At 45.3% G+C, this 71,793-nt stretch overlaps 1 protein-coding gene across 7 annotated transcripts; it reads right to left on the bottom strand.

Annotated features, from left to right (window-relative positions):
- Positions 1 to 30,458: 30,458 nt before the first annotated feature.
- On the bottom strand, positions 30,459 to 65,363 carry WT1 (WT1 transcription factor). 7 transcript variants are annotated; one of them, XM_071455282.1, is made up of 9 exons: positions 64,973 to 65,363; positions 60,950 to 61,072; positions 60,743 to 60,845; positions 54,563 to 54,640; positions 45,734 to 45,836; positions 44,160 to 44,310; positions 37,298 to 37,387; positions 36,430 to 36,522; positions 30,459 to 32,448 (listed from the first exon to the last, which is right to left on the bottom strand). In XM_071455282.1, the coding sequence occupies exons 1-9, from the start codon at positions 65,361 to 65,363 to the stop codon at positions 32,327 to 32,329; spliced, it is 1,254 nt and encodes a 417-aa protein (XP_071311383.1). In that variant the 3' UTR covers positions 30,459 to 32,326. The 7 variants fall into 7 exon arrangements, with proteins under 7 accessions (XP_071311383.1, XP_071311385.1, XP_071311382.1 ...); XM_071455284.1 differs by having other exon boundaries at positions 30,459 to 31,007; XM_071455281.1 differs by having other exon boundaries at positions 36,439 to 36,522.
- Between the last annotated feature and the right edge of the window lie 6,430 nt (positions 65,364 to 71,793).

Raw genomic sequence — 71,793 nt, 5'->3', positions numbered from 1 at the left:
GGAAATTGCAATTTCTTTTCTAAAATGCCCCAGAGTGATACCATGTGGCACCACTCTCCCATCCTGCCCTGGATTCCTGTTGACAGCAATTCACTGCCTTTACTTACAGAAACTTTAACAATCTCAGACAGAAACATCTTGGCAGTAACCAAAAAAAATAAAAAAACCACACCAATTATTCTGGCAGGTACCACAGACATCTGCTCTTCAGGTGCAGGAATTGAACAGCTCAAACAAAAGAATCAAATCAGCAGCCAAGGTGAGGAATGTGAGAGTGGGACAGGCAGGTATTGCTATCCTGGGATGTGCCCACACGGGATCCAAGAAGTTGGATCCAAACCAACCTGCCCAAAGGAAAAAATCCTGTTAGCAGCAATCCTATGCCTCCCCAAAAAATAGTGAGCTTCAGAAAGAGTGGAAGTAAACATTTTTGGGAACCACTCCTCCTCTGCTGGAAAACTTGTCTCTGAAAATTGCAGAAGGTGGGTGCTGTCCCACACTGGGAGCTCTCAGGTGAGACACAGGTCATGGACAGGTCACACAAAAATAATTCAATTCTATCCTGAGGCCTGGCATCACCCCAGTTTCCAATGCAATGTGCCACAAACTAATAATAGGAATTGGTGCTATAAACAGCCTGGTCCTTGGCACATTGCTCAATCTCACTGCATGGCTTTTGCACAGAACTCATGTTTCCACAACATTCATTTTTCCAGGCTTTGGGAGGAAACAAATACCTTCAACTACCTTTTTCTTCCAGTTATAAAAGCAAAGATCACAAATTATTCATCCTCAGCATGTCCTTACCATTAAATCACAGTGAATGTTTTCACCAATAACCTCAAGTTTGTTAGGGTTTTTTTGGTCATTATTTTTACAGCATGTGTGATCTACAGGTATCATCTCTAAGGATTTGAGCTGCATAGAATTCTACTAAACACAGTGAATTTCTCAGAGATGGACTCTCACTTTAATAAGGCACAGCAAAACCGTCCCACAATTGAAGTAAATAAATGTGAAGCAAACTGATTACATAAATTACACCAAGATAAAGGAAAAAGGATAACCCCATTAAAAACTCTTCTTGTTGCAGCTGTTTATCTTGTGTTGGGTATAATTAGTAAAAGTGAATTATCAGTTTGATGCCTTCTGGGTTCCTTTCTTGCAAAAGGTTTTTTACACATTGATACATCAGTTGTTCTCCAAATGGGAAAGTGCTTTTATAAACACTGCTCAAATATACACAATCTCAATCTAAATATTGAACCTTAAGTATTTATAAATAATTTAATTTTTATAAAAGCATCCAAAATTTCTAGTTGGTTACTTCAAAAGTCTCACTCTTAAACTAAAATCTTATTGTCCATAGTATTTGACAATTCACTCAGACTTCAAAATTTATACAAGCTATATCTCAGTTTTTACCAGAGTATCAACACAAGCTATGAAACAACATTCATTCCAAGCCAAGGAATGATCTCATTTCATACACACATTCCCTATCTGAGTCCAAGTCCCTACAAGGCAAGCACACAATGCAATTTCCTGCAAAAGAAAACCACTGAAATTAGTCAGGGTGACAAGAAACTCAGATTAGACTTGGCAAAAGGTTCACAAAGACTCAGCCAAATCGGCCATTTCTGACTTTTAAGGACACCTCAAATCCTGTTTGAGCCACTCCAGTGGAAGCAAACCCCTGTTCCTGCTCCAGACTGATTCCCTGCCACAGTGCCATGAGCCAGGAGGGAATAACTGACCTGTACTATCAAATCCTTACTGAGATGCTACACATCAAGGCATTTATAGCAATAATTAGCAATGGCCACAAAAAAGTCTGTTGTAGTCATAGTTCTCCCCCAAAAAAAATCACAAGTCAAAAAACTTGGTGTTCACTAAGCATAACAATGCTGCTTCCAAAATGATGGTACCAATGATTCATCAAGGGATGAAACAAAAATGGCAAAATGATCCCTGCAAACCAAAATATGTTCTCCACATGAAAGAAGAGGTCAAGCTAAGACATAGCTTACATATATCATAGATCTCTACAGGAAGTAAACCTAAAAAACATGAAAGAAGGGGCACAGCAGACATCTCAATATAACATTAGTAGTTAAATGTGCATTGGAAAATTGCCACTAGGTGTTCCAGTGTATTTCACTGTGAATTAACTAAACCAGAAATGTGAGAAACATTAAAACAAGCTATTTACAGCTATTATTTTGTAGATTTTAACCTAATGGAGACAAGATAGAAACACCTACAGCCCCACTGAAAGCAAGCTAAATTCGCTGAGTAATTAATTTAATTAACAGAATGTTTGCACATGATCAAATGGTTTCATTAGGCAAGCACAGAGCATATCAAATCACCTTCTAGGAGACTGATGGAATACAATTAGGAAGGTTTCGTTTGCAAAAGTTCTGTTAATGCATATTACTTTCCTGGGGCAGGAAAATGACCCAACCATGAATTTTTATTTATAATTCTTTTCATTTATAATTATTTTTATTTATAATTTATAATATTATAATATTTTTATTTATAATTACACTCTAGTCTTTTCTGGTCTTTCACTTCTCTTTCTGTTAAAAATGAAATGAAAGGGATCTAACTTGTGCTGCCCAGCACTGGGAAGAGGAGAAATCATCAAATTCTGGAGTCCTTGAATGCAGTGTCTGCAGAGTTTGAGATTTTTGCTGGGATATGAGATGAATCCACTCCAACCAACTCAATTTCAGGAGGCTTGTTTTATTTCCTTACTTTTCCAAGTGAACACAAGAGGGCACAGCTCATGTGCAATCTCAAGCTGTATATTCATATCCAGTACATACCAAATTAAAATCAATTCTTCCTACGTGCAAAGCCCATATGCAAAAATAAGGCAGAGACAGGAAATCTTAAATACCAATAATTTCAGGTAATATATGAGAACTGAAATGCTGTAAGTGAAATAACAGAAGACTTCCATAAGATAAAAGTAAATCAGGACCTCTAGAATAATGTGCAGCATCTACAAGTTGAAGTATCTATTTCAGGAAATCTGACACTGATTCAACTAACATCTGAAGGTTCTGAATATAAAGCATCCTGGAAAAGGAAATACAGAATGACTCAGGAAAAGGATCAGTCTGATAAGGGCAAGGAAACAAAATGAGAATATAGGATTCTTCTCTGCTCTAACCCCTTGAGACTAAGCTTATCAGTCTATTTTTGACACAATGATTATGAAAAAAAGTCAGAGGTTGGAAGGCTCAGTAGTTTCTGAACTCTACAATAGCTAATCAGGTGTTCCACTTACATAGAATGTTTGTGCTCTAAGATAATCCAAAGCAATTTTAAAATTTTGTTATAAAACCTGTCTGATAGTCAATAATACAACAAGCCTTTGCTGAGTTAGAAAGAGCAAAATTAACTCTGTAGGGCTGGTAAGCAATACCAATTCAATGTTTGAATACATGTATTCAAAAACCCTGTGCAAGCCCCAGGAAACTGGACACAGTCAGGGCTGATAAGAAACACTGCTCAGAGCTGACTGAATTATTCTACTACAGTTTTTCCACTCCCTTCAACATCTGACTGAATTATTCTACTTCAGCTTCCACTCCCAGCTCAAATACCTTCCACAAACCTTGTTTGTTTCCACAAACAGTGTTTGGAGAACCAGAACAGGTAAAACCCAAGCTCTAGGCCAAATCCTCACCACTCTGTGAAGAGCCTGGACTCAAAAAAAAGTACCACATACACATAAAGCACAGAATTTCCACTAATCCACAGATAAACCCCACAGTGGTGTGGGGGCAGCCCTTTGTGCATCCCCCTGTCCCTAAAAGCAGGGCAGTGGTGCTGCCAGCAGGAAGGCTGATCCCTTTTCCTGAGCAGATGTTGGAGCTGAGCCACCAAACACAGAGCATCACCACGCAGTTTCAGAAGGTTTTTAGCATTCCCCAACCAGAATAACACCTTACCTCATCAGAAGGCTTCAGGCACCTGCCCATGCAGAGCAGCACCATGGCACTGCAGAATACTGGGAGCATCTGCTCCTCTTGTCCCTCAGCCCAGCCTTTTATGCCCTCCTGTTGATGCCCTGCCCCTGTGTGCCCTCTGTGTGATTGCTCAGCACCCCTGGGCACTCCATGGCTGTTACTTTTAATATTATTCACCTGCTTTTCACAGCTGCAGCCAATTTGGGATCAGCCACAGCCCCACTCCAGTCACCACAAACTCTGTGCCCACACTTTGTCAGTGCCCCTTTTGCTGTACCAGTTGCATTATTTACAGCCATCCCTCCTGCCTTCAGAGGAGCCAAACCCATCCATTCACCTGCCCAAAGAAGAATGGTGCTCTTAGAGCACATGATCATGTTAATAATAAATCACAGGATAATTCAGGCTGAAAAAGACCTTGGAGAACATCAAGTCTAACAGCAACCCAGCACTGCCAAATCCACCACTAAACCATGTCCCCAGGTGCCACATTTAAATCTCCAAGCAGCTTTTTGTACTGATTGACAATTCATATAAGCAGTGAACTGCTTTGTCTTGTTGGTTTAAAAGAACCTGTCTTCGTGGGGAAGGTAAAGCCTAAGGAAATTCACTGTGAGGCCTGGATGAGGAAGATGCAGTCTGAAAAGCAGCTCACAAGAATCATGCAAATGAAAATAGGGGCTGACAGCAACTGTGCAGAGGAAATCTACTCTAAAAATGACTGTAAAATACAGGCATGATTGGGACATAGGCCAGTACACATGCTGCAGGTTCTAGGATACATCACCCAACTCAAAACAGCTTTGCCCATAGCATTTAAACCTTTTTTACACTGCTGACCTTAGCATACTGTTTTTCTCTGAATAAATAGTTTGCTATTAAAATTTTTAAAAGCAGGAAATGGACTGGAAAGACATTCCTGTCAATGAGACATCAGGGAGTGTGGTCCAATTTACAGCAGGACCTAAACAGAGCAGTCATCAGGATCAAAATGCTTTGTTGCAGGTCTGAAACTTCACCTTCTTCCTAGATTGGACTCTTCCTCACATCTCTAAACCCTATCCCAGGCTTCAGATGCCTGGGTTATCTTGTTGGGTAGAGATGAGTGGCTCACTTTTCCTGAAAGTAAGCCCAGTGAAAACAACACAGTTCGTCCAACAGTAACCAGGTTGTCCAAAACACAAGAAACTCAATAATAAAAACTCCTCAGTGAGAAAGAATTCAAAAGATCTTCCATAAAAACACCCTACCCTAACCACTGGGCTGCAGACAGCAGGACAATGGAGGAATCTGCCACCTCTCCTAAGAGAGCACATGCTCAAGTTCTGATCACCTGAAACAAAAACTAGCATTTTCTCCTCCTTATTTTTTACATTGGCAAGTTCATTATGTCTGTTTGTCCTCAGTATAAAAACATAACTGGAAAATGAAATGGTTCTCCAGCTCAGGTAAAAATAATGAGCAGCAGCTCTATGACATGCAGAGTTGAGGGCAAAAAGTGAGCAAGTTCAGGGAAAGAGGACAGGAAATAGAGGAAGGAATAAACACATGAAAGAACAGACTGCTTCTTCCTATTATCACTCATGGTGTATAATTTCAAGCACAATGAAACAAATCTCAAAAATTGAAGCCCAAGACAATATGAGGCACATCTATTTGCTTTTGTTTATTTCAACAGCTTGATAAAAATTTGTCACAGAATCAGAACTTAATTTTAACTCTTTTCAGAAAGAACAGTTTCAAAAGCAGTAACAGGCTTCAAAAGAAAGCAAAGATCACTTCAGTCTGCATTAGTTTCTGGCTCCATTCTCTGAAATGCTATATGTTATCGTGCACATGTTTGTTTTTATCTGTCACTGTGGTTTATTGTTCAGGAAGTGTAGTATCAGCTGTCTCTTCCCTGCCATCAAAGCTACTTCGTTAAAGTTAATAGTGTTTGACTTCCAGAGGATCTTTTACCAAGGTAACACAAAAAAACTTCTGCTCATCATTATTTTTACAGCAGTAAAGACACCAAATGGATGCAGTATCCCTTTTACCTCTTAAGAAAGAAATCCACTGCACGAATTTGTTGAAAGCATTAAAAAAATGCTATTTGCCACTTGCCAAACTTCTTGAGCTGTGAGGAATCCAAATGTTAACCACACACCATCAGATTTCAGAGCACGCTGTATTAATGAGTGTCTGCTTTAGCTGGTGAAAAAGTGCTGTGCAAAGGATCCCTGCACCTGTGTGCACTGCCTCCTGTCCTGCAGGACTCCTTAATGCCTTTACCTGCTGCTGGTACTGTCATGGAATATCCAGCAGTGCCCTGCCTCCAGCCCACAGCAACACAATATGAGTCTTAAAATTTAGTTCTAAAACTCAATTTTATGAGTCTTAACTAAAGAACATTGAGAGATTATCAATTAAGTCAATTATTTTTGTCTTGATTTTAATGATTGAGAATTGTGTGATGTGCTGTATAACTTTCAAAACATCTCCTCCACTTCCAAAAACATGTTTCTTTTTATGACACAGCCACTGCTTTTTAGTCTCTTTGCATCTGTATCTCCCCTCATCTCTATTTTCTGGAAGGCACTGTAACCACACCTGGTTTCAAGAATAAGGGTCACTCTAAAAAACTGACATTGTCTGGACAGGAAGGGCAATACATTTTATGGCTTTTAATCAGAAATCACTGCTGAAAACCATTGATATTTAAAAGCTGTTTACATAAATTAAAGTGCTGCTGCTTTAAATAAATGAATAGAATAAATAAAAACAGGTTTTAAATAAAAACCTATTAATTTTTATTGAAGTACTTAGGACTAAGTGTATGGATCTTGGCATAATACACATGTCCTATCAGCAGTAAAATGCAAAGGCATGACACAATAACCAGGAAATTGTTCCTCTATAAAAATAAAAAAACCCCAGTAATGTCTAAAAAGACAACATAGATATGGTCTCTCATATTCACAAAAATTTCTTAAGTCTAGCAAATGTTTTTCAGCTCAAATATGAGGGCCCAAGCTCAAATCAACTTTACACCAAGTATGTAAAGTTCCAAAAATCTTGTGTCCCTCAATAACCTGTTGTAAAATAAAAATTAAAAATAATATTTGATGCAGTATGAAGGTATTTCTTATCTCCTAAAAGATATTACAATAAAGTATCATAAAAAGAGAGTCATCTAATGCATACAATAGTAGAATAAATGTACTACAAGCATTAGTTATCCCATGCACACAGCCCTTAAACATGAGGAAGAATTTCTTGTTAGCCACTTCTACCTGAATAATCTCACTATCCTCTTTTCAAGCTGCATCCAGACTATTCCTGGCATCTGGGAATGCATGAGGTCCTTTAACTGAGGAACAAGACACAGAGGCAGGGATGCACACCTTACCCTGCTTTTAGAAATATGGGGTTTTGTCAATATGCTGTTCTTTTTAATAATTCTATTCATATTTATGTGTATATCAAACTGTCTCATGTCTCAGAAAATCCTGGCAGCTGAAGTGTACAGAACAAAGTGCAGCAAGCAACGTTTTGTTCCAGAGAACCTGAGATGCATTGACTCCATGTAAGATTATTAATGGCAGCCAGGCTGGGAATAAACTCAGCCTGGTTGCCATTATAATTAATGACTATAATGGCATTAACATATAATTAATAATTATATAATTAATAATTAATTAATAATCATTAATGTGACTAATAATAGTAGATATAATGATTATTTATTAATAACTCTATTGATAAATTGTTCGTAATTATTAATATATAATTATTATTTTTATTATTAATTCTATCGAATTATAATTATATAATATGTAAATTATAATTATATAATATATAATTATAATTATATTAAACTATTAATACAGTAATGTTAATATAATAATTATACGATAATGTATAATGTATAATTTTTTTCAAAAGATAGTTAATAATAACTAATATTATTATTAGTTATTATGTATTATAACTAATAATAATATAACTAAAGCGTATTTGTTAATATTAATAATATATTAATAACGGGTATATATTAGTTAATATAATTAAGATAACTAATGTATGTTTAATAATTAATTAATGATTAATAGAACTAATTAATTAATGAGTAATAGAACTAATTCATTAATGATTAATAATTAATAGAGCTGATGTATCCTGTGTGAATTAGCTGTTCAGACACCCCGAAGCAGGCGCAGAGCAGCAGCCCCGGGCAGGGCGGTGGGACAGAGCCTCTGGCAGCCAGCACAAGAGGGAGCAGTCGGGCAGCGTGTGACCCTCCTTGCCCGGGCTCCCAGTGAGACATACAGTTAGAAACTCCGTAGAAATAAATAAATAAAATAAAACCTCAATATGAATAAATAAAAACTCAACGATCACAGAGAGGGTCAGAGAAGCTCAGCCTGCTGCGGGACAGCTGCTGCTCAGAGCCTCCCGAGCATCCCCCAAAAATGAGAGCCCCCTTCAGCCAAGGCACTGTGACCCTGCCCAGCCCAGCCCTGTCCCCCATGCAGCTCCCTGTAAAAGCAAAATGAGCAGTGACAGCTGCAGGCTGATTGCTGTTTTCCCCCTCATTGCAATATGCAAATGTTCGTGGGGATCAGAGGACTTGGGGAGAGTTATTTCATTTTTGGGAATGCAGCTGCCCTGCAAATCAAGTGAATTCCATCAGAGGGTATCACAGCAGCCTCTGGCTGCTCCTGCATTCTGATTCCTTTCAAATGCTCCAAGGAAATACTGAAGGTCAGCTGGCTTTTACAGGTTTTCTTCCATTCTGAGGAAACCAGTAGGCTGCAGTGCACACTGAAATGCACCCAGAGGAATCTGTAAGTCTGGTGGACCCAGTTGTTCTACTGACAAGTGATCCTTCCTTCTGCAGGAATCTGGAAGATCCTCAAGCCCAGCTCGTTGCCACAGATTGCTGTGATGTTCTTCCAGATTAGCACATCTGGAGCACTTCCTGTGTCTGCTGCCTGGAAACCACCTTCTCCAATACCCAGGGCTATTCCCTCTTTAAGCCCTTAAAGAAAACTTTTAGTTTCACGTTTGCACAACACCAAGTTGAATACAACCACCTCCTGTCTGTGATTAGCAATCTTTGCCACTGCAGCTAAACAGTGTTTCAAAAAAAGAGCTTGAAATGCAATTGTCACTGTAAAAGAAGTACTCTTTTACACCAAAGTGCCTAAAGATTAAAAAACCCCAGAAATCAAATACCAGGCAAGCAAATAGATAAGAAAAAAGATAAGAGGCAGAGAAACAGGAAGAGTTCACTTCTAATCCAGAGCTTCAATCAATAACTATTTTTATATAACACATATATTTCATAAATTACTTATCCTATTACAATATTTAAGTCTCCATAACAACTCTGAGAAAGAAAACTGGAAATTACCAGAGAGAAAAATCCTCCACCCAGCGAATATTCGTACAAGTACTTATTGCACTTCTCAGATAACTTTATAAAATAAATGCACAAGCACAAAACCCCACCCAAATTCCACAGAAGCCAGTGTGACTCCCTCCACAGAAGCAGTGAGAGCTGCACTGACTTCACATTGCTCACAGCACCACAGACCACATTCTGTCCATTAGCATTTTGAAAGCCATTAAAATACTCAAGGTAGGATACACTAAATACTTTTTTTTTAAAAGAGGCCACACCTTTTCAATCAGTTTTCCATAAGCTTTTTCATAAATTGAAAGGATTATCACCGCAGCTAAACCTTGAAACTACTACTCTGCAACACCTGCAAGCAATTTTTATCTCCAAAGATTTGCTGAAGTTAAATTTTGCCAGCTGAAAAGACCACGATCATTATTAAAAGAAATGCAACAAAATCCCCTAAGTGCAGCAGTATCTGAACTGCAGGTCTATAAATCAGCCAGTTAGTTTAATTATAAAGAGTCTATTTATAGTGGAATCACTCCAAAAACATTACAGATAGGCCAATTAGTTACAGGCTTCCCTCAGAATAAAGTGAACATAAGCTGTATTCTTACTTCTGTAGGTTACATGAAGATTTTCATCTGGAAGAAGAAGTTTAATTATTTAAATTCGAATTCTCCTCTTTGTTTTTTACTTACTGCATGCTGTTGTTAAGCAAAGGAAAGATTTAAGGGTTTTAAACCAAAATATCTGTTGGAAGTTCCAAGTAAAGCCTTGACAGGGTCCAGCTTGCCAAGAACTGTGCTTTTACCAGTAAGCAAGGAAATCCATCCAGCTTTTTTTTTTTTTTTTTTTTTTAGGAAAAAAGACATTTCCCTTGGAATTCATTTTCTCTCCTGAGGATTCTGTGTATACACTGCCCAAGGCAAACAAACACACACCTCTCCCCAAGGACAGGGAGATCCCTGAGCACCCGGGGGCTCCCGTGGCAGCAATGCCTCAGCCAGGGCAGGGGCTGGCACCCGTGTCCCCACTCTGACACAGCCCAGGCCAGCCACTGTCACCCACTGCTGGAGCCCTGGGTGCTGAGAATTTCAAATTTTCTGCACTGGCAGGCACTGGTCCCCAAGGGAACACTGCGTTTCACCTGGAGAAAGCTTCCAAAATGGAATGACAGAACTGGGATTGTGGATGTGGAGTTTGAATAGAAGTGTGTAATATCACAGGGGGGGAAACCTAGAGTTTAAGGGTTCAGAATATAGTAATAGATATAAAGCAAGATGGAGGTTTTAGGGTGGAGGCTGGTCCTTCTTCTTCACCTTCTTCTCCATGGGTTTGGGTGGGTTTGTGTAATTGGATAAAAAGTCCACATTGCAGGCATGGGTGGTTGGTTATTGGGTTAAAAGTGAAAATAATTTAGGTGTCATGTCTTAATTGGACAGTTTATCCTTAAAAGGCCTTGTAGAGAGAGAGAGATGGGGCTCCATTTTTAGTTTGTTAGAGTGAAGTGCTGTAGAACTCAGGGTTTGTGAGACTGTAACATAGAAAAGAACTAATGAACATCTGAGTCCCAACAAGAAATGCCATCTCACTCATTTAATCCCGACCCTAACAAAAAGAAGTTAAGACTCCACAACCCACTGCTTGCTCCATGGCATTTTTTGTGAGGGAGACCCCAGGTTTAGCTCAGAAATACCATGGCCTCCCATGGGTACGGCCCCGGTGCTGGGGCGGGAGGGGAGCGCAGACCCCACTGCCAGAGAGGGCTGAGAAATGTCTGGGGGTAGGGAAAAGGTCCTGACCTGTGTGTGTGTGTGTGTTTTGAGGAAAGGGGCAGTCTCCTCAGGCCTTGCATTTGACCTCCTTACCTCGGCAAAAGGCTGCAATCTGAAGGACTGCCCCAGTATTTTCAAGGATAATTTGTTCTCAAGATGAGTATCATTAATACGATGGAGAAATAAAATGAGCGTGTTCCAAACCATCCATGATACAACACTGACCACTCAATGAATCCAAATCTGGCATCCCTAACGTGCCCATGAAGGAAAAAGACACTTTTTTTATCCACATTAGATGGCATGAAGGTGAACACCATGCTGTCACCTCATCCAGGACTTTAGCACAAAGCTGATCTGTGGTACATGGTTACCTGGGGTTTTCCTCTCCATGGACACTATTGTATCACACTGAAGGGTTTGTACCATCTAATGAGAGAGGGGTGGGTGTATCAGAGCAAGACTGGAAGCGTTATTAGCCCTGGGCAGGTTATTAAAAGGCCCTTTGGATTGTAGTCATAAAAAGAGGGCTGAATTTCAAAGGTAACTCAGCACAACAGAGCTGAGCAGGAACAACTTTGCATAACTGCCAAGCAGAATATGGCTGACACTCAACAATTCAAAAAAAAAAAAGCAGAAACATGATAAGAATAGAAAGGATGTTCATTTTCAAGCAGAAGATAAGATATGGAATAAAGTTCATTCTCAGAATAGTGCAGAGAAAGATTTTATGGCTGCATTATCCTCAAGCCAGAAGATTCCTCACCGAGTTATTCAAGTAATAGGGTAAACTGAGCCCCAGTGCTTGCTGTACACAAGGTGTGCTGCTGTGGGGTGCCAATTCTGGCACATCTATACCTCTGGCAGCCTTTATTCTGGAGCTCTGGTAGAATTTTTTGTATTCATTTTTTATATTATTTACATGTATATTTTATATGCATGGGCATCACACTTACTCATTCCGTTATGTTCTTTACCTCAGACATTCTGGCCTTAGCTCTTCCTCAAGAAGAGGCAATAACCACAGAGAGGATGGCCACTCTATAACCTCTCACATGCCAGTGATGTTAACTTTTCTTCCTTTTTTTCATTACCCATCTATATCTTGGCCTGGTTAATACCTCAGTGAATACATGGGAGAAGGAGAGCTTGGGAAGGGAGAGGTGCTGGGCAGCAGGGCTCAGCTCAGAGAAAGGATTCCTCACCGCCTGTTAAGCATGACACACCCTGCAAAATTCAAATTTACTGGAGAAGCAGAAAACAAATGGATTGCCAAGGCTTGTGACACCTGCAAGACAAGGCAGGGAAATGTTACTTAGGAAGGTAAAGGCAAAACTGCACATGGCTTTTAAGCCAAGGAAAAGAAAGTTAAAATAGAATAAAAGTCTACTAAGAAATCAGTAAAATTACATAAGTTTCCTGTAGACCTATCTGCAAGTGTACATTTAAACTTCCAGAGTGATGCAGGACACAGCTAATGTGTGGAGTGTGAGTATATGGAGGCTGTTATCAAACCAGGAGTGGCTGGGAAGGATTTTTAGCTGTTAGGAAGCTGGAGCTGCAGTTGTAACCTGATGGAAGCATTGCAGGTTTGCATGCTGAGTCTCAGTTTCATCATCATTTCAGATTCTTTCACATCCTTGGGCAAATCACCTGATTTTGGCAGGTCCCTTTCTTCTTTTGTAATAGAAATCTGTTGGTAATATTTCCCTTTGTCCAAGCAGACAATAAACTCTTCCAAACAAGAACAGGCTTTTGCATAAAAGTGCTACAGTAGTAAAAATACTGATTCCTGAGATTTTTTTTTAAATTCAGATTTCAGTAAAGTTATGGTTAATTAAGGAGGTATATCCAGGTTTGAAAGATTTGATGATATTTGAAAATGTTACTAATTGTAACATTTGATTGTATTGTATTACTAATTGTAACAGAAGTTCATTAGTCACCTTTCCAGGCCATGAAGATGTATTTTGGTCAGTTATATGGGGAAAGGAACTGCAGTCTTTTCCAGTGCCCTTCTGTCCTACTGTTCCTTTCATATTTTTCTCCCACTCCCAGCTTCACTTCTTTTTCCATGCTGCCTCTTATAGTTTGAATAACTTCCCATCTGCCACATGCCAAATCTCCTTTAGATCCTTCCTTAAAACCACTTCCTTCTCACAGCCTACTTAGGCTGATATTTTCACCAAGACATCTCCATTCATTCCCCATCTGAACTATTGTGCCATAAATCATATTTGTCTTGCTCAGTTTGTCAGCACTAAACATAAAACATGTCCTGGACGTTCTAGCAGTCATTCCCAGTCTGCTGCCACATGAATGATAGCGGGGTCTTCTATCAATTTCTGTACATTTCCCAGCAGGACAGAGGAGAAAAAATAATTCAAAGAACTTCCCCACAGCCCTCAAGGCTTGTCTGTAGTGCACAGCTGGGAACAAACATTTTTTTGCTCCTGTGAACTACAACTCACAGCATTATTAGTTAACCAAAGGTTAAATGGAAGTAACAAATGTTTGTTTCTATTGAACTGACAGTTCCTTACACATACACAAACATCTCAGCAGATATTTCAACATTTCTTCCTTCTTGGTTCTGGTAGCCAATTTCAAATGACATGGCAACTGGAACTGAACAGAAAAAAATAGTAATAGAATAATAGAGTAAAATAATAGAAGTAATAATAGAAAAAAATAATTACTAGTCCTATTATTACTACTAATAATAAAAAAAGAAATTACTAAAAATAGGACTAATGATAATAGAAAAAAAAGTATTAGTCCTTAAAAGTCAATAGCAAATAAGAACCATTTAAAATTTGATGAGAAAGATCTGTTAATGGTTTTCAAAATTTATTTTGTCAGATCATATTTAGTCAACCAGCTCTCTATTTCAATGGTGAAGATTAATGCTTTTTCCATGAATATAATGCCAAAACTTTGACTCACTGGAAATAAAACATTAGTTTAAAGAGCTACTCGTTATCATTTGTTTTACAGTAAAAAACTAAATTTCTTGCATTGAGATATAAACCATTTTGTCACATAAGAGTTTGCTGGAGAAGACCTGGAAGGTGACCTGTGCACAAATAGCTCAACCACTGGTGCCAAATTCCCAACTACTGCAACACTTGCACAGTTAAATGGAAAGTGAAGTTTCCTTTGCTCAAACTATTGAATTAGATTAACTTCCCTGTGTAAAACAGAAATTACAATGCATAGCTGACAGGAGCCTGGGGATTAATGTCATTTTCCTAATCCACAGGACAGGGGATGCTCCCTTAATATCAGCAAATAAAATCCTGGCATAGGGCAAAGCGTTTGAACAGATTGTAACTACAAAAGTAGTGACTGGAAAATACCTTTACACCTTCAGTCTGTATTGCTGCTCTGTGAAAGAAACCAGCAATAGATCCTGAGATCACCTTCAGGCCTGCCAAGGCTTCACTCCCACAAGAAAGCAGCAAAACTTGGGAAAGGGTGAATGGAAATGGATGGTGTCCAGCACCTTGTGGGAGAAATCCATGTTTGTTTGAAATCAAAAGAAAAATCTTACCTGAGCACTGAAAATCTACGGCTAATATCTAAATGAGAGAAGAAAAGGGAAATATAGCAATGATTATTTGTTTAATATATAATTGTATTAACTTGCAGAGTTGGAGTATGGTAAAATCATACCAGGAATTCCTGCAAATTGTGCAAAAATCCTTCAAATTCTCCCAAATTTCCCAGAAAGTACAGTGGGCAGCAGTACTGACATAAGTTTAGGTGAGTGTATTTCATTTTATACTGTCTTCAAAGTTTTATCCTTTTGCTGTTGCTTAGTTGGGGTTTTTTTCTTCGGGGCACATATTTTTGTCAATTTTGTTCTCAAACCAAATTATGTTCTCAGACATTTATCCTCTACAAAATATTTAGACTCATTCTTAACCTACCAAGATCTGAAACTAGTATTTTTGGTTTTAGGAATGCTCTAAAATGACAAAGTTGAGAAAGCACTGGCAGAAAATGCCTCTGCAAGGGGGTACAGATGTATTGCAAAGGCAGAGAAGCTGAGGAATCTGCAGAATTCCTTCATCCAAATGGGTTCAACACTCCTTCCTTTCCCTAAAATGTCAATGATTTGATGTGTGTCACATTTCTTGGAATCACCATCATTGTGAATTTGGGGATTTTGCTGGCTCTTTAAGCTTTTGCTTCTGAATATGGGTACTAAATATTTGGAAACACTGAATTATCTGAAGAAAGTGCTGGTAAAAGCATTGTTAAAGGCAATTCAGAGCACATACAAACAGCATGAACTGTCCTGATGTTGATGCTGCCAAAGTTCCTGATGCTGGTCATGGCTTTGGTTCCACAACATGAAATGAAGGTTGGGATTTTTCAGAGGACAGATGAGTCGTTGCTTTTATGAAAAGATAACTTTCTTTTAGAGAACAATATATCTTTGGTGTGTCTCCACTTGGCTGCTTAAAAATGGGAGCATTCAAGGCTTCTAGCTACCACTAATAGGTTGTGCATGTCCAAAACCACTGTGGATTCTTATGCTAACAGCTTCTTGTTCCACATCCAGAAGGGCTCAGTTTGGAAAGGAGAGCCTGATCTTTCTCTACACACAGCTTTCCAAGTTCATGTTTGAAGAGGAGACTTTTCCCCCTTTTCACATTATTGCAGACAGGAATTGTTCAGGTACATTTGTGAGAGCTCACCACCTTCATTCCAACCTCTCTGCTTCTAATTCAGGAATGCACTTCAGCCAATCCATCACTCTGAACTGTGGGTGGACTGCAGACTTATTCAGCAATTTTGTGAATGGGAATGTTTTCTTACAAACCATACAGTTGGAACCTTACTAAATACTCACTGCCACACAGCACAAGAAAGAATTACATCCTAGAATTAAAAGGGTTAGCTGTTCTAGGAAGAGCACACACAGACAGAGCAAAAAAACCAAAACCCTGGAGGAAAGATTGTTTAGAAATAAAGTTGCAAGATACAACTGAAGGAATTGGCTCCTTGAAGGAGAATTTTACATTGCCATTTTAAATTTTACATTGCCATTTTAAATTTTATATTGCCATTTGAAAGTCAGACGGAACTTGAGCAGTTGAGTGAAAAAAAATAGTTGTCACTCATTCAGTTGCCAGAAAGCAGACTTTACAAAACTGGGAGCTAAGAAGGATGCTTAGAGAGGCTGCTTCAGGAGACAGTAGGGTTCTGCTAAATTACATTTGATGTTCTGTAGCCTGAGTAGCAGCAGGGATGGCCCTGTTGTTAGGATGCCAACCCAGCTGGGCACAGGGCAGGGTTAAATCCATCTCTGCTGGGTGTGGGGGAGAGATTCAGTGCCTGGCTGAGAGAGAGGGTGGTTACAATTGAGGACAATACTCTTTACATTTCAGAAGCCTGTATATTTTTACAAAAATAACTATCATCACCACCATCTGATGTAGTACATGCAGTGATTCACCTCCTGACTGCAGCAAAGTTTTTGAGGATCCATGCTGCCATCCCTTCAAAGAGCACCAACACTCAGAGCTCAGGAAAGCCCAAGGATTTTGTGTCCACAGGATGCTGCACTGACCACATTGTTCATTTCTTGATCCAGCCAAACCTCTGTGTTGCAGTCACTCAGCATTGCCACAGGATTTCCAGTCTGCTGGTGAAGTTCAGAGCTGTTACCCCAGCAGCCTGCCCTGGCTTGCTGCATGACACAGAAAATATTTCTGGTAACTGATTAGCAATAGATTGTTTTTATAATGGTGTGTCTCTGTACACGTGCCCTCCTCCAATATCCCTTCCCTATTCCCAGGACAGAGATACCAACTCAGTAGTCACAGCCTTGCTACATTACATCAGAGAGCCTCATTAAATCACTGCAGACACAATTATCTTTTGTATCCATCAAAGCATGAAAGGTTACCTGAGTTACTAAAAAATTCCAGGCGTGTCTTCCTAATAAACAACAGCAAAGTGATTAATTGCTGAAAGAATCTGGTGCTTTAAGAGTAGCTTTTATTTGGAAAGTTGAACACACTCATTCACCAGACAACTGAACTCTCCACTTCTCACTTTCTCAGGTCACCTGAAAGCACTAGAGATTTATGTGAGCAAGAAATATTGTTACTTTTTAACATGGCCATGTTTTTTTAAGCAACATATTTCAGATAGAGATTTAGCCCCATGATGCGTACAAAGAAAGAGACTTTGCCTTGAGAGGATTTGGTATGAACTGGGTCACAAAGGCAATTAAAAGTCATAAAGCAGATGTATTATGTCTGTTCTATCCTTTCCCTTTGTGTCAACGGGTGAAATCGTAGCATGGTACGCCCTGGTTCATTTTGTCATTCTAAAGCTAGAAATGATGTAAATTAAAAAGCAGTTCTTTCTCTTTTTTTTCTTTAGTATTGTGAAAGACAGTAATTTTATTCCACTTAAACTCAAAGCTGAAAATGCATGTGTGTTTTTAAAGAGTCTGATTTTATGAAGAACATTCCACAGTCTGTGTTCACTTTGTGATTAATTTGTTTTCTTCTATATCCCCTATACTGGGGGATATAGAAGAAAACAAATTAATCTCCATAAAAATCCCCAGCATAGGATGAAACATATGTAAATAAACCACACCATTACAACTGTGTTTTCATTCACCTGTGGAGTCCTTCAAAGGAATTACTGGCTCATTTAAAGGACACACTTTAAATTTCAAGAGACTGAGCTGCACTTCCAGTGTGCTTTCTGCTTCCATGGAGGGTCAGCTAAACTCAGGGAAATAAGTAAATGATGTATGTTGCTGCTCAGCCCGGAGTTATTCAAGTTAATTACACTTCTGTTGGTTTTGGCTAAAATCTAATGCTCCAATGTTTACTTTAATAATTGGAAGTAAGCGCTGAGCCTCTTTAAAATCACACTCTGTGGAGTGCAAAAACTGTAAACACTGCAGAACCTGGATTCCACTTGGAAACAGATTCATTACTGGTTTGCCCAACCTCCTGCAGCTGGGGCAGGACTGCTGCTCTCAGTCAGGTACCTTCATACCTCACTGCTGGGAACACTGCTTCAAACCCCGCCTCTGGCACCACTCCTAAAGAAATGCTATCATTTGCCACCTGACAGGGTAGAGATCAGTACCTGGGACGTTCATAAATCTTCTGTGTCCCCTTCTCTGCCCTAGTCCCCAAGAGCCACCGTGCCTGGCTGCCCAGGAGACCTCCAGGAGCTCAGGATGCTGTGGCATGGAGGTGTTGCCTTCATTCCTTCAGCTTTCCCATATTTTCTGTCACCCTGAGGCAGGGATAATCCAAACAGGTGGAGATTTCCGTGGCTGCACCTCCAAAAGTTCACCTTCACCAGCCATCTGGTTCTCCCTTCAGCTTGCCCAGCTTGGGTCCCAGCTGTGCCCTGATCTTCACCTGAGGCACTCTCAGCCTCAGCTGGGCACTGTTATCTGCATTTGGTGGTGGATGGAGGAGGAAATGCCATATGTTGTCCCCAAATAGCTGACTTTCCACAGCCAGACAGAAATGTGCCTGCAATTTGCTTTGTACTGCCAATACTTTTTGTAAGAGGAAATTGTTGGGGCACTGGAAGTTATTTATTTTCCACTATATTTTATTAGGTTATTTCCTGTTTTTCTTCCTGTTCCTTTGCTCTGTCTAATTTGGCAGATTGATTTTCTTCTTGCACTTTCCTTCCTTTTAGCTTTCTCTGAGTCCTATTGAGTCCATCCAAATTTTCTGGTCAGCAGTTGAATCTTAGAAAGCAGAGCTGGCCAAGGATTTCAACATTCAAAATGTGGATAAAGATTTTCAGCTAGTTTAAACCTCCAGGCTTGCCATTAAACTGATGTGCAAATCTACAAAACAGTAACTTCCTTTGTTAATTTTTTGGGTTTTTTGCAGATTAATTTTTCCTTTTAATTTATTTCCCCCAAAGTTATGTTAGCCCCTGTTTTATCTTGTTCCTGTTTCCACTAAAGTCAATTGGACTGAATTCTCCTGATTTCTATTTAAGGTACTAGCATGTTCCCAAAGACTCAGGCACCTCAGTAGTTTTTGACATTTAAACTGGGTCTGATAGAGGGCAAAAGAACTGGAAAATAAAAAAAAACATTGCCCACCTGATGGACATTGGGTCAAAAAGAACATTTTTGGGCTCAGGTAAGCAAGTTTACCTGGCCTAAGACTTTTATTGCTGAACACATTCACCTTCCTTCTCTGTTAATAATCAAGTTTGGCCTCCAGCTCCATCTCTGTTCCATGCTGCCTATTTTATTGCCATGTTAAGAAGTGAAAATTGCTCATTGCATGATGAAAATTAAGCATATTTCTGTGAAGGTGATTTTTCCAAACTACCAGCTCACAAATTGCTGGTGAAATGCTCCAGGAAACGAGCCCCTCTAAACTTATGTGTCCCTCTAGACTGAGATAAGTTGAGCAATATTAGATGCATCTATACCCTGGGAATAGAGATCACTAAGTTCAACTCACAGAGAAATAGCCCCAGGGGACCCTGGGCTTATTCAGGCTAGCCAAAGGCCACAGCCAGCACTGCAAAAATTCCAAAATTTGACATATTTAAGCTATTCATTTGAATTGCCAAATAATCTTTAGGCATATTGTTACAGAGCCCTGAAGTGGAATGTTCATTGGTTAATTTTACTCATCAGCTGCATCAACACATGGTCAAGGAAGGCAGGAATGTTGTGCTATTCCTGCAGATAATTTTATTATTTCTTCCCTCAGAAAAAAACACAACTGGATTTGTGTTTATTTTTAACAAGAGCGCTACTTTTGTCATAAACTTTTGAAAATAAACAGAGTTATTACAGCACTATTGATTCACATGTCAATGGCACACAAAACAATTGAGGGGCTTACCAAAACGTTATCATTACAAAACCCAAATGAGGGAAACTCATTTATTTTAATTACATTTTTGGTAGGAACAGTGCACAAGCCATCGAAAGCAGAGAGGGAACCTCCTAACTTTGCTTTCCTAATCCGTTTCTGAAATGTTATCTGAGTCTCAGCATTTGTTAACTAAGCACAAATTTGATAGTGAGGGTAAGCAATACACTCAAAAGAGATTACAGAGACAAGAAAATGCTGATACTAAAGGCAGTGAAAAAATACTTTTTATGCCAAGAAAGGAAAAAACTTGGGGTATGACCTGGAAATGTGAACGCTTGAAGAACAAGGGTTCAGCGGTTTTCCTTTCTCGTTTTTGGCACAATCCATTCACTCCAATTTACTGCTGGTGTGTTTGAACACAGCTCCAAGTGTCTCCTGCATCCAAGGATAATGACCTGGGACTGCAGTGATTTAGCAAACCCCAACTCTGTGCAGCCACTCAGTCAGTGATGGGCTAATCCCTTAATGGCCATTTGTGTCTTTGCAGTGCATCCTCAGGAGTTGTGCAACACCCTGATTGTGCTGCACAGAATTATGTGCCCTTCTTCCACCCTCCTTATCTTATCAAGGGGCTAATTCCCACAAATGATCATGCAGCTTCAAGTTGAAGATGAAATTGCAATTGAATCATAAATTTGTCACTCTCCTGACAGCTGCTAAGTCAGTAAAATCTTGATCAAGAGGGGATTAGTCACTGGATTGAACAATTAAGACCTGTGAGTGCATCTGGCCCTCTGTCAGAGACATGTTTATTGATAAAAAAAAATAGTTTATGTAGAGGTTTAAAATGTTATTAATTCTTAAGTGGAGTATAATCCTTTATCTAGTATATTATGACACATAGCTAACTATCCCACCAGCATCTTGTTCTGCTCAATTGATTATTTAAACAGAATTAATCTTTTGAAATAATAATGACTGTGAGCCTTAAATTAACAAACAGAGCAGAGTGCAATGAGAGATGCCATTTACAAAAACTGCTTGCTTCCATGACTTTTTTTTTAATTGTAAAGGGAAAGAGCCTTTCAGGTCATTCCCTGAATGCTGAGATACACTGAGATATTTCCAAAAGAAGAAAATGCTTTTTGCTGCAGAGAACTGTCATAGAGCCTTATTTTGGGAAATAATTGAAGCACAATGGATATTGTCAAAATATTGGAATATTGGTCAAAATAGCTGGAATGCTATTTTGACTGCTCATTACATAATGGAAACAAATAAAGGAGATAAGCACTTCCCTCAAGTTGGTGACCCCTGGCTAAAGTTTTCTGTAGCAGACACTTCTCCCACTGTATCACACATCCCTGTTTTACCAGGACCCACTTTTGTTAGTTTATGGTAGGAAACAGTAGGTCTCTGAAACATGGAATGTGACTGTTCCATGGCTGCAAATTCTGCATCTCTGATATTTTTAATTCAAGGCCGTTCCTTAACTGCAGGTACCTGTGGGCTGAGGTTCTGGTGGCTTCTGCAGCTCAGTTATGGAGTTTTCATTGTGCTGCCAACCAGAACTCGACTTGCAGAACAGAGCACAGACTAAAAGCCTCATTTCAGGCATCCTGCAGAGAGCAGCAGTTTTTGTTCATCTCTGTGCTGACTGAGAGCTCAACTAGTAAATCAAAAGTGAAGTGATTTAAGGTATGATTCACTAATGATGCCCTGAGTGTCTGCAGCCTTGTTACCTGACAGATTCAGTGCCTGCTAGGTCTGGAGTAGGTGGCCACTGACCAAGCTCTCCCAGCATCAGTAGGATCAGTTTTTCTGATTTATCTGGTGTAATGAAAAAAAAAAAACCAACAAAAAAACCCAGCATTCCTGTATCTGTAGATAAAAATGTGATTTGCTTGCCTGGTGGAAATCTCCATGCTGTACTTGTTTGTTAGGAAAATGATTCACTGAAATTGCACCAGAGAAAAGGAGAAAATTGAACTTGCACTTTCTGCAGCCCAAATGCTCTCATTCCATATTTCTGAATACAAGGCTTCTTTGTTAAGCAGATCTGTACCCTTCAATCCCTTTGCTTTTTTTCTCAAGATACTGAAACAAAACATTTAGTTTGGGGTTTGAGAGAAACACATTGTTCAACTCGACATAACTGTTTCCAGTATTTTACTTCTAAAAAATAGAAAAGCCCCCAAAAGATTAAATGTAAATTTGGCCCAATTAATTTGAAACTTGGGATAGATATCAAGAATTGGATGCCCATCTAAAAAATTAATTCATAACCCTAATTAACTTAGAAATGTGCAATGTTTCAAAGTTCATAGCCATATCAATACTACAACAATGCATTTGTTCCACACCAGAAGCCAAGAGGAATTAATGTTATGGAGGAAATTAGTCCCTCCTTATGGAAATAGAGTGGTGATGTTTTTCCCTTGCATGTCTACATTGAGCAGCACCAAATGCAGGATAACATGCAAAAAATAATCATCATAACTTTGAGCTACATGAAGCATTCACAGAGCTGGAAATAAAGGTTAAATGGAAAAAAAGGTTAAATAAAATACATGGTTTTGTCAGTTCACAGTTACATTCTGTGGCTTTAAAACACCCTTCATCCTCCACTTGTCACTTCTTGGCTGGTGCAGACCCTAAGCAAGGTATAGAAATTGAATTAGGTGTGGTTGGAAAGGTTCTCAAGGAGCAGCTCAGCCAGGCAGGTACTCACACCTGCAGGGTAAATATGGGCTGGATTTATTACTTGGTGGGAAACTTCATGTCCAGATCAACTCAAGGCTCCCAGCCATCTCACAGACAGCATTTCTGCAGCCCATCTCACTCTAAAATCCCACCCTTATGGGTCACAGTCTGCTCAAGAGATCTGTGCAGTAGGCAGAAGAGTATCCAATAGAAGGCAAAATTGTTTTCACCAGTTATTAACATTTCTGAGGGAAGGTCAGAATTCCAAATGCACTGATATAAAGCAGATTTTAAAATTCAATCACAGATTTTTAAATTTAAATGTATAATTGAAAAATACTGTTGGGTTACTTAAGTTTCTGAGGGATTTTTTTTAGTTTTGTATATGTCTTAATAAAACTTTTTAAAATCTAAACCAACAACCCTGCATCTAAAGATGATGCCAAAAAGAGCCAGGAATGCACTAAGTTATTTCCAGCAAATGGCCAAGTTAAACAATACAAATCAACAAAATATCCTCTGAACTAAGAACAATGTTATATTTTTCATGATTATTCACTACATTTCTTCTAAAGTGACTTCATGGTTTGGGACAGTATGGGTCTGAAGATTAGCTCACCCCTACCTTCTAAATTTAATAGTCCTTCCAGGCAGAGAGGGGAGGTTAAAAAAAAAAAAACACTAAATCAAGAAAAGCAACAAAAAAAACTGCCCTAGGTTTCTCTTGTCACCTGCAATTTTATTCGACTTATATATAATTTACAAATGCTACCATATTAAAGGCAGAAACACATACCAGAGGTACTGGAATGCAGCTGAACTATGAAATACTCAGAATATAATCCCAGCACACAGACCCTCCTATGGTCTTGCTTTCCATGGGACAGCACAGCCACCAACTGTCTGCTCATGTGCAACAGCTGGGACACTAAATCTGGAATAACCACTGAGTTTTGAATCCAACCCAGGTAAACCACCCAGTTTTGAATCCAACTTTTTCCTCAGGTAAAAGTCTTACGTGTATTAATTAATGAACATGGGGTATTTCTAAGTAGGAGTCTAAGGCTGCAATTCCAGCAGAGGCTCATACTGCTACAAGTGCATTACTTCATATTACATTTATTAACAAAGTAGATTCATGTTTTAACTAGCTATCTCAAAATTAACGGTTAAATCAGGGTCTTTAGCATTTTTTGTTCCCTATAGGACCCAATTTCAATAAATACTCCACTGCCATTAGTAATTACATTGCACAAGAGTCTAGTAAGTAAAATGTTTCAAGATGTAAACCCTTAAAAAGAGCAGTATATGCTTTGCTGAGCCTATCCCTCAAAAATTGATTTCAGTTACACAGTTTTTAATATTATTTTGGATATCTGGTCCGCACAAAACGTTCCATAATCTAATTAGATAGAACAAAATAGCACACCAGTGGAAGGAAGGTGAAGTCTAGAGACTCCTCCCTATGAAAAATTCACTTTCTTTATTTCTTTGGGATTATTTCATGCAGTGTTTTCGTTCTGTCTCAAATGTACAAGAGAATATTTGTTCCCTAGGCAAAATTCACCTGTGTATGAGGTTTGAAACGTTATGGCTCTACAGCAATCATCACTGAACAGCTGGATAACATTGCCAAGGTATCAGCTGCTTCATGTTTGTCACTGTGCATCTGGAATCTTCTCCTTTCAGCTGACTGCCTTTAATTTAGACCCAGCTCCTGATAAAATATTTGGCTGGAGGGCCAGTGGTTGATGTGAAGGGAGCCTGGGACTGTGCTCCAGCTTCTGGTGGCTGTGCTCCCCACATGTGCAGCCATGGAGCACAAAAGCCAAAGGAAAAACCCCACAGCTGGGAGGGCAGGGAGAGAAATCTGTTACCTCCCCAAAGGGAGTCTAGGACCCTCCAAGGTGGGTCTGAAGTCCAGTGAAATTCAGTAAATGCCTGAAGTGAAAAATACCTGGCTGTTGCCTGTTCTCTGTGTTGTGGAGCTAAAAGAAGGCTCTGTCCCTTGGGGCAGGAATATCTCCCCATCTGTGCACACTCATTCATTTTTTGCCTTTATTTCCCCATCTGTGCATACTCATTCATTTTTTGCCTTTAATTGTTAATGATTTGTTGAGGAGACAGTGGGAATTTCTTCAGTGCTTGATTCAGCTCTAGGAGAAACAGGGGAGTTCTGAAAGGCTTGAGTATTGTACCTGTGTGTGGTAGATGGGACCCAAAGGGTTAAAAAGCAGCCATTAAGCAGCAGAGAGTGGCAAACACTGGACACAAACAGGTGATAAAAGGGTGATAAGAGAGATGAAAAAATTAAGAAAATAAATAACACTGCTATAAAGATTTATAGATCAGCTAAAGCAGAGCAAAATAAACAATAACAAACACAGATAAAAAAATAAATGGGGCATCAGCCACATAAACACATAGGGAACTTCAATGCTTCTGTATAGTACTATGACACTGCTTTGTTTACAGCAGCATTGACCTTTTGCTCCCAAAGAAGTTTATTAACCATCTTGCTCTTTCTTTGTGTTGCTTTACTCATCAAGAGAAAGTTGTGCTGGGTTGATTCTGATGAATGACTTTTTCAGAAAGTCAAGTTATCCTTGACTAGATGCAGATGGCCTAGTAAAAAATGAATGCTGCCAGCAGACATTGTCTTTATCAGTAGTAAAAGTTCAGCAGGGACTAGACTTCCTCATCTCTGGCCAGAGAAACCCAGCCTTCTGTTTCAGCACCATATCACATATTGTCCTAATGAATTCTTGTAACACACTGCAGCCCAGATAAATATGCTTATATTAATGTTTTTTGGCAGTCTGGGGCATGGTACAGAATTGACACAAGTGTTTGGATTCTGCCTGCAGCAGACACCAGGAATTTATGCAGCTCAGAAACATTGGACTGTTGTTAGGCTGCTTGTGCCATGACCTTCAGTGTTGCAAACTGCAGCTCGCCCTTCCCAGACTGGCTGCACATGAGGGGAGCCTGGAGCAGGGCCAGGGAGCAGCTCACTGAGGGCTTCATCCACCCCACAGCCCCACCAGTGCCCTGGGACCTTTCCTTTCCTCCATCCTCAGTCATTTTTCCTCCCAAGAGCAGAAGCAGCCATCCCCACAGCTCTGAGGTACGAGCAGTGAGTGCTTTGGAGCACTTCAGAGCTTGAAGCACCACCCCAGGGAGCCTCAAGGACAGCAGAGCATTTGGCCTTTGAAGAACACCCCAGGCAAACGGATTTGAGCTTTTTTAATTGTCAATCTGTGGCTGGAACAGCAGCACAGCAGCACCCTGGAGTCCCATCACATGAGAGCCTCCAGCTCTGCCTGCTGCTTTGTCAGGGCCGGAACTTTCTGATGCAAGTTAGGAAACTCCTCCAGCTGCAGCAGGGGCTTGGTGGCCCCACATTCCCAGGAAGGCAGCTGTCCCAGGGGCCAACAATCCCACTGGGCCAGGCCATCTTGTGGCTGGGAGCACAAGTCACCATCCCTGGATGTGCTGCCACCATCCCTGGATGTGCTGCCACCATCCCTGGGTGTGTTTAACGAAGCCTGGATGTGGCACTGGATGCCAGGGTTGAGTTGAGGTGTTAGGGCTGGGTTTCTGTGATTCTGTGAATTCTGTGAAAAGCTCTGAGCAGGGCTCTGCTGGGCTGTGCTCTGGTGGCCACAGAGCTGATAAAATCCCTTTATTTGCCTTTACAGTGCACCTTTGCTGTGCAGCCATGCCATAACTCAACCTCAAGGCTTCAGTGATAGAGTCAAAAATGTCAGAGCCCTTCCTGGGAGGAGACATTAGGCAGATGTGATTCTTGAAGCAAGAGAGCACGTGAAGGAGGACACGCCATTTCCCAAGAAATTCTGGGGCAGGATTTTTCCAGGTAGTGAGGTTACTTTTTTTTTATTTTTTTATTTATTTTGTGGTTATGTTTTTCAACATTTCATTTAAATGAATGGGAGTTCTGGGGCATGACTCAGATGAGAATGAGCCATAAAAAGAAACAGCCTGAGAACAAATACAGTTGTATTTCTCTCCTGCACCTCCATACTAAGGTGCCTCAGTGCCGTGTTTTCTTACAATTCCTTTGCATTAAAGGGGCTTTTTTTTGATGCTGGGGAAGAACAGTTAGTTCTATTTATCTAGCCATTCAAGTCCGGATGGTCAGCCAGGTCTTTCTGTTACTGCTCAGCCTATTTTTGCAGATTAGGATCTCAGTTCTGCCAGAGTTCATCAGAACATAACAAGTCTATTCATCATTGAAAGAAACAGTGATGCAATTAAATTATATTTATACCTATGGGATAGTTATTTAGCTATCAGGAACAGGAAAGTCCTGCCTGCAACAAGACTTTCTCATTCAAGATTTTCCATGCCTTTAAACATTTGTCTTTTAAAGCCTTATCCGTGGCCTCTTTGGGGCAGAGTCTTCCTGCTGCTCCTTTCCTACAGCACCCAGCAGAGCTCTGTCCATGTTTCATCTGTGTTCTAGGAGAACACCATCCTTCAGACCATCCTCACTACTCAAAGCCCTTTGGGCTACCAGAGCCAACTTCTTCTAGCCCCAGAAGCTGCCATTTGTCTTTGGACTGCAGTCTGTGTAGAAAACTGCACTTTGTTCATTTGATTCTCTGCCTCACCTCCCCTGGCTGTGCTGCTCTTGGCTCTCCCCCATGCTCATTTTACCACCTTGCTGTGTGGTGGAACCAGCACCTGCTGGTCAGTGCAGGGGTGGCCAAGCCAAGCACTTCAAACCAGGTTTCACCATGCTGCTGTGTGAAGCCAGGGAAGTTCTGCCAGTTTTTTTTTGTGGGATCCACCCAAGCTGTGCTGACAACGTGAAATTATGCAAAGCTCTGTACAAGCAGAGAACATAACCTCTGTATATTTTGGTTTTGCCTCTTTTGAATCATATTCTAGTCAACCCCTTTCTTTCCTATGTTAGAAGTAGACTTTCATGGAAAACAAAAAGAAAAAAAAAGGGGAGTTTTCTTCCTGGCATTTTTTTTTTTTTTTTTAATTTTTTTTCACCCCTCACAGGACACTGCCAAAGCCCTGCTAAGTCTCCCTTGAACACCAAGAGCTGCTCCACATCTCTGCTGAGCAGCTGGGGCTCCGAGCACTCTCTGAGGCTGTTGGCCCACCACTGTCCTCTGGGTTTATCTCAACCCTACCCCCAGTTTTGTCACTGTATCCTTCAATCCCCTCTCTCCCCATAAAAGTGTCTAGCTGTCTCTTAAACTCACTTTACCATTTGCTTCTTTGACCTTGCTTGGCAACTTATCCTTGTGTTTATTATTTGAGGTGGAATAGTTCTGGCTACATTCCTGGTTTTACTCTTAATTGTCTAATTTTTAGAAGGGTGTCAGTGGGGTTGGGGTTTGGATTTGGGCTTTTTTTAACTCACCACTCTTGTGACCAGATCTTCTGTTTCATTAGGCTCCCTTGTGTCATCGGGACTTCCAATAACTCAAAGAATCCTAATGAATCCTTTATTGGATCTTCCCAAATATTGCAGCTGGACTTTCCTGTCCATTAGTGCCATTCTGAACTGCATGCACTGCCTTTAATTACTTTTTTGATAATTGGAGGGAAAGGAGAGGAATGAGGGTCTTTCCCAAGCAAGGAAAATCTCAGTGATTTTTCCTGCCTGTCCCAGGAGGAGTTACAAGCAGGGCTCAAGCAGGGCTGAGCAGCAGAACCTTCCCAGGTCCTCTGGCAGCTGGTGCCACCTGTGCCAGCTGGTGGCCTTTGGGGGGCACCTCATGGGGACTTGAGGACCTGCTCCAGAGTTTTTTCCTTGGGCTTTTAGACAAAGTGCAGGGAGCAGCTTGCTTACCATGCTGGATTTGCTGTGGGGTCCTATGGATGACAAAAACACAGCAGGCTTCTCTCAGGAAACTCCATTTTCTGGGGAGCAGAGAGGAGGAAAAAAACACTGGTTTGAAGGCACCTACCTGCAGCTCCAGGAACTGTCCCCAGCTGCTGTGAGGTGGGTTGTTGGAGCAGTGAAATGAATCCTACTGACATCCTGAAACAGATAGGCCTGGTTGGAGTGGCTTTCTGAAATGGGCAACTTGCTTAACCCACCAAAGAGAAGGAAAGAGAAGGAAAGAAAAGGAAAGAGAAGAGAAGGAAAGAGAAGGAAAGAGCTACTTCTTCACATGCCCCCCTTCCCTTACAGGAACCATCACCTGTCTGAAGGATGGGTTAGCCCCAGATGGGTTCCCTAGCTGAAGCAGCCTCCTGCTTGGCCAGCACAGTCCATAGCCATGGACTATGGACCATGTGGACCAGGAGCAGATCCTGTGGCTACAGCCCAAACAGGTTCACTGTGGTGCTTTCCTAAAGCAGACAGACACTTTGCTGGATTCACCTACTTCAAAAATATTCACCCAAGTCAGCTCTGATGGTTGACAGCATCAGAGAGGGAGGAGATCACATTCCCTTTCCTACTCAACATATTGTGTCTCATGAAATGGCAACAAAAAGGAGAAAGGTTTTCTATATAATGAACATTCTCCATTTGGGGGGGCTACAGAAGCCATGGGACAGGAAGAGGGTGCCAATCCCACTGAGACATTAAACATCAGCCAAAACAATATCAGTCACCATGTTCAGTTTAAGAACACAGGGCAGAGGCACAAAAGATTTGCTCAATTAATTGTGGGATTGAAAATTTTCCAGAGAGCTGAGGATACTTGTAAGATATAATAGAGTGCAGCCCCCTCATCTCTCATGGGGAGGTCAAGCTCACAGCAACTCGGCCTGCTGATCAATCTCTGCATGTCCCAAAAAGAGGAACTGCATTCTGCAAGAGCCAGAATCTGGGGGCTGCCTCTGAGAAATTCATGCACTAAAGCACTTCCATAAAGGTGGCTTACCTTGCTGATAGAATCCCAAAACCGGGAAAATGAAAGGCAGAGATGTGGAACACCTCTCTTAACAAACACCGTAAAATAGCCAGGAGTAAAAATGTTAAAAATCTTGTAAACATTTACCATCATCCTCTCTGTGCTTGACAGGTTGGGGGGGCATAGTGACCATCAAACAGCAGAGTAGCAATAAGTCTTTGACTGAGAAAGTGGTGACAGCACAAGCAAAAGGACATGCTCTGTCACTCATCAACCCACGCTCCATTTTTTGTAGCCATCTACTATTATTATTTGGCACGTGATTCCCCAGGCAGCAAACCATGGCTGTAGCTATTTACAGGTCACTGGAAGTCTGGCCTGTGCTGCAGTGGAGTTCTGGTTGTATTTCACAGAAGATAGTTTTATTTATGTTTGACCGATGCAGGCAAAACCGGAGGCTGATTTTTCTTTTTTTGGCTTTTAGTATAAACACTCATGGCAGCCCTCTATTTTGGGTGCAGACTGAAAAACAGATTGTTTTGTAGTTGCCGAGAACTGCTGGGTAAATCAGAGGACATTGTTATTGCAGCTGAGCTTTTCTTTCAAGAGAGCAGGAGGAGTTGCTTTATTTTTTCATTCTGTGCAGTTTTACGTACACCGTTCGCTCCAAATATTTGATGTTTGCCACACTTGTTATGAGTTTCTCCAGAGAGATGCTGTCTTTTGGCAGCAAAAGATAAAGTTGACTGATACAAATGAGTCACAGTACCCCAACAGTAATTAACAGTGATGCAATACCCAGGCGAAAAAGAGGACTTGAAGAATTAACTGTTGAGTTTTCTTGACGATGCAGCTGCACTTTAAGAGAGAAAGCTCAACCCATCATAGAACTCCATTGTGTACATTAGAGAAAAAAAGCTTGGCAAGATACATTAAAGATTTTTGCTAAAGAGATACAAATATTTTGCAAGGGCAAAGGGCGCTGAGGCAGGCTGTACTTACTTCCAGAGAAAAGTAGGCAGGATGACAAAGAAACAGTAATATTTCTTTATCTTCGTTTTCACACTTCATCATCTATGAAAGACTGTCTTTTCCAACCTGCTGAACTGATTTAAGCCACCCCAACTCTAAATTAACTTTTACTTAAAAGTCACTCTATGACATCCTAATCTAAGAAGTTATCTGTGCTTATGGTTTCAGCCCAGTTCTACAGAAGGCCAGTTCTGCTATTTATAAATGGGATTTTGCTTGTTCTCTAAAGTTCTTACACAAATCTCACGGCTCAAAAGAGAAGGAATTGTTGGGTAAGAAGACGAAGGATTGAAGCAACTGCTTTATAGCACAATATGAAACTTGACACTGTTTTCTGCTGCCAGTATGATTCCCAAGTGAGATGGATAAATTGTGGTCAAGACCTGGACAGGTTAACTAGTGGTCATCAGTGCTGGTGGTACCTTATATATAAAAAAAAAAGAAAAAAAAAAAGGATACTATTGGACAGGGCATTTGAAATTTAATACCAGACATGAAACAAGACATCTGTTGGACTCTCATTTGTTTCTCTTTGAATGGGCTTTAATTGAAAGCTCAGTGAAAAATGCAGGTTACATTCTTAGTGTTATCAATAGTTTGTAACAGCAACAACATCAGAACAGTGATGCTTCTAATATTTATACATTTTCTAGTTGGAGATGTCTAAGAGCAATACATTATCAGATATATATATATACACACAATTTCAAGCAATTAAAAGTAAATAATAAACCCCTCCTCCCAAAACCCTGAAATAATATATTTCCTTACACTAATAATGTCTTTTTCACATATACTTGACAAAGAGTCTTTTTTAAGTTACTTATCTTAAGAGAAATCTGTTAATGGAGATCCTGGACCAGCCCCATTAGAAGTTCAGTTTTAAGTTTATACAGCTTGCTAGCCACATAACCAGTGTGGCTTTACATTGTAAACAAATCCCAAATGTCTACAATGATTGAAATTAGTTTTGTGTAAAGGAGATCTATGCATCTCATGATAGAATAAATTTAAACCAATACATTAAAAAGAGAGAGAGAGAGATAAGGAGAGAGCTAATTGACAAACAAAACAGTTTTAAGGGTTCAGTTATGCAATTCTTTAAAAACCAAGTTAAGTTAATGGTGAGATTCTTATTTTTTGTATAGAGAGGCTCTGGTTATCTGGCTTTAGCTGCTCTAGAAAGACAACCTTTAAAAAAAAGGTTTGACTAGTGAAATTTCAAAAGGAGAGCTTCCAACTCTAGAAGGATTACCAGAAGTGTCTCAGGTGACTGTTCCTTCATCTTGTGAGGAAAGCTGTACTAGCATTCAGGAGCCTCAGCATATGCAGGGGTGATGTAAGTGTAGAGCTGACCTTCAACAGGGAGGAATCATCCTACCCACTGCAGGAATTAAAAAGGTACAGCAATTTGTACCTGGAAAAGTTCAAGTGAAAAGAACACAAAAGAGCTGGAGGCGGACATGAAAGCTGAGCATAGTTTATAGTAATCTTGAAACTGTGGAGGTCTTGCCTACTTCTGTACAAAACCACAAGTAAAAATCTCTTGAACTTATTGACTAGGAACATGTGCAGCTCCAAATGGAAGGGCAGGCTGAGCAGAATCCTACGTTTTAGTTATCTTGGGTCAGATAGGATGAGAAGGCAGCTGCAGCTCTCTGACAGAGGTGATCGAGGATGGCTGAGAAAGTTTGCAGTAGCTTATAATGTCCCATCTGGTTTTTTCACTTGTTTGAACTGTCTAAAGGGCCAACTGCAGTTTAGTCATGTTCCTCTGGTGCATGTTGTGATGACGAACTAATTCATCAGACCTGGCAAATTTTTTTTGACAGCTGGGCCACCGGCAACTGAAAGGCTTTTCACCTGTTAACAAAACACCCTGTTATTAGCTGAGCACAGAGCTCATCTGAGACACTGCTAGTTGTTTTCTTCCTGTGGGGCTGTGAGGAGCTGGCAGAGCCCTTGTCAGGAGGAAAGGCACCCTGGGCTGTCCTGAGAGGGCATGGGACTGCCCCCAGCTCCTGCTCACATCAGCGCTGGTGCCTTCCTACCTCTGCCTCAGCTGATGTTTACCAGCAGCCTTTCCAGGTGATGTAGAACACTCTGCAGTGGTTCATTCCTGAGGACAGGCCCTTGCTGAGCACCCTGCTGCCATGATTATGCTGCTCTTAGCTCTCAAATGACCAAGGTTCAAAGTCAGCCTGGCATCCACACAGGCTTCAGTCACGCCTCCGTGGTGGTGCAGGCGCACTGTTAGTCACCGTGGAAACTGTCAGGGACTTTCTAGAGCTTGACCTCCAGTCAAGGGGAGTTTTTCCCAGCTAATTCAACGAGTTTTGGCTGAAGTTCTTTGAAACTGGTGAGTGTAAGTGAATATGGTAGAAGCAACGGGGTTCAGTGTGGAGTCTGCTGAGCCAGACTCAAAGTTTTCCAGCCCTATCAAAATAAAGTGGATTCACATCTATGGGAGATGTCAAATGCTCAAAATAGCATTTTTCTAACATTTTCATGAGCATAATATTCACTACAAATAACTCCAAGCAAAGCACATTCAAATTTAACAAGAAATGCCACCACTTTTTAACTGTTAACCTGGTCTCCTGATTTCCTGCAGTGTGTAAGTGGAATTTCAGGCTGTGTTTGTGATGCTGCAGGAATGCTGATGGAATGCTTCTTTCATTAGCTCAGAGCAGTACCCAGTGACTCATGCTTCTTCTTCTTTTTTTTTTTTATCTTTCAAAATAAATGCAATATTTTAAAATATGTTCAGCTCTGGGACTGGGCTCTTTAGTGCTGTCTACACACCTCATGCTCTCTAACACACTCCAGACACACTGGGGTGGTGGTACAACCTCACCCAGGCATCTTCTCTTCTTATTTACCTCACACTCTGGGCATTTCACAAACCTGATCCAAATTCAGACAAAAGGAGATTTGCATAAATGTGTACTTCTGTTTGCAAACTCCCACGTGAGGTATTTACGTTGAAAGGGAATTCCTAAAATCTACTTTATCTACTTAGCATAAGTGCTGGCAAAAGCAACAACTATCTCCCACAAGTGCATAAAACAGTGGTGGGAAATGGTGCAGATATCAGGGATCACATTTCCATTGCTGAACGTGTCTGTGGGTGGATAAAACTTCCTTTGATTTTTTTTTTTTTTTTTTTTTTTTGCTGTCAACAGCAAAGATTGCTGTCAACAGCAAAGATTGCTGTCACAGTGAAATTGCTTGTGAAGAAAAAATCCCTGAATCCTAACAAATAGTTTGGTAGCTGAGTAAAATTAGGATAGAATTGCATGGAAACCACCTTTGCTTTGCTTCCTCACTGTGGAGCAAGTTAACTTGGGCTGGGTGCTTTGTCACATCATTCAGGGGCTATGAGGAAAGAAGAAAGAAAGAAAGAGAGAGAGAGAGAGAGAAAGAGAAAGAGAGAAAGAAAGAGAGAAAGAGAGAGAAAGAGAGAGAAAGAGAAGAGAGAGGGAAGAGAGAGGGAGGGAGAGGAAGGGAGGGAGGGAGGGAGGAAGGGAGGAAGAGGCGGAAAGAAGGAAGGAAGTGGTGGAAGGAAGTGGCGGAAGGAAGGAAGGAAGGAAGGAAGTGGCAGAAGGAAGGAAGGAAGTGGCGGAAGGAAGTGGCGGAAGGAAGGAAGTGGCGGAAGGAAGGAAGTGGCGGAAGGAAGGAAGTGGCGGAAGTGGCGGAAGTGGCGGAAGTGGCGGAAGTGGCGGAAGGAAGGAAGGAAGGAAGGAAGGAAGGAAGGAAGGAAGGAAGTGGCGGAAGGAAGTGGCGGAAGGAAGTGGCGGAAGGAAGGAAGGAAGTGGCGGAAGGAAGTGGCGGAAGGAAGGAAGGAAGTGGCGGAAGGAAGGAAGGAAGGAAGGAAGTGGCGGAAGGAAGGAAGGAAGTGGCGGAAGGAAGGAAGGAAGTGGCGGAAGGAAGGAAGGAAGGAAGGAAGGAAGGAAGGAAGGAAGTGGCGGAAGGAAGGAAGGAAGTGGCGGAAGGAAGTGGCGGAAGGAAGTGGCGGAAGGAAGTGGCGGAAGGAAGGAAGGAAGGAAGGAAGGAAGGAAGGAAGGAAGGAAGGAAGGAAGGAAGGAAGGAAGGAAGGAAGGAAGGAAGGAAGGAAGGAAGGAAGGAAGTGGCGGAAGGAAGGAAGGAAGGAAGGAAGTGGCGGAAGGAAGGAAGTGGCGGAAGGAAGGAAGGAAGGAAGTGGCGGAAGGAAGTGGCGGAAGGAAGTGGCGGAAGGAAGGAAGGAAGTGGCGGAAGGAAGGAAGTGGCGGAAGGAAGGAAGTGGCGGAAGGAAGGAAGGAAGGAAGGAAGGAAGGAAGGAAGGAAGGAAGGAAGGAAGGAAGGAAGGAAGGAAGGAGTGGCTCCATAACACCAGCCCAGATGCTGTGCCAGTGGCAGGCAGCAAACAAACCCACAGCAAGGATGGTGGGGCTCAGATCCCAGGGGCAGCTGGGACAGGGAGAGGAGCTTCACTGGCACAAAATGGAGCAAGTTCTTCACTGTAGCTAATCTGGGCTATAAAAAATGGCTGGAGTCATGCAAGTCCTGACTTAGCAGATCAGTTAGCAGTGAAATGTGATGGGGAATGCAGCTGATCCCAGCTTGCCAGCGTGTTACCACCATTTTGTCTCTCCCAGAACATTACCTCTTGCTGGTAAAGAAAACATCTTTCTTCATGGAAATGCACAGAGACCCAGGCCCTGCAGCTCAACAGGACCATGGGGACAGCCCAGGAGCACAGCCTTTGCCATTTGCAGATTGCAAGTGTAGACATGGCCATTGGGTGAAGCATTTATTTGGCCAGAGCCACAGAAAATGCCACTGTTCTCAGGTGAATCATTTCCTTTATTAAAATTTCTCTTTTATTTTTTGGAAGTCTGAAATGTGTGGTTTTTTATGGTCCAGAAGAGAAAAAAGAATTCTTAGCAGGGAGAAAAAGATTTTGAGGCTCCTTGTCCATCTGTACAGAGACTGAATTTAAAAGGTTAACACCAGTATGGAAAACACCGTGACATCCAACAACATGCCAAAGTGCTTGGCAAACAATTATTTGGTAAAAACACTGCATACATAGCAGAAGGAACAGCAGATGTCAGTACACAGGACTAATTCTAAAACTTAAAACTAAAATACAGAGCTTGCTGCAGTTGCTCCTTAATGGTGTTTACATTTATGTGAGGGCAGAGTAGACTAAAATGGCCTCCCTTTTTTTCCCCCCTGTATTTAGATGAAATACTACGGTTTCTACCAAAAAAAAAAAAAAAAATTAAAAGGTCCTTGAATACTTGAGTAAGCTTTTACTTTAGTGTCTGTCAGTGTGAGTTTGCAAAAGGCACTGCTTTTATCTGCTGGAGAGATTAGAGCACAAGCAGCAACAGCAGGAGCTTTGCTGTGCTATCCTGCATTAGGCTCAACTGACACTTGGGAGAAGCATGAGTAGGCACGAATACTTTAGATTCCAGACCTTTGGCTAAAGCTAGAATTAAAATTTCTATCTTGTAGGGCTCTTTCAGTAAAGGCAGTAGATCAACTTGACATTTGTGGGCTGAGACCGTGATGCTCATTTCATAATAGCTGACAAAATTTATTTTGCCAAGCTGAAATTTCTTTAAACATGAAGGAAGAAAGCATAGTTTCTAAAATCACCTAAATCCCTTTGTGAAAAGTGACTATCACACTTGGGGAAAGCAGCAACACTGAAAAATCAGCACACTGAAATTCTTTCTGCTGTTTTGAATATTTAAATCGTGGTTAAGACACTTTCTAACCATGTAATTCACAAAAACATTGATTTAAAATTAAAAAAAAAAAAAGAAATATAAATGTGAAGAAAAGTTTACGCACTTGTTTTACCTGTATGAGTCCTGGTATGAGTCTTCAGATGATCAGATCTGGAGAACTTTCTCTGACAGGTTTTACACTGAAAGGGCTTCACACCTAAGAGACAAAAAAAAAAATTCTATTCTTCTTATGTCCCAACCTTTTTGAAAGGGTGCATGAAATCAGATATTTCTGAAGTTTCAAAAGCCTGGATTTTTTTTATTATTTTTTGGGGTTTTTTTCTTCTAGTTACTGTAACTGCTCCTCCCATCCCTGTGCCTACACATTACAGAAAGTTAGTCATTAATGAGGCCCCCACCCTTTGTAACCTCCTCTGCCAGTGCCTGGGTCTGAAGCCTCTGAGCAGCTCCACCATAAACAAACCCCCACTTAAATCATCTGCAAACATTGTTAATCCTGACCCTGAGGTTTGGCACCCAGGGTATCCTGCAGGAGCAAATAGGACAGAAGAAAATCAACATGCAGAAATTTATTTTCATGTGCTCCCAATAGGTTTAACTTACTTCATACTACTAATTTACGCATGACACATAGGTCTGGGGCAAATTTTACACATTGGCAATTTTTTCTTGCAGAACTGTTTAGTTTTAAGCACAATCTATTCTTAATTAATGGTCATAGAATATAGAGCAAACAGTTTCCTTATGAAAGTTGTTTCAAAAGATGGTGTCAGGATGTAAAATTCACCTAAACAACCACAGTAGTGCTAAAAGGCCAGTTAAAAACCTAGCCATGGCCTTCTCCTAAAATTAACTTCAAGAATTTGGTGTTGTGAGCAGACAACATTAGAAAGCTAGAAATTTGAGGAGTGTAATTTCAGGATCACAATTCCTGTATCAATTCTAATTACAGGCAGGTCTTGTCCACAAACCTGTGTGTCGTCTTTGGTGCCTTTTGAGTTGGTCTGAACGAGAAAATCTTCGTTCACAGTCTTTAAAATCACACTGGTAAGGTTTCTCACCTGGAGAGGAGAAACAGTTTGTTAGAAAATGTGGCAACATGAGGGAGCACCTCAAGCTGAACCAGAAGCTGAAATGTGCTGCTCTGAAAGATTTCTCTGCAGTCTGAAGCAGTCTAGTGGCACACCAGGACTGAATTGTCATAAAGCCATACAGCTCTGTTGGAAAGGCTGGCAAAATTCTACTGCATTGACACTGATACTGAATCTGCTCACTCTAAGAAAATTAGAGGTTAAAGCTGCAAAAAAAAATTCCAGTTGAGTGAATTTTTAATTTTTTTTCTGCTGGTAAAGAACAGGAATGTCTTGGTTTATATTTCCCTAAAAACCCCATTAAACCCTTTCAGTAGCACCTGTCTCAGCAGCACATAATTCATACAGAGGAGCAAATCACAGTTTGAACTAAATTGGGTTTAAAGCAAAAACTAAATAAGTTCCATCCACACAGGTGACAGTTTTAACCACTTTAATTAGAACAAAACTAATGAGCAAAAAATTCAACCTCAGGAAAAGACAAATTTTTCCTCAAAACACCAATTAGGTTTCTTCCACAAAGTGCCATTAAATAGAATTTCTCACATAACTGCACAGCTCCCACAGGCAAAGCCATGAATTACTGCAAAACCTCATGTAAATATAAACTCTTCCCCTCCTCCCAGGCAGTTCAGCAGAGATCCTCAGAGTGGGATTTCTCTGGGATGAGTTTTTTAGGAAAAGAAATCCCCACAAGCCAGTGTTTCAAAAGGACGTGGATTTCAATGCAAAGGAATGCACATAAACATGCAAAAAGAAATGCAGCAGCTGAGGAGTCTGAGGAAAGAGGGAAATATTGCCAGCAGAGCACAGGGGTGGTGAAATTTGGGCAAGTTCAGCCAAAACAATCCTCATGCTGTTACAGGAGCAGCTCCATGATCTTCCAGGTCTGACTTACTCCTAACCTGAGATCCCTTTGCACAACCCTGGAATCCTGCTGAAGCCTCAGCCACTTATTACATTTAATAAATGTCTAAATAAACCTAAATTCCATTAAATGGCATTTCTGCCCACAGAAAGTCAGGTTCAGAGGCACAGCACAGAGGAGCAGGAGTGGAGCTGCAGAGCTGGGAGGATGCTGGGCTCTGCTTGGGAGTTCTTCAAGAGTAAAAGAGTAAGAAAGAGTAAAAGCCTGTTGCTAACAAGAACAGATGAGAAAAAGAGGCTGATTCTGAAACCAGAGCTTGCAAGTGGGAATGAGAACCCAAAGGCTGGTCCATATTTGAACCCCTTTTCTTAAATAAGAGGCAGCAGCTCTGCCTGCTGTGGGAAGCTGAGATGTAAACCAAAGGTCCTGTGGGACCTTTTCCTACAGGAAAACATCAGCTGGAGTGGGCAGAGGGGTTGGTTTCTCCCTGTTTCATTTTAACCTCCACTGAAGGGGTCTGCATGTCTGATTCAATGGTGAGGACATTTATTCTGCTTGCACTGGTATTCTGAGACACCAGAGCAAACCAGTTTCGTTTAAAGCAGATGCCTTTGGACCCAGGTGACAGAGAACAAGCAGCATATTAAGGAGAGCCTTCCAAATTCATCCTGGTGCAGCTAAAATAAGAATTTTACAAAAGCAACAAAATCTGCAAGAACAAGCTGACTTCCTGTGGCAGTCACCCCCAAGGAGTTTACTGACTCTCAAACCTAGGTGTGGACAATTTCTATGTCTGCTGGGCTTAATTTATTAGCATAGGAGATTAAAGTTGCCACAGGTGTTTGAAATAGTTCCATACACTTTGACCACAAGGACTCCCTGGGGGGTGCCTGCTTTCCAGAAACCACTTACTTCCAAGGAATTCAGCCCTTTGGCAGATTTAAGAGGGGGAATGTCAGCAGAGCAGAATGCAGTGACAGGATGATTGTCTGCTAATTGCAATATAAACTTAGAAGATGGCTAAGGAGGCATAGGAATAAAACAGCATAGAGGCTCTGATGGCATGCACATGAAAGTATTTCTTTAAATACTTTGGAAAATAATCTTGGTTCAATTAAAGTCAGATTTAACCCATGAAGATATTAAAGGAAGCAATCTAAAATGTTTACATAGGGATATGATGACACTGGGAAGAAAACAAAAAGCAAATAAGCAAAAAGAGGCACAACATTAGACAGAAATCCTAATTCCCCTTTCCTTCTTCATCTTCTGTGTCAGCTGCCAAAGCTGACTGCCACATAAATTTCCTCAGAACAGGACAACAGAAACATCCCAGATGAGAAGAAGTCTGTTAGTCCCCCTTGAAATTCCCACAGTGAGAGTGTCTCATTTCCCCAGCCCTGCCAAGGCCTCTCCAGTAAAAGGCTAAAGTCTCTTTGTGTATGAAAATATCCAGTGATGCTGTCACCTCCTTATGTGAGCACACACAGCCCCAAAACAAACCAGGAGATGCAGATGGAGCTTCACCAGCCCTTCTGCCTGAGACATCATTACTTACAATACTGAAAGTAGTGCAAAAAGAGGCCATAATGAAATAATAAAGATGTGAGAGGATAGAGGAAACGGCATGTCTTGAATATGGCATGCCTTGAATATTTAGGAAAACAATTTTTAAAAGAAAAGGTCAAGAATTGTAAAACAAGCGTGAATCTGCCTTTGCACATGTTGCAAGAAATGGTTCTAATAAAACAAATTTTTGTCAAAAGCAGTTAATTTAAACTGAGGGAAGTGTGCATGTTTTCTCTGGAGCAAATTCATTTGCTCAGGTGCATGGGAAAACAGAAAATTCTACCACTGTAGCAGTTACACAAAATATTCACAGTCACTGCTTTAATTAAGGACTTCTGCAAGAGTAAAAGCCTGTTGCTAACAAGAACAGATGAGAAAAAGAGGCTGATTCTGAAACCAGAGCCTGCAAGTGGGAATGAGAATCCAAAGGCTGGTCTATACATCCTTCACCAATTTAAATCCCTTTTCATATATAAGTGTACCCACTTAATCAAACAAGTCCCATGATCACAACTTTGCCTTGATAATACTACATTTTTATTTAATATCATTTGCTTTAGCAAACTCACACAAAATACATGTTGATTTTGTAATACATGTGGATTACTTTACAGTTAACATTTTCTGTCACCTCCACACCATAGCTCAGCTGTGGCATGTCATTACTGTTCTGAAATTAATCTTGTATTTTAGATCCCTAAGCATTTTTTCTTTTATGCTGTAGAAATATCAGCCTGAAAGGACACAGCTTGACACCTACCATAAAGGACAACCTTCCTGATGTACAGATTCTCACTCTCCATTGCAGCCCATACCTGCAGCTGACAGCATGAACCCATTTAGGCTAAAGAACATCCCTGGAAAACAGGCAGAGGATTTTCTCTCTGCAAACCTGCTCAGCTTTGTGTTGGGATAAATCCAGTTTTCCCAATGAGTGGCACTGAACCTAAAGGGTCTCTGGCAAGAATGCTGATGCTTCCACCAGAAGTGAAATTTATGGAGGTCTAGACATCAATTTGTTTCTGCAGGGAAGTGCCTGAAGCCTGCCACGGGATGACAACTCACATTATTTGCTGCAAAGTTGAAAAGTTAGATGTATTTCTGCATTTCCTTTCAGAGGCCTATCTGCTGCAGCAAAATACACCAAGATAAGAAAAAAGCTTTTTTGGCTGTGAATGTTTCAATGAAGGCATTGTTAAGAACAGATAAGCAGCCTCAGAGGGTACAAAGTGTTAACATATTTTCAACTGAGGTTATTTGAAACATTGGTAAAAACTGATTACAGAATCCAACTTTGTGTTTCAGGGCCTTGCTTGGTTTTGCAATACAGCAACTGGGAAAGAAGGATGGAAGATCTGATGAGCCAGTCCTTTGTATGTATCTATTACAGAAATAAAAAATATAATCTAGAGCCAACAGTATCCTGCAAAGATACAATCTGTTGGTTTCATATCATATATATGTAACAGCTTGTTTTCAAATCATGTGTTCATCATTTAAAAAATGACCAAAATCTTTGACCTAGCACTACACTAAGATAGCATAAGGTGGAAGAGCTCCAAACCCATAAGTGAGTCCAGAACCCCCCTGCAGGAAGATTAATATTTTTTTGTTTGTTTGATTAGGAGAGGTGTGACAAACACAACCACATTATTTTTGGAGAAAACTGGTTCCAAATTTTGCTTTTGACATGCAAGAGAAAGAAGTCAGGGTTAGACAAACCCATGAAGTTGCAAAGGAAATGGATGTGCATCACAACAGTGGGTTTGGCTGCCCAGGACTCCTGAAGAGCATGGCAAGGAGGAAAACCTTCATGGCCACCAAGTCCAGACCATCCACACATCCAGCAGCCAGGAAAATATGGTAACTGGGAAGTTATCCCCTCCAGATGCTCCCACACTTCCCAAAACCCTCCCAAAATCAGGACTGGCAGACCACAGGAGGAGACAGGAAATGAAGAGCATCATTTTCTAAGCCTCTACAGCAGCTGGGAGTTTGGTAAGTAGAATTTCCAGACCATAATAATACATATGTACTCTATATATACTATATATACTCTACTATATATAAGTAGAATTCCCAGACCTATAATAATAGGAAATGTCCAGTACCCATTCAACAGGCTGAGGACAAAACCCTGCCAGATGATGAAGGGAAAATCTCCTTTCTGATCCTAAATCTGAACTCCTCAGCCAGGCAAGCTGCACCAGCAATTTTCATCCCCTGCTTCCTCTCTCCAGCTGCAACCAGCCTGGAAACATTACACAGCAATGCTGACAGCAGCAAACACAAGCTCTGGGAAACAAGCTGGCCTCTCATGGAAAGAAACTTCCAAAGGTTTGAAAAATAAATAATTTTTGCTGTCAGCATATCAAAATGTGTATGCAGAAGGATCTGTGCCCACCTGTACAGAAAAGGTGTTGGAAGGGAAAAAAGTGGTTTTCCTCTACCCAGTTGCACTGCAGCATGAACCAGAGGAGAGGCCCCAAAGACAATGGGACCCCTCCAACCCTTCTCTGGGGTGTCAAGACAGACACAGGCCTATCCCCCATGTCTTTTGGGGGTTTTCTGACTTTACAAGCCTAAATTATATATGATATAATATTAAAAATCTTCTCCAGCTAATGAAAAAACATATGTAAGCTGAAGTCCTTGTGATTGATCCAGAAATAACACTGGGAAAGCCAAGCAACTAAATGGAATAAAATACAGGACCAGAGCAAACAAATAATGACTGCTAAAGCACAGAGTAAATCAATTTAGGAATGAAGGAAACAGTGATTATGTGAAAAAATTCAGAACTGTTTAGGCAATACTGAATTTAATGGCCTTCAAAAGATTTCCAAATGTTCTTGGTTCCAATTTATTTATAGAAAATAGAATAGCATTTCCGTAGACCTTCCCTTCTAAAGATGAGCTTGCACTTACAGTCTGAAGTATCTTAAATTTTTAATTTCAGCAGCTCTGAAGACAGCTGTCTCAATATTTTCTGACCTGCCCATTCATTAATTAAAAGTGCTTTGTGTGCATTTCTCACAGTTGACACAATTAACTGACAAAAAGGTCTCCAAAAGGAGAAGATTGCAACTATCTTTATGAGATGTTAGACAGTCTGCCAGGTCACCCAGCATGGGCTGCCCTCCTGCTCTCTTCCATGCCTTTGGTCTTCCATCACATCAATGGTTAACTCAACATCCATATTTACAGATTACATCCACAGATTTCTAGGTAAGCACAGAAAGAACTTTCTAAATAAAAATATGACAGGCAATCAAAAAAAAATGAAAACCCATAAGGAACATATCTAAAATATATATCATCATTTTACACATCCAACACCATCAATCTCCCAACAGGGGAAATAACTCTGTCTGCTCTTTAGCAAGGTGCAGCAGAGTATTTGATTTCTACATTTTGAGGTCTTATTTCCTGGACTCAGAGAGAATCCAGACATTATCCTACAAATGACTGGCTTCAGGTTCAATCCTTCATGGAAAGATCCCATTGCATTGCCAATCCCTGCCTACCAGAAAAGGTTTTCACAGGAGAGCCAGAGGATGCTGAATGTCTAGGTTCCTCTTGCAGAGGAAAATTCTTCATAATTAACATTAGATGAGATCTGGAGTGAGATTCAATGGTCCCAAATGAGGAGGGAAAGAAGGGAAAAAAAGAATTAAAAGAGAAAACAACTCACAGCCCTGTGATAGTAAGAGATGGAGGGAGGTGATCTGATTGCTGTGTGTTTTCCTTAGCTAGATCCAGAGAGCTTCAGCTCCAAGAGAGGAATTGCAGGTGACAAAGAGGGATTGCCAGGTGACAAAAAGAGGGATTGCCCAGATGACAAGAGGGGTTGCCCAGGTAACAAAGAGGGATTGCCCAGATGACAAGAAGAGTTTCCCAGCTGACAGAGCACATGCTCACTCATCACAGTCTCAAGGACACAGTCTCAGGCTATGTCAGGGAAGGTATAGGTTGGATTTTTCACCGGAAGAATAATAAAGTATAAAGTACTGGAATGCTAATAAAGAATAAAGTACTGGAATGCTCTTCTTCCCAGGGAGATGGTAGAATCACCATCTCTGGATGTGTTTAAATAAAGACTGGACATGGCACTTGGTGCTATAGTCTAGCTGAGGTGTTGGACTCTATGATCTTAGAGGTCTCTTCCAACCTCATCATTCTGTGATTCTGTGATTCCTTGATCTGACGGATTCTCGTGCTCCCTGACCTGGCAGCTCATTCCTTGCCCCTTGTGCCATCTCCAACCCCCCGTGCCCACTCTGCTGTGCTGTGATTTCTACCCACCAGTGTGCTTTCTGCTGTGCATCTGCAAGTGGGACAGCTTGAAGTATCTCTTGTTGCAGCCAGGGTAGGCACACATGAAGGGACGCTTCTCGTTGGTCTCGCTGGCCGAGCGCACGATGGTGGGAGCCACGCCAGGCACACGCCGAACATCCTGCAGGGACAGAGACCTGCTGAGGCCACCTGGGTGTCCTCAGCTCTGACTTCACACACTCAGGTCACACCCCAGCACCTCCCCAGGACAAAGAGATGCTCGGATGGATCGTGCTGGAAATCGGAAATTTTGCTTCATTCTACGTCAGCGACTTTAGCGGGCCTTAATTGGCTCTTTGCAGAGAGATAAAATTATCTGAAGGTGAAGCACAGTGAATTCTCAGTGAATTCTCTCACCAGCTCAGTGAATTCTCTCACCAGCGTTTGTATGAGAGATTGAATGGCCCACACTGACCTCATGTATAACCACACAATCCTGGCAGAACTCCCATTGCCACAGAAAATACTTTTAAGTTTATACCAGGGTGAGAGGGAAAGAGCATGAGCCAGACAAGTGTTGTCCTTTTTATTTTAAATACTCATATAAAGCTAAAGGACAAGGAAATTGATGTCTTGGATTAAGACAAACTGATTAACAACAAAACAAAAACAACTGCCTAGGTGGAGCTGGTGAATAGTTCAGCCTTAATGCATTTTGGCCACTGTCACAATGTTCCATCAAAGATGATCTCCTCCTTCTGGGATAATTAACTTCCTTAAACAATGTCGACCATTTACTTTTATTCATCCAACAAAAGCCGGCTCAGGAGCCTGTTTCTGAGAGCTTGCCACTGAATAATGACTGGCTAAACTACACAGAAAAGGAAAAGGAGAAAAGATGCTATCTGAAAACACAGATGTACATTTACAACACAGCAACACAGAAGAGACACATACTCTGTAATGACTTTGCCATCAGTTTTAACAAGGTATGTCTTTTACAGGAGTATTTAATAATGATATGACTGTCTCAGAAAGGGAGGAAATGAACTCCCATGAATGGTAAGTTCCTCCCAAATATTCACTAATTACTTATTATTACAAAACAATCACATATATAGTTTTAAGGAAATCCATTTGAATTAGTGAAGTTTGAGAAACACGTAAAAGCAAAATGTCATCTGACACTTTCATATATGTAGTTATTAGATATAGTCCTATAGATATAGATTAGATATGTGGTCATATTAGATATAACCACAGAGGTTATATCACTCATGGCCAGAGTGATTGGAGCTGGAAACCGGATCACTCATTTTGGACCATCCTGAGAAGCTGGTAAGGTAAGCACAGAAAGGAAAACTGCCTTGCAGACATGCTTCAGAAGAAGAGATGAGCAATTTTAAATGACTGTGTCAGAAAGAAATCTTATGTTAGAGTGCAATGGCTTCAGTGAGGTCAGGACACTTGCATAAAGCATCTCTCGACAAGGCGGGGAAGCCACAAATCAAGGATGGGTTCACAAACACCAGTGAAGCAGTGAGTGAACACTATAAACAGGCTGCAGTTTTGCTTCCCTGGGAAGAATGCCCCACAATACTCACTTGTATGCCTCTGAAGACCCCATGGGTGTGTATCCTGTACTGGGCCCCACAGCTGTACAGCATGGGAGCACTGTGGTTCTCATTTTCATATCCCGCTGTGTGTCTGCAAGTAAAGATGGGAATAACGAAAAAATCACATATTTTTCAGTACACAACTCCACGTGAGAGATTTTTTTCCTTAAGTCAGTGGCAACATATGCAGAGTTTGCTTTTGCAGCCATGATATCCAAGTTCAAGTGAAATTCACCAAAGGAAACCTGCTCTGCCTTCATGCACATGGATCTGCTCCCACTGGCACAGTGCACTGACTCCATATATACATCTATTAGCATCCATTAAGGCATCCAGGGGAAAAAGAAAAAACAAAAAAAAAAAAAAAAAGAAATTGTCATGATTTCAACTCTGATGTATTTCCACAAAGATTTTAGGTAAGAGGGAAAAATTCACATAGCAGCACAACGGTGTCATGTGCACATGTTCACATTATTTATCAGTCAAACGTGGGGCTGGCTATTGCTAATATCTTTTGGAATGAGCAAAATGCCTCAAGTTTCACATTAAGTGCAGTGGATTTTTGTCAGCACCTCATGACTCAGATATTACCTGATACTACCAAGCAAGTGATGACATTTATAAGAATAGCAGTCATGTACTCATAAACAGAGATTACAAATCAGTGTCTAAACTATTTATCCCATGTATCAGCTTGCAGAATACACCACAAATTAACCCTTTATATAAATAAAATTTGGGGAAAAAAAAAACAGGCTATCCCCACTAGGTATAAATTTTCACAATAATTTTAAGAATTTTCAAATTTTGGTGTGTTTGGTGTTGCCACAGCCATATGTATTTTCTAATTATGTTCTTCAGAATCCTGAATGTTGGAACACTGCTGTGTCTCCTGTTTGCAGCCTTCCTAATGTCAGAACCACACAAATACATTTTAGGTCTAATTTTTGAAGGAGTATGTTACATTATCACTTGTGGAGGTGCACATTGTCAATGGCAAGTGTACATGTTGTGCACAGCACCAGAAATTAGAAAGCCCAGAACAAAACCCCAGGGCACACAGCTAGGGACAGAGATGGATATGTAGGATGTTATCCCAGCCTCTGCCAAATGCTTGCAATAGCAATTTGAAGGGGTCCCTGAGGTCCAGACTCTCATTTCACTGGTCCTTCCTTTCCCTTCACTCAAAGTTCATGTGCAGAGTAGAATTACAAGGAAGTTTTAAACCTCTTAAGTGATTTGCAGAGCAGGCAGTGGAGCTGGAATGCAGGAGGTGTCTAAAGGGTTTGTGAGCCTGGCTGCAGAGGAGGGCAGCAGTGTCTGAGAGCAGCTCTGCCTGGCCAGGATGGGCTGCCCTCCTCACCCCTGACACGATGGGCAGGCTGCTCCCTGCCAGAGGTGTTCTCTGAGGTCAGCTCTTCCACTGCTCTGCAGAGCTCATTTCAAATCCTGGCTCCACCTGCCCCTTCAAATCAAAGGCCACGTCTTTTGGGAAGGTATGCTCTGCTTAATGCAATTTTAATTTGGTTTTAAGGTGATCATAATGGAATAAGTTATGGGGGGTGACAAGAAAGGATCTCTGTTCTGTGGCAATATCTGTAATTAATTCTGTAATAATAGATAAAGATGCCATTAGCTGATTTAAATGGATTAAACTATGCTGTAGATATGTACCATGGCCAAATAAATGGGGTCTCCTCTCTGCCCAGAGCCCACGAGTGGCCTTTTGCTGCCTAATTCAAGTAACAAATTACCATTTGCTATCACCATTTGATCAGCACAAATTCCCCACCAACATCAAATTTTCCTCTCTGTTTAAAGGCAACAGGTCTGTACAAGTAAAAAAAAAATAAATTTTAAAAAATTAAAAAAAAAAAAAGCTGGGGAGAGGGGTGTTGAAATCCTCCAAGCCATGGTGATACCCACATTGATCACAAATTACAGAGTGCATTTCGAAACTGGAATGGAATGGAATGGAATGGAATGGAATGGAATGGGATGGAATGGAATGGAATGGAATGGAATGGAATGGAATGGAATGGAATGGAATGGAATGGAATGGAATGGAATGGGATGGAATGAGAGCCACCATTGATAAGGAGGAAGTTCTTCAGCAGAAGCTGTTGCTGACCTGCAGCACAGCAATAAATCAAGGGCAAATGTGAACTTCAGCACTGGTCACCCTGAGTGTAACCTCCCCTTCACACCCGTCCTGACAACCTTAAACACCACAATAAACAACAGACACAAAGGCTGATAAGAATTCCCAGGACAGAAGCTTTGTAGGGAGAGGCAGGAATATGTAGTAAAATCTCGTACCATAAAACACAGCCCCACTTTCCCTCCACATTCCCATGGTTTTCATCTTTCAGTGATAATCTTTTTTGTAAGGACCAGCTAGTTCTGAAATAATTCCTCCCAGGAATGAGAGGCAGAACAAAGCCCCTGTCTGAGCCCTAAGGAATGGCTTCATGAATGAGAGGTATCCTCCAGGTGATCTCCACCTCAGTTTTTACTGCACAGTTGGGAAGCCTTTCTCCACAACCAGCCTTTTACACATTTCCTCTCCTTATTTCTAGTTGTACCTCACAAAAACTGCACATACAAGATTCCATGAAGATTAAAACCTGCTTTCTGAGCCCCTTGACCCATAATACACTAAGTCCTTAACCAGCTCCCTAGGAGAGATGCTTTAATAACCAGGAGCCCTATTTCTCATTTTACTTTGGGCACATTTCCATCAGCATTGGCTGGCACTCAGCATGGCCATATGGCTGCCGACAGCAGAATGGATCATGAGAGATTTCTTGGTTAAAACACTGTTTATTCATTATGGAGTGCTGTGGAATAATCTGACCTTTGGGGAGATAGAAATTAACAGGTGGATATTCCTTTTAGTCAGTGGGAAACTGGAACACTGAAGGAGGAGCTTTCACAAATTGTCCCTGCCCTGCTGCTCTCTTGAAGTTCAGCCCTCACTCTGCATCCTCATGGGGAAATAGAGTTCTTTCCCTTCCAGCCTCTTTACTCCATGCTTTAGCCATGATTTATGCCACTAAGTGTACATCAGAGCTGGCACAGTTGGCTTGTTTCATATGGCTGCAGTTTATATCCTACAATAAAGGCAGGGATAGAAGAGCAGATACAAATCTAGATCTATTATTAAACTCACACCCCTGCTTTATTGCATGCAGGAGATCATGCAATGCCACATACACGAGGAATACAAGTGACTGGTGAATTTATACCTGCAGTACATTAACTAAATGGAAATCTCCAGAGAGTAGCACAGCCCTTAACTTTCATCTTTTTTAGTCAGACACTCTGTGTTAAAGTAGGCAAAGAGACAATGCCTTATAAGCTCAGCTGAGTTAACCAAAGAAGAAGAAAAAAGCCAGAAAGTCCCCAGTAAGGCCCAGAGTCACCATTGGGAGAGACACTGGGCTGATCCCTCCGCAGGTCCTAAAAGGACTCAAAACTAAGCAGGACCAGATGCAGCCAAACTGCCCTGCCAGGATCCAACACAAATTTTTGTTTGAGCAAGGACTGAAGGATTTGGCCTCACAGTCCAAATCTGCCATTATTTGTAAATACACAATTCCCTTTAACTTCAATCAGAACTGCTCAAAGCCAGAAATGGACTGTAAATATTTAGAGTTTGGGTTAGCTGGTGAAAAAAAGGACTCAGTGTATTTTGTTCTTTGGATCTAGACAGCCAGAGCTGGAAACAGAGCCATAAAATGTAATTCTAGATAACTGGGAAACAAAGGCTGATACTTGCAAAGGAAGAGCTCTGTGCTGTGGAGTATTTAGAAGCACTTGCATTTACCATTAGCCCAGCAAATCCTTAACACTCGCAGAGTAGCTCTTTTAAAATGATTAATCTCAGAGTTGTACAGATTGTACAGAGATTAATAAAAATGAAGGGTTTACAGATGAGAATGTGTGATGAAAAACAGAGCAGCTTTAGAGAGTTGTATCAATCTAAGTGGTTATAAAAAAAAAAGCTCATAAAAGATGACATTCTAATCTGAATATTTAAAAAAAATAATCAAGCTGCAATTTCTCTCTCACACCATTTTTACTTTGTAAAACTGAAATTGCCTGTCCAATGTATAAAGCAGCTACAACTTAATCTGAAGAGTTAAGCTTTTTATTATTATTTCATAAACCAAAAAAGGGAAGCTTTAGGACACACTGAGGAGAGCTAGAAAATTTCAGATGAAATGTGAATACACATTGATTCATGAGATTCAGACTTGGAAGAATTAAAAAAAAGCCAGAAAGCAAGATTACATAAAACAGGCACCACATTAAGCTTCAATTTAATTGTGTTTCACTGCAGGAACAGGAATTTTAGGGTTTAGAAACAGAGCCAAAAATGAGGCAAAGTGAGGGTGTGGGCTAGTCCCGTTGATAACAGAACATAAAGGAAGAGAAGTAGAGTTAATTCCCTCTGCTAAAATATTTACCATCCTAGCACCCTGGGAAAAACATGTATGGAGACAGAAAAAGATCCTGATTAGTTATATAGAAGATCCTGTTTCTGCCTGGTTTTTGTCTGATGCTATTATGGAGGGTGGAGTATGAAGCTGCATTTTAATCTGCCCTTTCCAAAGCAAAGGAATATTAAAAAACACAATTTCACAGATTTGAGCCCTTCTGCCATCCTCAGTCAGCTGGCTAATGAAAGGAAGGCTCCAGATTTTCAGGGGATCTTTGTGTTTCTGACTTCAATAGTCTTTCTTTGGTTTGGGATTTTTTGCCACAGACCTGATTGGAATCAGGATTTCACCAAACCTTTCCCTTCAGGATAAGACCGGTGGGAAAGGATAAATTCCATATTACTGGAGGTTATTGCTCATTTTCAGCTCATCTTGATTGCAGAACTGAACCCAAGTTTCACACCTCCAAATTTTACTAATAATACCACCAAAGCTAAACAGAAAAGTCTTTACAAACCACTCCTAAACAAGAAAGGTTTTCCCTGCCTTGCTTAAGATGTAGTTTTAATAGTGTTCTACAGAGATCATATCCAATATTCCTTACAGTGAGCCTGAGAAAACAGCAATAAATACCAATTTCCATGAAACATGCTGAGTGTTTAACATCCAAGCAAAACCAAAAGAGGAAAACCAAAATGTTGTCTGGTTCTATGCCCGATTTCAGATGACTGTTAGAAATTTGGATCAAAGCTTTTTACTCAAGCAGCTGAAGAGAAAATTACATGGAGTCTTGCTGTTGGGAATGTAGCTACACTTCTTGTCTACCATGCTGTATCACTTCCTGCCTGGTATCAGTTATTTCCATGTCACTTTTACATTTAACTCATTAAAATATAAAGGAGGGGGTTTATAGCCCTGAGATCTTCCTCTAGAACTGCTGTGGAAGGAAGCAGTGCTTTTCATATTGGACAAATTAAAAAGCAACGCAAAAATATGAAAGAGATACCAATGGCGAAAGTGTCCACTAATATGGAACATTAATTTTGAGATGTCTGAGGCCCACTGACTTTCCTGCAACAGAATAAATCTGATCCCAGCAGCTCCAAACAAAATACCACAAACGAGGAACAAATCATCAGCAAACAGCCTGAGGAGATAAAATCCAGTCCCACAGTGAGGTTCACTGCCTTAACAACGAAGCTTTCCTTTCAGATTCTAGAAGCTGCCAGCTTGTGAGACAGCTTGCAGACAAGGCAGCCCTCCCTCTGGTCCACCCAAAGTTCAGAAGGTGACAGAGGGATGCCTGGACAAACAAGAAACACAATTAACACACACAAGCTCACAAAGCACTCCTCTTCCCTCACGTGAGTTGTGAGAACCACTTGAGCTCATTGAGAGAGCAATCAATTTGGAATTCATGCCCCAAGTGGAAATCTAAGATCCACATTCAGGTCACCTGGACTGTATGGTAGCAGTAGTGGGTTGTCTTCTTCTCAAGGGGCAGCTCTTGGCAGAGGGAAGGTCATCCTGGGCTGTCAGACATCCTTTTGGTTTGTCAGTGAGTAAAAACCCCCAGAACTCATAGCTGCAGCCTTTTCTATCTGCTGCCCTTTTGGCACCACTCTCCCCTTCCCCTGCCAGTCCATCATGGTGCTCTACTCTGGCAGAAGACAACATCTCAGCTCACTTCAGATGTCTCTCTTCACCATCCAGCACTGGGCTGGCCAGGATCTCTGCTCCACACCTTTCACTGCCCACCTCTGCCTTTCTCTCAGGCCGTGCCTTCCACAAATTCCTGATGCTTACCCCTACTGAAAGCACACAGACCAAACTCCACTGATACATAGAAACTTCTTGCTCTCAGTTCCAATATCCAATATTAAAACATCCATGAATGAAAAAGCATTCAGGAAAAATAGTCTTCCATGGCCTTAAAGCCACAGGCTGAAGCAGGCTCTGAGCAGATAAAATCATTCAAGAGTTCAGATGTCAGGCTCTTGCTGCTGCTGCTGCCACACAAGTTCATAAGCTGGCAACTCAACAAGAATGATTTTCACAATCAGCTTTGGCCACCTGACAGTGTTCTTTGCCCAGTTTCAAACTTTTAATCTGGGTTGAGGGGATTCTGGAGCTGATCACCCAAATACTGGCTCTTTACAAGAGCTAGAACCAGGATGCTCTCAGATAAACTGCTAGACAACTTCAGCACAGAAACTGCCAACTAACTCTACCTAAACTGCACTGCAAAAGCTTCATTTCAGTCTGTTAAACTCATGCTGAACAGGAACCCAGAAAAGCAAGCTACTGACCTGGTCTGCTGTCAAGTATAAAGTGTGTGACCCATAAGCTTTATGTAACTGTAGAGCTCTCTAACTATTTGCAGAACTTACTGGCAACATTTTTTTCCTTCTTAGAATGTGCAAAAGTCTCACCGAAGCCAGGAAGAAGTGCTGGGGAGAACTGAAGGCAAGGAGCTAAACAGGACTGTCATCGTTGGACAGAACCTAGAAGCTCCATATTTCAGCAGGAAGATTGACTCCAAAATTCTTAAATTACAAGGAGATTGAGAAAAGCATCTGAAACACTAAACGCCTGGGAATCACTTATGAACAGTTCATATATTTTAAAGATGTAAATCTTGGGAAGAATACCTTATGTTCATGGCAACTGAGATTGGAGGTACTGTGTATTGTAACTCTCAGCCAGAAAAGACAGATAACTATTTTGGCTCATATTACCAGTGATGAGGCTATGTCTAGCACTGATTTTCCACAGATTCTACAATCTTGGCCTATACCAAAACTTTCAGCTTTGTTTTACCATAGATCATTCATCTTGATTCTTTCCCCCTTTTCATGCATCCTAGGTCACATACTTTACACTGCTAACAGTCTGACTCCTGGACAAGTAAGAAGCCATTTATTTTGTTCTGTACTCCTTTAATATTTCTATTGTGACTTTTTTTTTTTTCCTGAGCTCCCCAAAGAATAACCTCTTCCTTGCTTTAATAACTTGGACCTCGGTCAAGGTTGATGTGTTTCTCCATTTTGCAGGATATTTTCTTCAGAAGAGACAAAACAGTGTCTAATATTGCAATGACTGATCTTTAAAGGCCACAGTTTCAAGAGGAAATCAAAAAGACTTATGAAAGAAAAGAAGGAAATAGCCTTTAAAAAGAGGGGATAGGCAGCAAAGACAGTGAACTGTGCACAACTGTAGGATTTTGGGATCTCCTCTAACCAGAAAAAACCTCCTTGATGGATTTCTTCAGGCTCAGCTCCCTTGCTCACTTCAGTACAGATAGTTTACTACACTACTCCAACCTTCAAACACCATTGCTTTATGAGCTACAAGGAGACCCATAATATTTTTTTTCCTTTATCGCAGTACAGCAGTGTACACAAAGTCCATCTTGAGCAAGACTTTCACATCTATGGATGAAAGCACAGATCTGTGCAGGCTTTTATCAGCCTCTCCTGCTGTTCCCTTGAGACTGCACACGCTTGGACACTGAGAACATCCCAATACCTGCCTTCAGCGGGGGAGTTTGCAGAGCGGGTTATCTCCTCAGAGCAGTGAATTATCTGTTCAGAGCAGAGCGGCTTTCCCTTGGCTAACATCAAAAGGTGGCTCTGCCGCTCACGGATGCCCCGAGGTGAGGATGCGGCAGCGCTCCAGCCCCGCTGCTCCCCCGGCTCCCTCGGGGATCCGCGGCCCCGGCAGACCCGGAGGAGGCACCGGGCACGGTGGCTGCGGGGATGGAAGCCCCGGAGCGCTGCCCGCCACCCCGGCGGGGCCCCGCGGCGCCTCGGAGCCTTCCTGGCCGGGCGGCCGCAGGAAGCGCCCGGGGGAGGCGGGCCGGAGCCTCTTCCCGGCAGGTGGGAGGGCGACAATGGCCGGGAGGAAGGAAACCGGGAGCCGGCCGGGCCGGGACACAGGACGCAGGGCCTGGCGAAGGCAGGGAAAGGGAAGAGGGATGGTAGGAAGGGGCGGCAGCTCAAGGAGCGGAGCGCGAAGTGACCACGGCTGTCCCTGCGGGAGGGGCCCGGGCACCGGGAGTGGGAACTGCCCAGCCCTGCCCTGCCCCGCCCGGTGCCACCGGAGCCCGGCACACCCAGAGCTGCGGGCACTGCCCTGCCCGGTGCCACCGGAGCCCGGCACACCCAGAGCTGCGGGCATGGCCAGCCAGCAGCCCGAGCCTCCACTCAGGCTGGGGCGAGGATCGTCCGAAACACGGCAAGGTGATGAGCCCTCTCAGGACCGGACAGTATTTTTTTTTTTCCGTACAATTGTTCGAATTCAAAATTCCAAGATAAAGTTAGCTCAGCAGCTTCACTAGGGCAACAGGTTAGAAGAGAACAGAGCTGCTTACCCTTTCAGTGTGGATCCCAGGTTCATTTGGTTCCATGTCATGCATTCAAGCTGTGAGGTCATCTGGTATAAATTGTCACTGTAGTGAAAAGGTGTAGGGTTAGGACTAAAATTGCAGCTATCAAATAAAAACCAAAACATCAGAATGTCAACAATTTCTTTGTTATTTGTTTTAAATATATAATAGTAGAAAGTGAATTTGTTTTATATAATCCCTTTTTTCGATGCATTACGAATTTTAAAAAATAAAAGGAAATAAAATAAAAGGAAATAAAATAAAAGGAAATCTGGGGCTCGAAAAGACACTTTGAATCTGCAAACCTGAAGATTTGTAAAGAGCTGGAAATACAAACATAAAACTTTTTCCTTCCCGAAAAATAATATCCGATATTGATACGTCGAAATGAATGAAACGAATATAAGCAGCCCGGCGGGGTAACGCAAAGGATTATTTGTTTTAAAAAGTCAAATCTGTTAACTGTTTTAACCAGGAGTGTGAGAGACCACGTGGGTAATGGAGTGAAACAGCTATCGTGACTCGTGATGGATGTTGCTACACAGAGGGGCTTGACAAGCGGGAGAAAAATGGAGTGGCTGAGCGATAAGCGGAGCTGAGCGCTGGAGCAGGCTCTGTCCTGGCCGGCACACACCGCGGGCAGCCGCGCCTTGCCCCGCTCTGTCCCGGGCGGCACACACCGCGGGCAGCCGCGCCTTGCCCCGCTCTGTCCCGGGCAGCACACACCGCGGGCAGCCGCGCCTTGCCCCGCTCTGTCCCGGCCGGCACACACTGCGGGCAGCCGGGCCTTGCCCCGCTCTGTCCCGGGCAGCACACACCGCGGGCAGCCGCGCCTTGCCCCGCTCTGTCCCGGCCGGCACACACCGCGGGCAGCCGCGCCTTGCCCCTTGCCCCGCTCTGTCCCGGGCAGCACACACCGCGGGCAGCCGGGCCGCAGCCGCGCCTTGCCCCGTTCCCCGCTCCCCGCCCGGAGCAGCGAGCGCGGCAGGGCTGAGGGGCGGCGGGAGGCGGGCACGGAGCCCCGGCAGCGCTCTCCCGGCAGGACAGGTCCCCACGGAGCCGAGGAGGTGCTGCAGGCTCCCCCGGGCCGGGCTGTCCCCGCAGCGCAGCTCCCGGCCAGCCCCCGGCCCCTCCGGCGGGCGCGGTGATTGATGCCGGGCACCGCCGCTCACAATAAACGCAAGTCTCCCCGCTGATTAATTACACCTAAATTCGCTGGATTTACGCCGTGAATTTATATCATTTTGTTATTAGGAGACGGCATTTTTTTCTCTTTTTCCTTTTAAAATTTTTTTTAACTTCGTGGCAGGTAGAAGCGACCTATAAAAGCCAGAATCCAGTGGGAAGCTTTTGCATATAAAAACAAATTAAGTGACTTCAATCTCGAAGTATGCGTAATATCATTTGTCAGTATCACTGGACACTATTATTCATTAGTGTGTCTGAAGTGCTATTATGCTACTACAATGTCCTGCATATCAGCTCAGGAATTGTTAAACTCTCCTGCAGTTTCCCCATTTGCAATAGCAGTCCGTGCTGGTCTGTGCCAACTACGTTTTGCAATTCCACGAATTCTTCCTGTAATGCTGCTGTAATTAATTCCTCCAGGACCCTGATTTTTATTAGAAGTGCCCGCCCGATGCATTTACAGCAGGAGATTTCCCTTTAACTTTCTTTCCCTTGACAGTTCATTTATAAGAGCCTCCCCCACAATATCCACTTTTTTTTTTTTCCCCTCCTTTGCTTTTTCATAAAGCAATACACTTATTCATCTTGTCACAGCTCTCGGCCACTGTGTTCCGTGCCGCCCTTGGGTGATGGTGCCCGAGACGAGGCGCCCCGGCGCCGCCGCAGCTCTCCCGGTGCCCGCCCGGCCAAACGCGCCCCGCTCCCGGTTCTGCAGCGCCGGCCGCGGCTCCCCGGCGGAGCCCGAGCCTCGGAAAGGAGCCCGGAGCGGCTGTCGGGCAGGCTGGACGTGCTGGGAAGCGCTGGGAGCAGAGCTCCGCTATTCGCGCTAAACCCGGCTCTGTCTGCCCCGTTTGGGGTCTCCTGAGCGGGGAGAGACCCCCGGCCCTCGCCCCGTCCTTGTCCTCCCGCTGCCGGGGGCTGGAGCCGGGGACTGAGTGAGGGAGGAGCAGGTGCCCGGCTCGGTCTGAACCCCACACCAGCCCGGACGGGGTCTGCCGTGGGCTCCCCAAATCCATTGCACCGCTGCCGGTGGGGTCTGAGCCACCCCTGCAGCCGGCAGCGAACGAGGGGAGACATTTCTGTGCTGAGCCACGGAGCTGCGAGGTTCTCATCTCGAAAAAGCCGGAATTGCCGGAGCTTTGGCCAAATCGGCCCTGGGCGGGAGGCAGGTGGGAACCACCGGGCTTCGCGCCCCTTAAGCCCGGAGATAAGAACGGCCCGGTCCGGTCGCTGCTTGCCCGGGGCCACCGGGCAGTGGCTCGGATTAAACACCTCACACCTGACATGTGACAGAGAACAGGACGTCCCTAACGCCATTTACGCCTCGCCGTGGTTTATTATTGACGGTACCGTGAGATGATCTCATGGAACCAACAGCTCCGCTCAAAATCTGGGCTTTGGATGGGGTTTGAATGGGGAGGAGGAAAGCGAGGTCTCCAGGGATTTGCCTGCGCTGATTCCAATCTGAATCCTTGGCCCTTCGAGCGGCCACAAAGAAGACACTAAAAATAACTTATTTTCATTACAAAGATGCTTTTAAAGAGAAACGAGAGGAAGGGGGGGGAAACATTTCTACAGCAGGGATTAATGTAAGTTGGAGTGGAATAAAAGGAAGTCAACGCTGAGCAAAAAGGGAACTTAAAAGGAAACCAGTAGTAGATCATATAGAGTTTGTTTTGGCCTGCACTGCAGTATTACCGAGTTCTTGACCTCTGCACAGAAAGAGCTATAATCTGAACCGAGACTCCTCCACTTTTAAAGTCTTTGCAAGTGTGACTCACAGTAAATTTTCAACATCCAGCATGTTTACTACATTAAACAGCGCGAGGTAGAAAAGTTCACATCACCGTTTTGACGGACCCACAAACCCCCGCCCGAGATCTGCGCGGCTTTGTCACCCGTGTCCAGCTCCAGCCACGGGCGCGGCGGGCCGGGCCATAAACACGGAGCAAGCAGTGGCCGGGGCGAGAGATTTCACAGATAGTTTTGCTTCCAGCCTAAGAATTACGACCGTTCTACCATTTCTTTCTTGCCGACTTTGCCGCGGCTCGGGAGAGAGGGCGAGGCGCTTGAGCCCCGAGTGTCCCCGCACTGCAGACGGGCGGGACCCCCCTGCCCACTGCCCTGCTTCCCGCGGGTCGGGCTGGGGCGGGGGAGCCGGGAGGGTCCCTCGCACCCAGCTGGAGAAATGGCCATGAGGGAGAAGCCAGAGCATCAGGTGGAGGTGACTCCCTCCGCATCCTCTCCCCTTGCTCTCTCCTTCCCCCTCCGCCCGAAGCATCATCCCTCGGGTCTTGCTGGAGGCGGCGGATCCAAAATTGGGATGGCCGTCCCTGCGAGGCGCTGCAAGGCGGAGCGGACCCGCAGCCCTGGCTGGGGTCAGAGGGCGAGGGACCCCAAACCAGCGCTGTTCGGGCGTCCCGAAAGACGCAGAGAGGAGGCGGTGCAGGGAAACAGCGGCCGCCGCATCGCGCCGGGGGCAGAGGCAGCACCACCTCCCATTCCCCACCTCGTCTTCTCCGCCACATCCCCCCTCTCCACTGCTAAAGGCGGACGGGAGTGCCTGTTGTCCCAGGCAGTGTGGGGACGGACAAACCCCCCATTCCGGGGCTGAGCCCCATCCCCTGAGCGCTCTCGGAGCAGCGGGCGTGGGCAGGGTCGCCAGCCCCGGCGCTCGGATGCGGCCACCGAGAAATCACTTTACAAAGCAGAGCTGTCGAGCCTGACCTGAACTGCGAAAAGCAAAAGAAATCTTCAAGAAGGAGGTGCGAGATAAATATGGTCTTGAAAAAAAACCCAAAAATAATCACGATTTTGCCAAATCGAGATTAATGTTTAAGGACAGCGCGGTCGTTTTCAGGGCGTTGGCGATGCGGGAAAGGAGTCCCGCCCGTTTTTGTACCTCAACGACTCATCCGCCTTCCTGACCACATTTTCCAGGCGGTTTTGAATGTGTTCAATAAGGGACAAGGAGAGGCCTCGCCGAGCTCAGCCACCTGTGCGGGCCCCGCTGCGGGAGCAGCCTGGGGCTGCCCTCGACGTGGAGCAAGCGCTGCCTCGCTTACACCCCCACGCATCAGTATTGGCTCCTGAGAGGTTTAAAGGCTTAAATCCTTATCTCACTGGAGTAAGCCGTAAACCTCCCAGCGAGCAGGGCAGGATCAAGGCTGAGGTCGGGAGGAAATCGGTCCCCGTGGCGCAGCGCTGCCCTCCCGCGCCGGGTGCGGGTCCCCAAGCGCTGGGAGGGAGGTGGCAGCGCTAGGGAGGTGACCTCTGCTCACCCCTGCCCCAGCGGAGGCACATGGAAGAGACAGCTCTCGACGCTATCAGCATTCTCCTATCGGATTCACACCTGCAGGCGCTGCCGCTTCCAGGAGCGGGGCGAGGGCGACCCCCGGGGCCCGGGGGGACTGGGGAAGGGGGTGGCTGCCCCCTTGCGAGGCCCGCTCGGAGCTGCCCTCCCCAAGCCTCCTCCGAACCATATTTATAGATTTCCCTGCGCGGCTCGCAATCTCTGTCACTTCAGCGCAGGAGTTCGCCCCGCCAATTATTCTGCAAGCTAATCTCTCTGGATAGGCTTCTTTCCTTCCTTCATTACCTCATTCCCTCCTTCCCTTGACGTCAACTCACGTTCATTAGCAAAGTGGCTTCTGGAAGTGACAGAATTTTGTTGTCTCACGTCCAGTGTCGATTAATCTGAGGTGATATAAATGGCCTACAAGAGGAGCCGCTCGCGGCTTCCTTCGCAGAGGCACATATTGTTTTGTGTGCGAGAGTTACTTAGCAACTCCGAGATACGGGACTGGCTCCAAGTTCACAAAAAGTTGAGGAATAAATTTTGGGGAACTTCTTTCACTCACTAAACACGTTGTAAAACTCCAACGCCCAGCCCCCATGTCAGACCGAAAAAACCAAAAACCAACCGGGAAGCCGCGCTTGCCACGGGCCCGTCTGTTGGCAAAGAGATCTCGTTTGCTGGCAGCAAAGTTCCAGACGCACCTTTCTCCCAGCAAGGAAATCCGATAGGTTTATTGCCCCGATTTCAATAAATAACCTCCCTGCAGGCCAGCTCCCATCACCCCTGGGAGCCATCGGAACGGCTCTGGGCCTGCAAGACGAAACTCTTGGTCGGAGCTGAGTTTTAGTCGCCCGCCCCACTCTGTGCCCATGGCTGCTGCTCTCCAGCCAGCACTCCCACACCTTCCCGGCCTCGGGGCCGCGGGGACTCCTGGAGCCAGGCCCGGAGGGGAGGAGTGGGGCTCAGCCGGGCTGCCCCAAGCGCTTCCCCCGCTGCGGTTAAGGGCAAATCCCAAATTCATCAGGCCCAGGGAGTGCGGGGAGCCCGGCTCCCGTTTCCCCGGCTCCAGGCACCTGCAGCGGGGATGCTCTGCCGGAGCCGAGCGGCGCCAAGCCCGGCTGGGGAGGGCGAGCCGGCCGGGAAACCTGCGAGACACAGCGGGGCCGGCCACGGAAGGCGCAGCATCCTTCTTTCCTTTTTTCGTTTTGTGCGGGTTTAGGGATGTCGTTTTGTTTGGGGGCTTTTTGTTGGTTTCTTTGTTTTTGTTGGCTTTCTGCTTGTTTGTTTGTTTGGGGCGGTTTTGCCATGGTATGGTTTGGTTTTTACGTGCGAATCTTCTTTTTTTGGGGTTTGGTTTTTAGAGGGATTTTTGGGGTTTTTGTGTTTGGTGGGTTTTTTGTTTTGTTTGGTTTTTGGTTTTGGTTTTTTTTTTTGGTTGGTTAATTTTGGGGGTTTTTTGTTGGGATTTTTTTAGGGTTTAGGGGTTTTTTTGTTGGTTTTTGGGGTTTGGTGTTTTTTTTGGTTTTTTTTTTTTTTTTTTTGAGAAGGGAAGGAATAAATCTGTTTCCTTGCATAAAGGAAAAGCTGTTCGAACGGCATGCGGGGGAGAGAGAGCGCGTCCCAGCAACAACCCGCGCACAAGGAGGAGGGCAAGCCAAGCTCCCTGCCGGCCGAGGTACCTGTTGTAGGGCGTCCGGAGGAGCAGCGCCTGGCTGCCCGTGCAGCTGTCGGTCGGCGTGTGACAGCCGTACACCGGGGGAGGCACCGAGTACTGCTGGTCCCCTGAGGAGAGAGCAGCACAGAGTTAACCCTTGGGGCTCGACGGGGCTCTCCAGCACCGGGCAGCTCCGGCTCCGTGCCAGAGCTCCTCGGGAGGTAGAAATTACCTAGGGAGGGCTGCTGGCTGATGGGGTCCTCGTGTTTGAAGGAGTGGTTGGTGAACTGAGCGGCGGGGTGGGACGGCGTGTGCCCGTAGCTGGGGGTCCCGTCAAAGGCCACGGTGCTGTAACCTGGCGGAGAGAGCACAGCGGGGTTAGCGGGAGCCTCCGCCGGGTCCCCCCGATCCCCCCTGGGAGGCTGGGGACAGATAAGGACAGGGCCAGGCTCCCGGAGCCCCTCTGTCCCCTGTGCCACCGCCCCTCGGTGCCCGCACATCTCTCTCTGCGGGGCGAGCCGTGCCGAGCCCGCGCCCAGGCGCGGAAAGTCGGAAGTCTCGTTCGTGTTTAAAGAGAACAGATCGGTTTCGGTAATAAAAAGGATGTTTTCGTTAATTGTTGCTCGTATTAAAAGTGGAAGATTCCCATCTGCTCGGTGTAGTCATCTGGCGCTTCAAATTTAGAAGTTACCCTTTAATCTTGAGCTTTTTTTATTTTGTTAAGGGCGGCTTTCTGAAGAGTCTGCAATAAAGAGGCGGAATATTACGTGCAAAAATAAAACTCCTCCTTTCAGCGAAAATTGCTCTCCAAAATAATAAACAGCCTATTTTGTTTCCTACACCGAGCAGATTCAGATGGAAAGAGACCACCTCTGCTGACCCCGGGCCGGCACAGAATCGTAAATCAGGTGCTTGGACACCAACTTTCATTAATGACTTGGAGCTGGCTAAACAACTTCAGCTAAAAAAGTAATTACAAAGTAATATTATCTCAGAGGCTTCTCGGCTCATCAGCATTTACTCCGAGAACCAAGCTCCTCCGAGAGCCACTCTTAAAAAAAAAAAAAAAAGAAAACAAAACAAAACAAAAAAAAACCACCAAAAAAACAACAAAACCAAGCAAAACAACAAAACCCCAACCAAAACAAAACAAAAAGTCCGACGCGGGCAGGGGAAAGAAACCAAAGGGACTACGAGCGCTTTCTCCCTCACACTCGTCTCCCTTAACCCGCTTATTCCAGCTCGGGTATCCCTCACGGACCCGTCAGGATGGGGCGTGTGGCTGGAGAGGGATTTTGGGATTTTGTCACTCGAGAGGGAGCACTCGGGGCTGTTTTCGGGCGCCCTTTCGGATGCTCGGCGCTGGGCAGGTCTCTGCTTCACCAACGATCCGTGAGCACAGCGGCTTTCGGAGAGAATGAAATCGAGAGGCAGCAAAGGGATTCGAATGTTGCTTCTCGGTTTTACTCTCTCCGCTGCCAGGCTGGGTCCAGAGACATTACAGCACTTCATTAACCCGCGCGGTTAATGAGCGGGAGGAACGGAGGGAGCCGCAGCAGGAATAAAAATATTCCAGAAGGCTTTAAAACCTTCACCTTGGCGGCGATTTTAAGTCGGCCCGGAGGCTGCGGGGCTGGCATAGGAGTGGGGCTGGCCAGATGTCCCTCACATCGCCCTGACCCCAGGAGCAGAGCTCCTTTCGCCGGGACGCGGGCAGCGCTGACAGGCCGGTACCTAGCGGGCTCCCATCGCACAGCTGCTTCTCGCTCCTTATCTCCTCCCTCAGCCCTCAGGGTAGAGGCTCAACCTTCAACTCCCTTCTCCCCGTTTCCCTCTGTCTCTTTTTTAGCTTTCAGAAAACACTGACACTTTCTACGTTACTTTTGGCCCGCCACAGAGTTTCGGTGACCTTCAAAACTCAGCTCGGAGCAGGACGAGGTTTTGGCCGCATTTTCCGGTGTTGCCTGACCCAAAGCTTCAGGAATGTGATAAGAAAGTTGAGTTCTGAACCGAGCTGCCGATAGTGAGGTCTCTTTAATTAGGGCGTTATCAGAACTAGGCCTGATTAAAATGTGCTGAAAATAATTGAAAGTTGTACATCTGGTGGAGAACGGGGCCCGCTGGAGGCATCCAGTTGTTGGAGGAGCCCAGCTGGATGAAAGAGGCAGGCAAACGAGAAGAGGGAAATTGGGCAGAGGTTTCAAAGCCTTAGCTTCCTACCCCCCACCCCATCCCATCCCAGACTTGGCAGAAATGTCATCACAGAGCCAAGGTAGCGTCTTTCCCACGGTCGGAGGAACCTCTAAAGAAAGAAAAAAAAAAGAGTTCAACCTTGAGGAGAGCCAAAGCAAGAACATTTTATCCGTACACAAAATAAAAAGTTAAAAAAAAAAAAAAAGAAAAGAAAAAAAAAAAAAAGAAAGAAAAAGAAGAAGCAAACACCCTTTGCCGAATTTTTCCTTGCCATAGGAGCCCTCTCTGTGCGTGCCACCGAACACAGCCGTGGCTGAGCCCCAGGGCTCTGGGCCCGCACAGGTGCGGGTGTGTGCGGTGCCTGCCCGAGGAGAGCCCAGCGTGGGCTCCGTGGGTTGGGGCATTAAAGGCTCGGTTTCTCCCCGGCCTGGGTAAACCCGCACGCCAGGATGGAGCGGGCTCGCAGCTATTTTTGTCCCTCGCTAACTCGAATTTATCTCCCTCGCCCTTCTCTCCGCTTTCTCGTCCCTACTTCCGCCCAGCGATTATGAATCCCCTGCAAGGTCTAAAATCTTTTCAGCTGTTTTTCGAAACACATCTTTCCCCGTCAGAGTCCCTGTGTCCCGGCGGGCTCCGGGCCGCTCCCCTCCCTTCCCGCAGCTGGAGCTGGGACCCCGCGGGGCACGCAGCAGCTCCGGGGCCTCGGCAGGGCCGAGCCTCTCTCCAGCTCCAGGGATGCTGCCCCCTTTTCCCGGCCGGGATCCGCAGCACGGCCCAGGAACCCCGCTCTGCAGTTTCCTACATCGGAGCCCAGCGCCGGGAGAACCCCTGGGGCAGGGGCCGGGGGTCGAAGGCAGCAGCGCGGTGGCACCGGGACCGCGACCCGGTACTGCCCGGGGCAGGTGTGTGCTGAACAACGCCTCGCTGCAAACATCGCCCGGGCCTCGGCCGCTGCTCTGCCCCTCGCCCTGCAGCCCGAATGGCCCGGGCCCTCTCGGGACGGTGTGTCCCAGCCCCTCTGTGGGTACGCGATTGCCCCCGCGGGGCACAGCAACCCCGAGCTGCGGGCTGGGTGCGGAGATCCCCATCCTAAAAGCAGAGAGACCCCGGCCACTCATCCCGCTCGGGCAGGGCCACTCCGGCACTCTCTGCCCGTGCCGGTGCCCCGAGCCTCGGCTGCCCGGCTCCCCTCGGCCGGGCAGTGCGGGGCCAAGCCCGGCACACACCGCCACTCGCTCCGGGGCCAGCTGAACGATGGGGAACGGGACCCGAAAGGTCTCATGCAAGCTCTTCGCACGCCGGCCCCTTTTCCTTTCTCCCTGGCGTTCGCAGCCGCAAGTGTTTATACTGCAGGCACTGGAAGAAGAAGGATGAGGTGCTGACCCCGGTGCCACACGCGGGTGAGCATTGCCCGGCCGTTCAACCCTCGGGAGCCTCTCAGGGCGGTGCGGGCACCGGGCACCGCGGGGAGTTACGGCACAGCCGGTCCCGGCCGCGGAGATGCGGACAAGAAACGACGAGGCACCCCCGCCTGTGCATTCCAGCCCGGGAATACTCAGCCCTCCCGAGGTTAATTCGACAAGGGGCTTGAAAACACAGCGCTTTTCGGATTCAGGAGGAAGTTTGGAGGTTTACCCCCGCCACCACCCCATCATCCCCGAGATACGCAGCGGGAATTCTCCCGGGCCACGGGCCCCAGCTCCATCCCAGGACTTGTGCCGTCTCCGGCCCGAACAAACCTTTGCGAAGGCGAGAGGCTGCTCCAAGCCGGGGAGGGGGCCGGGGGCTCCAGCCCGCCTGGCAGAGCCGCCCGCTGCATCCGCTGCCCCGCAGGAGGGGTGGGGGCCGAGCAACTCCCGGCTCCTAAAGCTCCCGGGAGCGACGTGGCTGCCGCACAGGGAGGGAAGGGAGGCACGGCGGGGCTGGCTCGCCTAAACCCGGCTCGGCTGCCGCAGAGAAACACCGGGCTTGGTGTTTACATCAGGCGCGGCCCTGCGGGGCTGAGCGGGCGCCTCCGGGGGCCGCCCCCCGAGCCCGGGGCGCCCGGCAGCGCGGCCCTTACCCTGGTTGCGGATGGCTTGCTGGCTCTCCAAGCAGTTGGGCAGGTAGGGCCCGTTGGGGAACATCCGAGCCTGGCCCGAGGGCGGCTGGCTGGGCGGCGGGGCGCCGAAGGGCCCGTAGCGGCAAGCGCCGGCCGTGCCCGTGAACTGGCCGGAGAAGTGCACGGTGAAGGCGCTCAGGTACTGCTCCTCGTGCGGGTCCGATCCGTTCCAGCTCGGCTCCTGCTTGATGAAGGAGTGCGGCCCCAGCGAGCCGTAGGAGGCCCCCGGGGGAAAGTCCAGCACGGGCGCCCACTGCGCCGCGCTGCTCACGGGCATGGTGCAGTTGCTGTTGCCCGGCAGGGAGGGCACGGAGGGCAGCAGCGCGTTGAGGTCTCGGACGTCGGAGCCCATCTGCTCGCAGACCTTCTGCCGGCCGCCGGGCAGCCAGTCTCCCCCCGGGCCGCACTTGTTCCAGGACACCTGGCCCCTGCCCGCCAAGCCGGAGGCCGGCTCCGGCTGCAGGCACCAGGCCGGCGAGCTCAGCCCTTTGGGGGAAGTTTGCTCCGCGACGCAGCTCCCCGGGTCCAGCCCTGCGGGAGCCGGCAGCAGCGACAGGGAAAGGTTGTTCTCCAGGATCGCCTCCGGGCTTGCACCCGCTCGCAGCGCGGTGTGCGTGTGTCTGTGTGTGTCTATCTGTCTGTACGAATGTCCGCCTGTCCGAGCTAGGGGGGCACAGCCGCCGCGCACGCCTCACCTCGGATGCCTGCTCGCCCTCAACTTTGCAAAGCTCAAATAGAGGCGCTTGCAGGGGAGGAGGAGTCAGCCACGCCGATCCTCCATTCACACAACCTCCGCCGAGGGGCTGCCCACAGCCCGCTCTGCTGAACCCGGCCGGAGCAGACGCGCGGGGGGCGGGGAGGCACGGCAGGGCCGGGGATGGAGGGGGAGAGGAGGCTGTGGGAGAATATATCTCCCCTACACATCACTCCCACCCTTCTCCTGGTGCAAGCGCCACTAAATCTCACCCTAACGTCCCTCCGCTTTAGGAGAGACTGGCGGGAATGTTAGAGGGATCCAGGTGGCCAGTAAGTACGTGCTGGCTGACTTCCCCCGCCAGCTCCGTGCGTGTGCGTGGGGATTCCCGAGGGCGGCGAGCTCGCAGGCCCCGGGGACGGCGCGGAGAAGCCTCCGCCCTTGCAGGAACCTGGGGAAGTGACACGACCCGGGCCGGGCGGACCCCGTTCCTGAGAGGGGAAAGCGTCTTTCCAGGTGCCTCTCCCGCTATGGGAGGAACCAGCGTCTCCAGGAGCTCCTGCGGGCTGCGAGCCGCCTGCCCGGGCCCTCCCTGTCCCCGGGGCTGGCCGGGCCGGGGCACCGAGGGCTCCTCCGGCCAGAGGAGGGCTGGGCGCCCTTTGCGAGGGCCCCGGGACCCTTGGCGTGTGCCCGGCCCCAGCCCTTGTCCCTGGGACCTGCCTGAGTGCGAGGGGAAGGAAGCAGCTGGGCGGGCGGGGGAGGACAGCAGCGCTGTGAGTAACCTGCTTGTGGGAGATTCACCTGGCGCTGCTCCCGGGAAGGCCCGGAGCCTCTCCTTCCTCTGCAGCCTCCCGGACAGCGGCTCCTCAGCGTTCATCCCGGGGGCGGCGGCCGGAGGGGACACGTTATCTATCCCCGGACGGTCCTTGCTGCCGGGAGACACGGCCGGGCTCGGGTCAGCCCCGGCAGCGAGGGGTGCCGCGATTGTGGCGGTGCGGGAGCGCACCCAGCCCGACTGCCCAGGCAGAAAGAGCCCCGCGGGGCGCGGCGGTACCTGCCGCGGGCAGGACGCGCTCTCTCCGAGGGCGAGGAGGGGAATCCTGCGGCCCTCCTGCAGGACTACCCATGGATAACCAAGATAATCCATCACCCGGGGCTGCGGGGTTCTCGCGGGGTCGCACCGGCCCCGCCGCCCCGTCCCCTGCGCGTTGTCGCCGGCCGCTGTCAGACCACAAAGCGGGGTCACCCCCGCCACCCTCACCCTCCTCTGCGGCGACAGCAGCGACAGAGGCGCCGGGAAGGCTCACCTGCCGCAGGACACGCAGAGCCCCTTGTGTTCCCGGTGATTTCCTGTCCCTCGCGGCATCCAGCGTTATCGCAGGCATCGTCAGCGTCGGAGCGATGTTTTTAAGATTCAAAGGGTAAATGCTACAACAAAAGAAATTGAAATAGGTCGTTATTGGAGCAGCCAAGCATAATTTCATTTTCTCTTAAAAGTAATTAGTCATAACTGTCGGGTTTTGTTATTAATGAAATTATTTTTCCCACAAACTCTTTCAGGTAATTCCCTTTAAAAATCTCTCTTTTGGCGCATACATCTATTTATTACAAAACTCCACGTGTAACATAAGGGCGAAATATTCGTTCGTTATTTTTGCTGATATTAAATATCCTCTAAGTTCACAGGACGTGCCACCTCAGAGCCCACGGCAAGCTAAGGCACCCTGGACGGCACTTGCGAATGCGGGGAAATCGCGCTGACCTCGCTGCCCGCCGGCTCCCGTTTTGCCTCCCGTTCTGGCCGCACCGGGGCTCCCGCACACCGCGGTCACCCCTGCCCGGGAGCCGCGGGGAGCTGCGGGACCGGGACAGGGGCTGCTGCTGGCTCGGCTCGTTTCTGTGACGGACCGACACACCAGGTTGGTTGAACTCAGTACCTTAAAGGTCTTTCAGAACCTAAACGATTTTATGATTGATTCTATGATCTCCGGCTCTGCGATGGACACCTGACATATAGGAATGGAAGTCTCTGGCCAGCCTAAGCGCGGAATTTAATTTCCCATAAAAACTTGAGCTCTCTAGGAGCAAACAGAAAATGCGTTTCCCTTGGAGGGCTGTTTTTTGAGCTAGCACAGGGGTTTTCTCTTTTCTTGAAATAACCTAGCTTGATAAACCATCTTGAACTGGAAAAAAAAATGTTTTCTTGATCGCTTAGCTCTGCATGACACCACCGCGGGGAGGAAGAACTGCCGAAGTCCTTCCAAACCTTCTCCTCTCTCTTTCCAGCAGTGAACAACACGACCCCTTGGCCATTTGCGCATCCTTCCTCCCCGCGGCTGCTGGCGAGGCTGGCTGGACCCCGGAGCTGCCGGCTCAGCTCAGCCCGGCTCAGCCCAGCCCGGCCCAGTCCGGCTCAGCCCAGCCCAGCCCTGTACTGCACCGAGCACCGGCACCTGCGCCCTCCCGGGCCGCCTCAGCCGTGCGGGGCACGGAGCGCGCCCGGGGGCGCCCCGGGGCAGGAAAACTCGGACCCTTCTATCTCGGGATGGGCTGAGGACTTTTGGGAGACGGCCAGCGCCACTTTCCCCAGCTGTTCCCGTCTAGGCAGCGCCAGGGAGAGAGAGAAATCTCCTGCCTCGCTGCACTCCTGCAGCACAGGCCGGGAGCGCTCCCCCCGGGGCCGCCCGGCGTGCTGAGAGGAGCTGCTCCCTCTCTGCCCGCCTCCTCCCCAGAAATCCCGACCCCTATTCCAGACAAACTCCGGCCTGAATCACTCCAGGTCTCGCACACCGGGCTCCCGCGGCCGGGTTTGGGTGCCCAGCTGAAAGCGATGGCACAGGAGATGCCAGCTCAGGGGACAGCCCCTCCTTTGTCGCTTTCCAGAGCCAGGCGGTCCGGAACATTTTGCCCTGTCCCCTCCAAACGCGGCCCGATCCAAAACTCTGACAGGCTTCATTGCCCGCGGCTCCATAGCCACGGTAATTCCTGATAGCGCCCACTGCTCGATTGTACTCTGCAAGCTTAAACAATAGGCGGAGGAGGATTGTTCCAGCGAGTCCCTCTCGATCCCCAGAAAAACGGGCTCGGGAACCTGCTTCAACCCGAGCACCGCTGCCGCACCTCCCTCCCCAGCCGGCGTTTTCCCTCCGCTATGCGAACCAGTTAAGGGACCGGTAATTCTTACTAAACTCCTGAACAATCCCCCCGCGTTTCAGAGGTGAGCGAGACTGACTGAAACAGAGATAAATTCCCCAGCCCTTCCCCTCCTGCTCAGGGCGCTCACAGCACGCAGGGGGATCTGTCTCCTTTCACTCGGGGAGCTGATCAGAGTTTGATTATTTAAGCGCCAAGAGCAGCAGAAACAAAGCTGCGAAGCATCTCCAGGAGCGCAGAGGGCACAGGGGCAGGAACTCATCACGGCGGGCCCAATCTCTCATTCTCGCTGCCGAGAGCTGCGAGCACCACGGGAGCCGGCAAGGCGGGACCGGCCTTCCCCGTGCGGGCTGACGTGGGCACTGGAACGCTTTCCAGCTGCCTAGAGGACATTTTGTTTATCCCCTGAGGGTAAAAGAGTTTTTTTTGTTTGTTTGTTTGTTTTTTGATGGACGGAGAAGCAAGGATGCGCTGACGGGAGCGGGGCGCTGCGGTACCCCCGAGGCGGGGACCCCTCCAGTGGCTGCGGGGATGATGGCGAGCATCCCCCGCGGGGTCCTGGACATCTCCCAGCACGGCCCCGGCTCTTCCCCCGCTCCGCCGGGGCAGCCTCGGCGAGCGGCGGGCCGGGCCCGGCCGGCGGGGCTCGGGCCATTATTGTACCGTAAATCTTGGAAACGCTGGAACTAATTACGGAGAGGATATGTCTCAATTTGTTCCGCATTAGTGCCGCGCCGGGACGCAGGCACCGAGCACGGGAAATTGATGGGCCCGGCCCGGCCCGGCCCCGGCGGGACTGGCGGCCCTGACCCCGCGTTCAACCCGGGGGCGGCCCCGCTCCGCCTCTCCCGCACCTGCGGGGCCCGGCCCGCACCCCCTCGGTGCCCGCGGCCGAGGCTGCGGCCGGGAGCACCACGCGGGCTCCGGGAAATTTATTAGCGTGCTGCTAGGACGGGGCTCGGTATAAATCAGCGAGCTGTATAGGGCCATAAAGCATCCCCGAGCGTCCCGCCCTCGCCGGGGTTCTGGTGAAGAGGAGTTCATGGAAAGCTGGGTATCGGTAACATCTTTTAGATGTGGAATATGTGACGTTTTTAAAGTCTTAGGCATCAATATACAATTAATCTAGCACTATACAATTAGATACATAATCAGGGATGTACTTATGGAGCAGCTATATAAATATATATATAATGTATAAATATACATATAATATATATAAATAATAAAACTATTACATAGAAATTTTATAGGTATTTTGTACTTACACACAAAAGAAATTTTTAGGGATAAAAGCTCTTAGGTAATATGCTCAGTTCTTGGCATTACCACTAATGGCTTTGAAAGTAATAAAAGTATTATATCGGCAGGAGAAAATAAAAATATTCTAAAATGCAGCATATTATAAATGGGGTCTGGGTACTGAGACTTAAGGAATTAATTCCTCCCAGGTTGGAGCATGCAGATCCCACTGTAAAGGCACACTGAACTCTAAATGCAATGATATACAAACACATCAGTAACAATACCCCGGCATGGACACCAGTTCAAAGAATTCTTTGAGCCACCTGGGACACCATCTTTGAGCACAGGTACATACTGGAAATGTAAACCAAACACACATTCAGAAGAATTAGAAAGGCTCCAGCTGCAGTGGACAAACACTGCAGTGTCCTCTGTACCTCACAGGTAAGGAAAGACACCCACAGCCTCAGGTCTGTGGGGTATTGCAGCACAGGGACAGAAGATAAATTGTCCTTTCCCAGTTTCTTCACAGACTGGCCATGAACACGTTATCCTAAACACTACCCATCCATGCCTTTTATCTATCAAGTTCATTCTTTAACAAACACACTTTAACAATACAAAGCCCAAACCCCCCTTTGTTCTGGCAAAGCCCTTTTGCAGCCCCGTGCAGAGATCAGTTCTTCCTCAGTGGGAAACAAGAGGGCTCCAGCAGCTGCTCTGTCTTAGCTGAGGGTCTAAACCCCTTTTCACTGGGTTTTGTTCACTATACACACCTCAGAGGAAGGAATTCATCCCTGTAAGCCCCTGACTGAAAGTGCTGCAGGGCAAGTGTTCTCACTGAAACCAGTGCCACAGGATGTCAGCTCTCCATGACTTGTACCACACAGTGGGGAAGGCCAAGCATGTCCCCTGCCTGAGGATGTTTGGTGAGTGCAGAAGACAAGGAGTGGGGACAATGTGCCAAAGCTTAAAGCAGAGGAGAACCAAAAGCCCCTAGGTTCTGTTCAACACTTTCCCAGAGAAGTGGAAGAGGTGCCAGCAGTTTTGCCAGAACAATGGGGGACCTCCAGCAGCATTTGTGGAGTGCTTGGAGACCTTGTGTAAGCAGAGAAAGGCAGATGGTTGCATTTTGCAGCACAGCCCTGTGTGATGTGTCAGTGATGTGACCTGTGAGGGGGTGGCAGGGCTGGAGAGCTGTTGCAACACGGCAAGTCCCTCCTCCCAGGCCAGCAGCACAACCCAGCCAACACCCACAGCTCCTTCACAGCCTGGGCAGACATTCCTCTGCCCCCAGCCCCCCAGCACAGCCCTGGGCTTCCTTAGAAACAGAGCAAACCCAGTCCTTGGTAACCACAGCTCCATGAAGGTTTGTGTGTCCCTCCTCTCCCTGGACTGCACCTACTGATATGTGTGGATTGCAGCAACAATCCACAGAGAAGCTCATTTTACTCATCTGGGTGGCTGGAAAGAGCAGGCAGCAAAAATGTACCCTCAACTGAAACAAGAGTTTTTCCCCAGTTCTTAATTCCAAGGCTTCCCACTCAATGTGGCTTTTGGTCAAACCTAAAGGTTTACAGGCAAACTCTCCCTTGTGTGGGTGGGGGATATCTGGTCTGGACATGAGTGTGAAAAGTCCATGGCTTCAGGGCATCAACCCAAGAGAGAGCTGCTGCAAGCAGGGACAGAA

This window comes from Agelaius tricolor, unplaced genomic scaffold, assembly GCF_023055355.1.
Source record: "Agelaius tricolor isolate 1412-34295 unplaced genomic scaffold, bAgeTri1.0.p SCAF_46, whole genome shotgun sequence".
Lineage (NCBI taxonomy): Eukaryota > Metazoa > Chordata > Aves > Passeriformes > Icteridae > Agelaius > Agelaius tricolor.
This window is presented reverse-complemented; position numbering and strand designations above follow the sequence as displayed.

Coding starts and splice junctions, on each gene's coding strand:
- WT1 (XM_071455282.1), bottom strand. CDS start 65,363: ATGGGCTCCGACGTCCGAGACCTCAACGCGCTGCTGCCCTCCGTGCCC. Junction 61,073..64,972: donor GCAAGCCATCCGCAACCAGG/GTAAGGGCCGCG, acceptor TCTCTCCGCCAG/GTTACAGCACCGTGGCCTTT. Junction 60,846..60,949: donor CAGCCAGCAGCCCTCCCTAG/GTAATTTCTACC, acceptor CTCTCTCCTCAG/GGGACCAGCAGTACTCGGTG.